The sequence below is a fragment of the Mercenaria mercenaria genome, chromosome 1, assembly GCF_021730395.1.
Source record: "Mercenaria mercenaria strain notata chromosome 1, MADL_Memer_1, whole genome shotgun sequence".
Classification (NCBI taxonomy): domain Eukaryota; kingdom Metazoa; phylum Mollusca; class Bivalvia; order Venerida; family Veneridae; genus Mercenaria; species Mercenaria mercenaria.
This window is the reverse complement of record NC_069361.1, coordinates 78,197,432-78,260,868: the sequence shown is the minus strand read 5'-3', so window position 1 is coordinate 78,260,868 and position 63,437 is coordinate 78,197,432. Positions and strand designations below refer to the sequence as shown.

General features: G+C 35.9%; 3 protein-coding genes across 3 annotated transcripts in view; 2 read left to right on the top strand and 1 right to left on the bottom strand.

Annotated features, from left to right (window-relative positions):
- Nucleotides 1-140, top strand: part of LOC123545453 (uncharacterized) — a 3,151-nt gene extending 3,011 nt beyond the window's left edge. Inside the window, exon 1 of the mRNA XM_045331774.2 lies at nt 1-140. This exon is cut by the window's left edge and continues 3,011 nt beyond it. The gene's annotated coding sequence lies outside the window, so the exon portion shown is untranslated.
- A 2,613-nt stretch (nt 141-2,753) lies between these two features.
- LOC123533145 (KICSTOR complex protein kaptin-like) lies at nt 2,754-43,608 on the bottom strand. Its single transcript, XM_045314783.2, has 12 exons — nt 43,273-43,608; nt 41,479-41,561; nt 40,897-40,981; nt 39,569-39,623; nt 39,152-39,227; nt 36,826-36,899; nt 35,522-35,631; nt 32,810-32,917; nt 31,438-31,522; nt 19,520-19,655; nt 12,476-12,922; nt 2,754-10,811 (listed from the first exon to the last, which is right to left on the bottom strand). Exons 1-12 carry the CDS (start codon nt 43,487-43,489, stop codon nt 10,599-10,601), a joined length of 1,689 nt encoding a protein of 562 aa, XP_045170718.2. The 5' UTR covers nt 43,490-43,608; the 3' UTR covers nt 2,754-10,598.
- LOC123533134 (toll-like receptor 4) lies at nt 21,099-28,918 on the top strand. Its single transcript, XM_045314773.2, has 2 exons — nt 21,099-21,233; nt 24,862-28,918. The coding sequence occupies exon 2, from the start codon at nt 24,930-24,932 to the stop codon at nt 27,723-27,725; it is 2,796 nt and encodes a 931-aa protein (XP_045170708.1). The 5' UTR covers nt 21,099-21,233; nt 24,862-24,929; the 3' UTR covers nt 27,726-28,918.
- Nucleotides 43,609-63,437: the final 19,829 nt, after the last annotated feature.

Below are 63,437 nucleotides of genomic sequence, written 5' to 3'. Positions count from 1 at the left end.
GCTGACCTAAACATAAAACTTAACCAAGAAAACTGATTTTCTAAGTCCAAAAGGGGCAATAAATCTTGCAAAAAGCAAGATGGAGTTATGTTTCTTGATGTACAGGGTCTGCTTATGATGGTGAACAAGTATTCCAAGTTTCAAAGCAATAGCTTTGACAGTTTAGGAGAAAAGTTGACCTAAACATAAAACTTAACCAAGAAATCTGATATTTTCTAAGTACAAAAGGGGCCATAAATCTTGCAAAAAGCAAGATGGAGTTATGTTTCTTGCTATACAGGGTCAGCTTATGATGGTGAACAAGTATTCCAAGTTTCAAAGCAATAGCTTTGATAGTTTAGGAGAAAAGCTGACCTAAACATAAAACTTAACGAAGAAATCTGATATTTTCTAAGTACAAAAGGGGCCATAAATCTTGCAAAAAGCAAGATGGAGTTATGTTTCTTGCTATACAGGGTCAGCTTATGATGGTGAACAAGTATTCCAAGTTTCAAAGCAATAGCTTTGATAGTTTAGGAGAAAAGCTGACCTAAACATAAAACTTAACCAGGCAACGCCGACGCAGACGCTGACGCCGACAACCGCTCAAGTGATGACAATAACTCATCATTTTTTTTCAAAAAATCAGATGAGCTAAAAAGTAACAGCATCAATGATTTTAGATATTACAATTTTCAAATTAGTTCTTTTGTTACTTAGTAAATACAAGCATTTAGGTATTTTCCAGAATAACATGTGATAATACTCACTCAGTGGTGAATGAAATACAATGCTGTTTAAACCTTTATAATAATTTTTCTGCCAAGTTCTTTCTCTAAAACAGCCAATATATAGATCTAGAGGATATTTGTTTGTTTTAGTGTAAGATCGAAATATATTTCACCGGGTGAACACTATAATGCAATATTTTCACGAGTAATTATGGTGTTCATGAGTGAAATATATTTCAATCTTACACTGAAACAAACAAATTTTCTATTTATTTTATGCATTTTTAATGGTTTTAACAAAATTATTTCCAGTTTGTTCGCACAACGTCACGTGCATCGCATCATGACGTCATAATATCGTGACATCAGAATATCTTTGTAGAAAAAATGTAAATAGTTCTATTAGAATCTATGTTTCATGATTTCTGTTACATTTATTTATAATAGAATGTAAATCTTTATGATCCTGTTATTTTTTAAACATTTATACCTTTACTGAAGAATATTTTGCAAGGAATTTTCTATCATCTATAATCCATATTATGTAATTCCGTACCAGTGAAAAAAAAGAAGATATTTTCACTGTTTGAAACAGTGAAAGTATCAATTTTATTTCACCGATAAATTTCAGTATTTCACTGAGGAGCATAAAATAAATATTTGATATTAAAAATGTTTCCAGTGTTTTTGCCGGTGCTGGAAAAGATGACTAACATGCTGAAATTTATTAATGAATGCGTAAATTCATACGCTACTATAATAAAATGGTGCTTAAATTTTAAAGAAAAGCATTGTTTTATTTTGTTACTTCTATTTATTGAAGAATATGGTATGCAAGAAAAGAATCTATCGGGTAAGCAGAGAGCCTCGTTACCGCCAAAACAGTTACCCTCAAGCCAGATATTTCTATTCATTCATAATATATGTTATTAAAAAGAACTCTTCATGTGGTATTATCTTTTTTTTGCATTTTCCAAATATCTTATTAATAGATTCTGAGTTTAAAATGTCGGTCTAAAGCTATACATTGCTTATGTTTGTAGTGTTATATGTTTGCTGACAATAAATAAATACTGATTTGATTTGACTGATTTGATTTATGATTGATCTGATTTCGATTTGATTTATGATTGATTTGATTAGATCTGATTTGATCAGCTTATGATTGTAGTGGTAAATGTTTATAGACAATTAATAAATGTTGATTTGATTTGATTTGATCACCAACAAAAAAAACAGCTGCAGTGAAGGTGGAATGCACCTAAGTTGAAGTTAAAGGGTCTAGACATTTTGTGTTATATAAAATTCAGCATATTCCTCATTTAATGCGTATTTTACATTAATTTTTTGGTATTTCTGTAACTTTTTTCTCTTCGAGCCTTCAAAATGCCTATTGACGTCCATTTTTGATGAACCATGATTTCACATCTGTCAGACTGTTTTTGTAAATGGTTCTTTTGAGTCAACAAGTATCGATTTGTTTATTACTCATCACATTACCAGATTGAAATGTCTTTAAAGTGCTGTAAAAGTTTTGGAGATCATTTGAACGTTTAAGTTGATATTTACGGAGCGATAAATATAATTGACTAATTCATTTTCTCGTAATTACGTTACCCCTAACCCAAGATTGAGTATTTTTTCCAGCTTTTTCTCTTTTTAGACAAACTGGATTTTTCTTAGTATAACTTTATTGAAATAGCTCTTAAAACTGTGTTACCTTCAGTGCAGAACTCAGATTTTAATGTTTAGATTATATTTAATATATGACAATGTGACAAAATCAACACCCCATTAGCCTAACAGAAATTGCATAATTCAAAGGGTTTTCCGATGTCTCATGATTAAGACAAACATATTTTTGTAACAGTTTTAAGTCGAGTCCTTTATAATTGTGCAATGATTTTATTCAACTTTACAACCACGTTGATCAAACTGAAATTATTTCTCTTACAAGCTTGTTTATCAAAATACAAAAAAAATCATGTAATGATGTACACGACATTGTAAACATTTACAAAAATAAATATAAAAACAACAAAATATCATGAAAATCCTTTATTTGAATTATCTCAACAGTCATTTTTATTTTTTACATGTACCTGCATAAAATTCCATCACAGGCCGCTATTTCCATGACGTATAATCGATGCATTAAAATGGTTACATGTGTTTAGAATTATTTACACCTCTTTAAATCTTGACCTGTCAATTGATTAAATTGTTTTATATTGAAATGATACACAAAGGACCGAGTGTTTGTGAATAAGTGTGAACTACTCCTTTGTCCAATTACCACGCGGCACAAGGTTGACCATATTATTATTTTCAACACATTTTATTTTGTTTACTACTACAACTTTATTTACAAAATGATCTAGGCCTCCGGCCCATAACATAGTATAATATCAAGACATTACATATAAAGACATAGTATGTGTACACATATCGCAATGTTAGTCATACCGACAATATATAATGCATATATATGTAACTTTTACATTGGTTAAAACATTAAGTTCAAGTACAAATACATTTGTAATTCTTAGAAACATTTTAGTATTAATGTATTTTTTCATCATTTAATTAACAAATACATGTACAGTTAAGATACCTCTTGAATAGCAAAATATATTTCTAACTATAACATACTATTTCTTTTTGCTTAAGATATATAACACTTTCAAACAGTTTGGCAGCATAACTATAACAATTAAGCATTATTACAACACGTTATATATGATCAGTTAAAATCGAAATTTATACGTTCATTTTAATTCTACATGCCTTAACCTATTAATACTGTAAAATAATGTGGCGTGATTCATAACACGTGACAATTAATATTAGCTCAATAGTGATTTTCTTCTTTCAAATGCAAAGAAAACATAACTAGCAATATTTTTAATTAGTGACTCATTTCTGGTTGCCATTAAGATATTGAACTTTTGTGTTGTTACAGTTTGGTAATATTTTGCTGGAATGTACACTTGTCGTAAGTCATGGTGCGCAGGGCACACAAGAACGAAGTGCAATTCGTCCTCTACACCTTCTGAACACAGTTTACAAATTCTAGATTCTCTTGGTGTATTGTTACGTCTACCGAGCTCAATTTCTAAAGAATGAACATATGTTCTTAATTGCGCTAGCGCATGTCTAAATTTCCTGATAAAAAGACAATCAAGATAAGGTTCATGTTCCAATACTGATTTGAAACCTCTGTAATATACCAGTTTATGATTTTTTGACAGTTCCTCATTCCATGATTGTTTAAACTGGTCAGTAAGTCTTTGTACAAAGGACCTTAGAAAAAGCCTTTCGTTTTGAACACTTTGAAGTTCCCAAATGTAGCCAAAACCATTCCTCTGGAGAAGAGATTTGACTTTTGTGACCCAGTTATTTTGACCATTTTCATCTAATAATTTCTGCATTAAATAGCACTTGCGAACATATCTACTTTCAGGCATTTTGGTAAGTTTCAACCAATATGTAATTACTCGTTTCGCTGTTTGTATATATAATGGAAGTCTTCCACAGTCACCAAGTACTGCTGCGTTGCATGATTGGAGGTTAACACCCATATATCTTTTGCAAGCGTACCTATGTATTACTTCTACACAATTTCTCTGTTCAAATCCCCATATCTCTGAGCCGTAAAGTAAAACAGGGGCGATTTTTACATCAAAAAGTTTAAAGAAAATTGATTTTGGCAGCTGACCACACTTATATAGCGATCTTAATAATGACACTAACACTCGTTTTCCTTGCAAAGCTTGCTTAATAGCCATGACATTGAACGATAAGGTTTGACTTAATTTCACCCCGACATAAGTAAAACTGGATACACAGTCTAACAATTTCCCATCATAGAACCATTTTTGGTGCTTTGATAAATTACCTCCATGCTTAAAAACCACAATTTTAGTTTTTTGACTATTTACCAACATACCGCAATCTGTGCAGAATTGTTTTAACGTATCCAATTGTGACTGGAGCCCTTTAATTGTATCGGAGATCAGTGCTACATCATCTGCAAACATTAAGATGAGTATTTCGGTGACATCAGGAAATATTTGAACGCCTCTGACACCACTAGATTGAATTAATTCCGCTAGCTCATTGATAAAGATTGTGAATAAAATTGGTGACACCATGCATCCTTGCTTTAATCCGATTGGACAAGAGAAATAATCAGTTAAGGAACCCGAAGTTGTTCTTACACATGCTTTTACGGACCTATACATACCATGTATGGCATTAAATAGATTTCCAGACACTCCAGCATTCCTTAAAGTGTGCCACAACTTGTCACGTCTGACCGAGTCAAATGCTGTTTTAAAATCAACAAACGCCATGTAAAGTTTACCTATCTTTTTTGACAAATATTTAGAAATCAACGATTGGAGAATATATACATTGTCGATAGTAGAGTACGAGCTCTAGAAGCCTGCTTGTGCTTCATTTATTTTTAGGTAAACATTTGCATAAAATGTCAATCTTTTATTTAAAATACTTGTGTAGAGTTTACCAAAAATGTCAAGCAAGGATATTCCCCTATAGTTTGTAGTTTCATTTGGATCCTCTCTTTTGAGAATCGGAACTATAATTGCACTGCTCCAATTTTCTGGGAACTCCCCGTTTCTAAACATTCTATTGAACAGACTGTTTAAAACTGGCAAGAACAACTCTTAAGAGTGTATAAATATCCCGGGTGGTAATTCGTCGGGTCCGGCCGCTTTTGATTCATTTAAGTTCTTAATACTTGATAATATTTCTTCATCCGTGATTTCTGAATTAAAAATTATGTTTTCGATGTCATCAAGAATATGACTGCCTTCGAAAACAATATTCACATCTTGAATTTCATCTTGTTTGGGTTCTCCCGAGAAGAGTTTTTTAAAATGTTCATTCCACTGTTCATTTGTTATATTGTTCTGCATTGATCGTGACTCTGACAGTGATCTAACTTTCCGCCAGAAAGATTTTGGTGATTGCATTAAGTCCATTAGTTGATTTAACTCTTTATGATAATAATTCGACTTCTTCTTATCACATTCACTTTTAAATGTATTTCTTGCTAATTTATAGCTATTAAGATTTTCTTCTGATTGTATTCGTCTGTACTTTCTCAGACATTCATATTTAACTTTCTTCAATGTCGCACACTCTTTATCAAACCATGAAGGCTGTGATTTTCTTCTTGGACAAATTGTACTAGAGCAATGTTTAGCACATGATTTCAAAAGGTCTTGTATTCTATAAAGCACAACATTTATATCAGTATCAACATTTTCAATCATTGACATGAACTCTTGCAATTTTCCATTTGACAGCAATATTTGCATTTGCAATTTAAAATAACTTATAGTTTTTTAATTGAATATGTACTTCAACTTGGACCTCAGACCTTCATTAATATCCCGTTTATTGTCTACATTTCTTTTTATTCTAAATGCAACTTCAATGGGGAAATGCGATGATTCAGCCCTATTTCCAATATTTAAAACAATATTTTGTAAAATTTCATATACTGCGACAAAGTAATCTATGACACTGTTGCCCATGTGGTCAGTAAATGTGTATTGCCCCCTTTCGTCATTTTTACATCTACTGTTTGCTATCAACAAGGAATACGCTTTACAAAACTGAATTAGATTTTCGCCCCTGGTATTTAATATCTTGTCCAAAGATTCCCTAATTGGAACCTGGTCGCTTAATATATCTTCATATTGTAGTAGTTCTTGTGGTAATTTTATAACTTCTAGATAATCAACTTTTACTGCAGTTCTTGCATTTAGGTCTCCGTATAGACAAATGTGGACTTCATTTAAGTCGATATTAAGATCATGCAAATAACTTTCAAAAAGTTCAACACCTTTGACTGTTTTATATTTATAACACGGGGAGGAATCCGGTGGCAAATATAAACAAGAGCACCGCCTTGCGGGTGCTGACGCTCATCTGATTTTTTTTGTGTAATAGAAATATTGTCCTACCCATGATATTCTAAGTCTAAAAAGGGCCATCATTCTTGCAAAAAGCAGGATAGAGTTATGTTTCTTGATGTACAGTGTCCACTTATGATGGTGAAAAACTGTTGCAAGTTTTAAAGCAATAGCTTTGATAGTTTATGAGAAAAGTTGACTTAAACATAATACTCAACCAAGAAAATGATTTTTAAGTCCAAAAGGGGCAATAATTATTGCAAAAATCAGGATGGAGTTACGCTGCTTGCTGTACAGGGTCAGCTTATGATGGTGAACAAGTGTTGCAAGTTTCAAAGCAATAGCTTTGATAGTTTAAGAGAAAAAGTTGACCTAAACATAAATCTTAACCAAGAAATCTGATATTTTCTAAGTCCAAAAGGGGCCATAAATCTTGCAAAAAGCAGGATGGAGTTATGTTTCTTGCTGTACAGGGTCAACTTATGATGGTGAACAAGTGTTGCAAGTTTTAAAGCAATAGCTTTGATAGTTTAGGATAAAAGCTGACCTAAACATAAAACTTAACCAAGAAAACTGATTTTCTAAGTCCAAAAGGGGCAATAAATCTTGCAAAAAGCAAGATGGAGTTATGTTTCTTGCTATACAGGGTCAGCTTATGATGGTGAACAAGTATTCCAAGTTTCAAAGCAATAGCTTTGATAGTTTAGGAGAAAAGCTGACCTAAACATAAAACTTAACCTGGCAATGCCGACGCCGACGCCGACAACCGCTCAAGTGATGACAATAACTCATCTATTTTTTTCAAAAAAATCAGATGAGCTAAAAACATAAGAGCACATCTTGGTTTGTATTCATGAAAATCTTGTCCATTCTCAGAAATACGCAAAATTTACAGGCTGATTCTATACGTTTCACAAACTGTAATATCGTCTGTTTTATAAAAACGCATATTCCCGCCATTGACCTTCCTCGTTTTTCATATTTAATTGCATCATTCTTAAAACATTTATAATTCGGCAATATAAACTCAACATTATCTTTGTCCAAAGTCCAAGTTTCTAACAGTCCACAGATTTCAAATTGCGTTAGATAATTAATAAAATCATCAAATTTAAGTTTGTTTAACAACCCTTCGACATTCCAGCAGACAAGATTTATTCTTGATTTGTAAGAGCTTTGGCCTAGATCCTATATACAAGTCAGTTCACCCTGTTCCTCCACGTCTAAGACCATATCATTATCGCGGCTTCCACCGTTTTCACCACTGTCAGTTCGAGATTCGGCTAAGTTTCCCCCATTTAATTCACTTTGATTTTCTAGTTTGCGAACAGCTTTACGAAAAGTGCGCAAATCAGATTTGTCGGTTTTCTCTACATCACTTTGAATATGAAGTTTTCCCCTGTAAAAATATCCGAACATACCCTGACTGCGCAAGGATTTCAATTTTCTCCTTTGTCTTACTGTAAGATCATCTCCTACCCGTATACCAGTTTTACGTAATTCATCTCTCCCTTCATAAACATATTGCTTGTCGTCCTCGTATCTGAATTTTATTATGACTAAAGGGGTTTTGTTCTCATCGCTTTCTCCAAATATGCTTACATGTTTTAAGTCATCCGTGTTCCACCTCACATTTGGGCTTGCTACTTTTAGTACTTTACTTATTATTAATTTCTTTAGCGATTGTTGGGATTCATCTTTATCAACGGTTAAGCCAAAAATGCGCATACTGCCCTTCCTGTTTTGTATATCTAATCTTTCAATGTCTTCTGCTAACAAACTTATTGTTTCAGCCTTATCCTCAATTTTGTTATTTAGATAATCGGTATCAGTTTGCATGTTAGTTTTCATCTCGAGGATCATATCAATTTCTTGTTCAACTTTGTCAACTTTTTCATTCAAAGCATCCTGATCGTGTTTCATGTTAGTAACATTTGCTTTGATTTTTTCATTTTCTTGTTTCAGAGCTTTCAACTCATTTTTCATTTCGGAAACATCAGATTTCACACTTCTAATTTCGTTCAAAACCTTGTTTTCTGATTCTTTTAGAGCGTTAATTATATCGTCATTGGTGGGATTGGGGTTACTTTCAACATCTGCAGCAAGCATTAATAACCGCTCGACGATATTCGGCCAGAAAATGTCACCATTGCACATCGTCTTTTTAGAAATGTCTGTACCCTTTACAGTATATATATTTGACAATGACAATGACCCTGGTGAGGAGCAGCTATCTACTCCAACTATATTTAGTTGTTTCATTGAATGACAATATTCTGTAGAAAATTTGCATGCTAACATCATAGGCAAAATTATCATATGAAGCTATCGTCCGCAGATGGATGTCAGTTTTTGTTTTTGCATATGGTGAGTAGTTTGACTTGATTTTTTGTACACTGTAAAATCTTCCTCCTCTAAAAACTCCATTTCTGTATCTATAAGTCACAATATCATCACCCATCTTGAATTTGATATCAATTTTTGAAGAGTGTCTTAAATTTGTCCCTTACTCGCTTCCGTAGAAATTATTTTTGAACAGTGGTCAGTCAGTTATCCATGTATACATTGATCTATTAAACATGGTCTATATAATACACAATACTGGATTACTATATAAGAAGCGATGACAAGTAGATTTGTGCAGTCAGGTATGTCAATATAGTCTATCAAGTTTTAAAAATTTAAAGCTTTACAGTATCTAAACATCAAACTCATTCATAGAATCCTTTCATATCCAGACAGGTCACAACATCACAATTCCGTCCATATAAGTTTCATTATTCAGAACAGTTTATATTCTTGTTTATTTTCCAATTTAAATCAGAGCACTTTTGTAAACATCCTACCGTTGTACACATACCTAATCCATTATTTAATGGTCCCGACTTCTAAAATCAATTCGTATCAAAATATGGAAAAGTATAATATTTAAGCTTATTGGGACTTCCAAAATTTGTTCGTATCTACCGATTATTCGTATGAAGCGAGTTCCTATTAACGAAATAGTTTTACAAAGAAAATAGAAGTACTCGGCCGGGGAATTCGGACTTTGTTCGTTAATCCGAAAATTCGTATCAAGCGAGTTCGTATTAAGTGGACTCGACTGTATAATGTTTCTTCCCAAGGAAGCGAATCTGAATGACAATAAGATTTCAGAAAATAATACCTAGCCAACATCGGCACATAAGAAAAGGGTCAAACATAGGTGAAAATGAGAAATAATCATTTCAACATAAAACATAACGTGGAAAAAGAATGTTATTTGGCGAAGTTGTTAAACTTCAGAAAATTTGAAAGATCTTGTGTAATCATGTTCAGATAAACATTATTGATTTATTAAACTTTACTGCAAATTTTACATTTTGGAGAGTAGTCAGACACTTTTCATCGCTGCCGACGTTTTACAAGCTATACTGGGACAAGGTTCTAAAATCAGATCAAAAGAACAATATTGTACAGCAGTATTTACAGGACCTGCAGGCCAAGCAAATGCCGCACTCTTCATATTCGCTGGATCTTTTCTTTCCTTTGCTGACATTCACAAAATGCTGGCTACAATTCCAGAGACACCATTGATAACAGTGTTTCAATGTCTGCATAGTATACAAATGCCAGACTACTCTGGGGCTTTCAGGTCCTGAATAATCTGGATGGAAAGTGCATTTCTATCAATGGTGATTTTGATAGACTGATGATGTAGGCAATATGCTTAAGAGGTTTTTCTATATGTTATATGGACAGTATTTTCTGAATTCTCCTCATAATTCACAACATAATAAATTCTTTGTAACACTTTTGTTTTTATTGCTATTAATACACATCTCTAACAAACAGTTATATACAGTCACTCCTAACTTTGAAATCCTCCAAAGAAATGGGACTTGCATGTATGTCTTTGAAATTATTAAAACCATTAAAACCTCTTGTCTATTTCGACCCTAAATTATCTTTCAGCTTCAGTTTGGGTCACGTCTGATGAATCTTTTACATTCTTTGATTCTGATTGGGTTGAAGAAATATCACTTTTTTCACTAGGCAAACTGAAAGTTTCAAAAGAGTCTTGGCTTCCCACCACTGTAATGTCTGACCTTGAAGTGTCACATGCCAGCAGACGTAATCTCTCTAGACACACTTCAGCAACTTCATTCAAGTCCGGCTGAAAAAAAAAATCATTTTACACTGTTGTAACTTATTCATCGAGTTAAGTATGGTTTAGTGTAAAAGATAAGAGAGAACAAGAGCTGTCTCCATAGGATGACATATGCCCCCGATGGCACTTTGAATGAGTAGTTATGGCCGATGTTAGAGTTTAGGACCTTTGACCTACGGAGCTGGGTTTTGCGCGCGACACGTCATCTTACTGTGCCACACATTCATGCGTAGTTATTTTAAAATCTATGCATGAATGACAAAGATATGGACCGGACACGCCCATCAATGCACTATCATGAAAAATGACCTTTAACGTCTAAGTGTGACCTTGACCTTTGAGCTACGGACCTGGGTCTTGCGCGCGACACGTCGTCTTACTGTGGTACACATTCATGCCAAGTTATTTGAAAATCCATCCATGGTTGACAAAGATATGGACCGGACACGCCCATCAATGCACTATCCTTTAATGTCTAAGTGTGACCTTGACCTTTGAGCTACGGACCTGGGTCTTGCGCGCGACACGTCGTCTTACTGTGGTACACATTCATGCCAAGTTATTTGAAAATCCATCCATCGATGACAAAGATATGGACCGGACACGCCCATCAATGCACTATCCTTTAATGTCTAAGTGTGACCTTGACCTTTGAGCTACGGACCTGGGTCTTGCGCGCGACACGTCGTCTTACTGTGGTACACATTCATGCCAAGTTATTTGAAAATCCATCCATCGATGACAAAGATATGGACCGGACACGCCCATCAATGCACTATCCTTTAATGTCTAAGTGTGACCTTGACCTTTGAGCTACAGACCTGGGTCTTGCGCGCGACACGTCGTCTTACTGTGGTACACATTCATGCCAAGTTATTTGAAAATCCATCCATCGATGACAAAGATATGGACCGGACACGAAAATTGCGGACAGACTGACAGACCGACAGACGGTTCAAAAACTATATGCCTCCCTTCGGGGGCATAAAAATCATACATTTATAATTATATTTCATAAAGCTTCAACCGCACTGGGTTTTAAACAAAACTGTGTATATTTTTTCTACTTTAATTGGCTTAAAAATAACAGATATGTATCATTAATGAATTAACTTTTTCATACGCAGTGAAAAGTCAAACAAATATACCATAAAAAGAACACAGTGGTAAGCATGACCATCTACAGATACATAGTACTGTGAAATCATTTAATTTCAAGCACATAAAACTGCATAATTGGCCAAGAACAGCTATTTCGTGGGGCAAATGAATTTGTGTTTGTCAACTTTTGAATACAAAATGAATGGGACTTATAATTATTAAATTGTAAGGATTAATTTCATGGACTAACCTGACCTAGAATTCCATGGCAATGAGTCCCCCAAAAATACTAATGATTTTATAGTATAGCTTAAGACATGGTAAGCTTTTCTTCAACAAGATGTATCCTCTCCACGATCCCCAAAGTTCATCATAACTTGAAGAATGTGACTAAACAATTCTATTCTGTACAATATACAAAGACTCTTAATCAAGCACAAGTGTCCTGCAAGTGAACTAACCATTACTTTCTAATAAGAATCAGTAAAGAGTAAATATCGACCCTTAATATATGGTAATATAACACAATTAAAAAGATTTTTAGAAAATCATTTTCAGATGCCACTCACCTGTAATATATGAAGTCCTTTCAGTGTGACAATTACCAAATCCTCCATACCGTCTCCCATAATATCTAAATGATTTATACCCATGACTGGACAAGGAAAACTTCTTTGCCATAGCAACCTACAACTTGTACCTGATACATCATTTACTGCAGAATTGGCAGATTTCACATTTGTCAACAACTGAGGCTTCATAATAACTGTATCTTTTGAAGATGATAGTGGTACGTAATCTGTGTCAGAGCCCACTGAAGCCGATAAATTTTCATGGGACTTGACTCTTCGTGTGGCCTCACATTTCGGCTTACTTGATGTTTCATTTTCACCTGACCAATGACGAGGTTTTGTGGGAGATCCTTGGTCCTGTGTAGAAGTCTCGGCTACTGTAGAACTAAACCCATGCACTTGTGGTTCAATTGCACTTGAGTTAAGCTTGTATGCTAAAACCTCCTGAAATATAAAAGTACCTGGATGAAAGGCAGCTGTCATGGAACTTGTTCGAATCTATCCTATAACCTTAACCATAGAATAACAGAACAAAGTTATGCTGTAAGCATGTACATGTCATTCATAGCATTTACTTATTCTACCACCTGATACAGACCTTTTACTTCAAAGCACTTGCCCCTACCTCTGTAGGTTCAAGACCTGGTCATGTCATCATTTGAGTTTAGGCATCCAGCTGTCTTATGGAATGTTAGTGGTTCCACCCAGGTGCCTTTTCTTTACTGAAATAATGCTGAAGAGGAATCTTAGAAAGGGTCTTTTTCCACCATTTAATGCTGGACAGTTGCCTAATGACCTAAGTTTTGTCAATCTGACTTGAAACCCATCAAAACAAACAAACATTACTAAAGCAAACATGATTTGAAGAAAAACCGCATGTCAATGATAATTAAACAAGAGGGCCATGAAGGCCCTGTATCGCTAACCTGACCCATTGACCTAAAGATCATCAAGATTAACATACTGACCAAGTTTCATAAAGATATGGTCATAAATGTGATCTCTAAAGTGTTAACTAGCTTTTCCTTTGTTTTGACCTGGTGCCCTAGTTTCTGACCACACATGACCCAGATTCGAACTTGACCTAAAGATCATTAAGATTTACATTCTGACCAAGTTTCATGAATGTGGCCTCTACAGTGTTAACAAGCTTTTCATTTGATTTGACCTAGTGACCTAGTTTTTGACCCCACCTGACCCAGATTTGACTTGACCTATAGATCAAGATCAACATTCTGACAAGTTTCATTAATATATGGTCATAAATGTGGCCTCTACAGTGTCAACTAGCTTTTCCTTTGATCTGACCTGGTGACCTAGTTTTTGATCCTACATGACCCAGATTCAAACTGGACCTTGAGACCATCAAGATTAACATTCTGACCAAGATTCATGAAGATACAGTAATAAATGTGGCCTCTACAGTGTTAACAAGCTTTTTCTTTGATTTGACCTGGTGACCTAGTTTTAACCCCAGATAGTCCAATATCGAACTCATCCAAGATTTTCTGGAGGATAACATTCTGACCAAGTTTCATTAAGATTGGGCCAAAATTGTGACCTCTAGAGTGTTAACAAGCTTTTCCTTTGATTTGACCTGGTGACCTAGTTTTTGACCCTAGATGACCCAATACCAAACTCCTCCAAGATTTTATTGTGAGTAATATTCTGACCAAGTTTCATTAAGATTGGGCCAAAATTGTGACCTTTAGAGTGTTAACAAGCTTTACCTTTGATTTGACCTAGTGACCTAGTTTTTGACCCTAGATGACCCAATACCAAACTCCTCCAAGATTTTATTGAGGGTAACATTCTGATCAAGTTTCATTAAGATTGGGCCAAAATTGTGACCTCTAGATTGTTAACAAGCTTTACCTTTGATTTGACCTGGTGACCTAGTTTTTGACCCTAGATGACCCAATACCAAACTCCTCCAAGATTTTATTGAGGGTAACATTCAGACCAAGTTTCATTAAGATTGGGCCAAAATTGTGACCTCTAGAGTGTTAACAAGCCTTTCCTTTGATTTGACTTGGTGACCTAGTTTTTGATCCAAGATGACCCAACATGGAACTCATCCAAGATTTTACTGAGAGTAATGTTCTGACCAAGTTTCATTAAGATTGGGCCAAAATTGTGACCTCTAGAGTGTTAACAAGCTTTACCTTTGATTTGACCTAGTGACCTAGTTTTTTTATCCCAGATGACCCAATATCAAACTCATCCAAGATTTTATTGAGGGTAACATTCTGATCAAGTTTCATTAAGATTGGGCCAAAATTGTGACCTCTAGAGTGTTAACAAGCTTTTCCTTTGATTTGACCTGGTGACCTAGTTTTTGACCCTAGATGACCCAATACCAAACTCCTCCAAGATTTGATTGTGAGTAATATTCTGACCAAGTTTCATTAAGAATGGGCCAAAATTGTGACCTTTAGAGTGTTAACAAGCTTTACCTTTGATTTGACCTAGTGACCTAGTTTTTTTTTATCCCAGATGACCCAATATCAAACTCATCCAAGATTTTATTGAGGGTAACATTCTGACCAAGTTTCATTAAGATTGGGCCAAAATTGTGACCTCTAGAGTGTTAACAAGCCTTTCCTTTGATTTGACTTGGTGACCTAGTTTTTGATCCAAGATGACCCAACATCGAACTCATCCAAGATTTTACTGAGAGTAATGTTCTGACCAAGTTTCATTAAGATTGGGCCAAAATTGTGACCTCTAGAGTGTTAACAAGCTTTTCCTTTGATTTGACCTCGTTACCTAGTTTTTGACCCGAGATGACCCAATATCTAACTTGTCCAAGATTTTATTGAGGGTAACATTCTGATCAAGTTTCATTAAGATTGGGCCAAAATTGTGACCTCTAGATTGTTAACAAGCTTTTCCTTTGATTTGACCTGGTGACCTAGTTTTTGACCCTAGATGACCCAATACCAAACTCCTCCAAGATTTGATTGTGAGTAATATTCAGACCAAGTTTCATTAAGATTGGGCCAAAATTGTGACCTTTAGAGTGTTAACAAGCTTTTCCTTTGATTTGACCTGGTGACCTAGTTTTTGACCCGAGATGACCCAATATCCAACTCGTCCAAGATATTATTGAGGGTAACATTCTGACCAAGTTTCATTAAGGTTGGGCCAAAATTGTGACCTCTAGAGTGTTAACAAGCTTTTCCTTTGATTTGACCTGGTGACCTAGTTTTTGACTCTAGATGACCCAATACCAAACTCCTCCAAGATTTTATTGAGGGTAACATTCTGATCAAGTTTCATTAAGATTGGGCCAAAATTGTGACCTCTAGATTGTTAACAAGCTTTTCCTTTGATTTGACCTGGTGACCTAGTTTTTGACCCTAGATGACCCAATACCAAACTCCTCCAAGATTTTATTGAGGGTAACATTCAGACCAAGTTTCATTAAGATTGGGCCAAAATTGTGACCTCTAGAGTGTTAACAAGCCTTTCCTTTGATTTGACTTGGTGACCTTGTTTTTGATCCAAGATGACCCAACATCAAATTCGTCCAAGATTTTACTGAGAGTAATGTTCTGACCAAGTTTCATTAAGATTGGGCCAAAATTGTGACCTCTAGAGTGTTAACAAGCTTTTCCTTTGATTTGACCTGGTGACCTAGTTTTTGACCCGAGATGACCCAATATCCAACTTGTCCAAGATTTTATTGAGGGTAACATTCTGATCAAGTTTCATTAAGATTGGGCCAAAACTGTGACCTCTAGATTGTTAACAAGCTTTTCCTTTGATTTGACCTGGTGACCTAGTTTTTGACCCTAGATGACCCAATACCAAACTCCTCCAAGATTTTATTGTGAGTAAATTCTGACCAAGTTTCATTAAGATTGGGCCAAAATTGTGACCTTTAGATTGTTAACAAGCTTTACCTTTGATTTGACCTAGTGACCTAGTTTTTTTTATCCCAGATGACCCAATATCAAACTCATCCAAGATTTTATTGAGGGTAACATTCAGACCAAGTTTCATTAAGATTGGGCCAAAATTGTGACCTCTAGAGTGTTAACAAGCCTTTCCTTTGATTTGACTTAGTGACCTAGTTTTTGATCCAAGATGACCCAACATCGAACTCATCCAAGATTTTACTAAGAGTAATGTTCTGACCAAGTTTCATTAAGATTGGGCCAAAATTGTGACCTCTAGAGTGTTAACAAGCTTTTCCTTTGATTTGACCTGGTGACCTAGTTTTTGACCCGAGATGACCCAATATCCAACTCGTCCAAGATATTATTGAGGGTAACATTCTGACCAAGTTTCATTAAGATTGGGCCAAAATTGTGACCTCTAGAGTGTTAACAAGCTTTTCCTTTGATTTGACCTGGTGACCTAGTTTTTGACCCTAGATGACCCAATATCAAACTCGTCCAAGATTTTATTGAGGGTAACATTCTGATCAAGTTTCATTAAGATTGGGCCAAAATTGTGATCTCTAGATTGTTAACAGTCAAACTGTTGACGACGGATGACTGACGGACGGACGACGGACACTGGGTGATCACAAAAGCTCACCTTTGAGCACTTTGTGCTCAGGTGAGCTAAAAATTCAAAACTAGCCAATGTTTTTGCTCAATTAAATCAGTTATTACCAACTGTGCAAATATTTGAAAACAGTACTTACAGTGTTCAATGTTATTTAGAATAAAATTGAACACTGTAAGTATGGTATTCTCTGAGAATTAATCCACCATTTACTGATATATATCAGTATATCTTATGATAGCTGAACGCAATAACCAAATAAGCAGAGTGTGACCTAAACCTTAAGTTAAAGGCATAAACCTTAAGTTAAAGGCATAAGTGTTTTGCATAATTTTTTTTATCTTACAATCATGACAGTTTGCGCAGTGTTCTAAAATCCCTTGATGAAAGGAATGGTTATGATAATCCTGAACCTGTGTGTAAAGAGTAGGACTGTGATGCTAAAATTTAAATGCCAGGTACATGAGGTATATAGGTGGGCCGGTGGTCTAGTGGTAACATGCTTGACTGTCAATCCAGAGGTCCGGGGTTCGAATCCCAGTCCAGGCACTGGAAATTTCTGAGAAGCTCTTGAGTGTCTCCCACCTAACTAGAGGCCTGTACTGGTTCTTCCCAGGAAAGACAGCTTCGCCTGTATCGGTGCTATACACCGGCACGTTAAAGAACCGGACTGTCTACTCGAAAAGAGCTAGGCTAAGTTAGCCGGACACGTCTGTATCTGAAAAGTTCTCTCTGTCTGTTCTGGAGCATTTATCTCACTCTGTCCCTCTGGTCAGATCGCTCTAGTCTGTACTAGTAGAGGATGATTTCGCACCCTGTGTGGCTGCAGTATATGTAAAGCGCCTTTGAACGTGTTTATCATGAAAAGGGCGCTATATAAATCTGGTATAATAATAATAATAATAATGAGCGAAGAAAAAATGGATCTTGGATGCTTTTACCTAAAAGTATGACCTTGACCAAAGAACTTTTGACCCCTGAGCATTACATGTTGTCACCTTCTTGTGAAAATGTACAGTTTTTAAAATCTACTGACAAATGGCAATATCATGGTCCAGATATAAATCATGTCTTACAAAACCTGTACCAGTGGCCCTAGCCTTACTGCTGGAGACCTTGTGACTACAACATTGCACATCATATGATGCCACCCCTACTTAATGGCATAGTCAAAGTCTATGTATTATATAAAATAACAAGAGCTGTCCATAAGACAGCCAAGCTCGACTATTCGAAATATTGTCCCAGAAGCAGGAAAATATTACCCAAAAAGGTTAAATATCAAAAGAGTTTTAAGTTCAAAAGGGGGAATAATTTGACCAAAATGCATATCAGTTATGGGACTTGCTGCTATCAACTAGTTTTATAACCCCGAAGGCACATGTGAAGTTTCAATTCAATATCTGCATTAGCTTTGGAGATAGAAACTTGCATGTAAAACTTTAACCAGAATTTTCAAAGTCCAAAAGGGGGCATAATTTGCCCAAAATACATGCCAGAGTTATGGGACTTGATCCAGTGAGGTTAGTAATTGATCTAGAAAAAGAAAAAATAAGTTTCAAATCTATATGCCTTTTAGAAATAGCTGTATGTACTTGCACGCAAAACTTTAACCAGAATTTGCTAAGTCCAAAAGGGGGCATAATTTGGCCAAAATGAAGGTCAGAGTTATGGGACTTGCTGCTATCAACTAGTTTTATAACCCCGAAGACACATGTGAGGTTTCAAATCAATATCTGCATTAGTTTTGGAAATAATAACTTGCATGTAAAACTTTAACCAAAATTTTCTAAGTCTAAAAGGGGGCATAATTTGCTCAAAAAAACATGTCAGAGTTATGGGTCTTGACCCAGTGAGGTTGGTAATTGATCTTGAAAAAGAAAAAGTAAGTTTCAAATCTATATGCCTTTTAGAAATAGCTGTATGTACTTGCACGCAAAACTTTAACCAGAATTTTCTAAGTCCAAAAGGGGGCATAATTTGGCCAAAATGAAAGTCAGAGTTATGGGACTTGCTGCTATCAACTAGTTTTATAACCCCGAAGACACATGTGAAGTTTCAAATCAATATCTGCATTAGTTTTGGAGATAGTAACTTGCATGTAAAACTTTAACCAAAATTTTCTAAGTCCAAAAGGGGGCATAATTTGCTCAAAATACATGTCAGAGTTATGGGACTTGACCTAGAGAGGTTGGTAATTGACCTAGAAAAAGAAAATATAAGTTTCAAAGCTATATGCCTTTAATTGATGGCTGTATGTACTTGCATGCAAAAACTTAACCAAGGTGTGACGCCGACGCCGACGCCGACGCCAGGGTGAGTAGAATAGCTAGACTATTCTTCGAATAGTCGAGCTAAAAATAATGTAATGTTTAACATGTAAAAGTTTCGACTTGTTACATTCTAAAATCCCTTTATGAATAGCATAATATTATGTGGAAGAGAAAAAAAAGACAGAAAGTGGTACTAAGTGAACAGGCACAGACTACTGTGTGTAATGTAAATTGATAACAAGACTCTTACCTGACCATATGTTCCAATAAGAATTTCATTTTCCCCGTCAAAGTCTATATCGATAATGCAGCCAGTTAATACAGCATCAAATTTGTTACTGTCTGGTAGAAATACTGGCTCCTTCAGTCCATTGTGCAGAATATCCCTGTTCAACAAAAACAAGAGGGTGTTATTTTAACAAGATGCTGCAGAAATCTTGATACCTGCATTATTTGACCTTTTGCCTTATGATTACATAATACAAGTAATGGTTTTTCATGACAAAAGTATGTCTCCCAACACTTATCATGCAGAAAATTGTAAAATGCCACAAATTTAAGGCCATAACTCCAGAGAAAATCACTAAATCATTTCATAATCACAATTAGGCTAAATGGCAGTGGTAAACTTTTGCTGTAGGAGATGAAACACAGATTAAAAAATTTCATAAATTATTTAGGTTCATGACTCTGCTGAAAATCATTTAATCAGAAAAAGAAGAGAAAATACATGTACAACTATGCTTCACATTAATCTGCTGTGAGTTTTTGTGAAATTAAGCCTAAATGTACACAGCAAGTTTTATTTGTTTATTTTGGGTTTAAAGCCATTTTTCAACAGTATTTGTTATGTAATGGTGGGCAGTTACCCTAATCAGTGTTCCTGGATTCTGTGCCAGTACAAACCTGTTCCCCCACAAGTAACTGCCAACTTCCCCACATGAATCAGAGGTGGAGGACAAACTATTTCAGACACAATGTCTTTTATCAAATCTTCATGGAGAACATACGTCAAACCCGAGGATCGAACTCGCACCACTGCGATCTGTAGATCTGCCCTGGTCTCCCTACTGACAAACATTCTGACTAAGTTTTATGTAATTCTGGTGTGTGTGTGTGTTCAGGTTTAACATCTTTTTCAACAATTTTTTCAGTCATATAAATGATGGTGTCTGCTTGCAGCAGTGAGCACAATGCCCATCTTTATAGTGCTTCCTCACTGGAATATTACGCCATAGCAACGTGGCATGATACTCCACCCAGTCACATTATACTGACACCAGGCTGACCAGTCCTAGCACTATCATTAATGCTAAGCACCAAGCAAGGAAGCTGCCAGTACCATTTTTTACGTCTTTGGTATGACACGGCTAGGGATCGAACCCATGACCTCCTACTGGAAGCGGATGCTCTACCACTAGGCTACCGAGGCTGTAGACCATTAACCTAAGTTTTCAATGATTTGATCTTGTGACATAGCTTTTTACCCAAGTGGCCAAGCTCTTAATTTATCTTAGATTTTAAACAGGCAAATATTCTGAAAAAGCCTCATGAAAATCAGACATAAAATGTGGCTTCTTGGGTGTTAACAAAGTCTTTTTTGATGTAATGTTGTAACCTAGTAAAGAACCTTCAGGTTTTACAGCAGTACCTATTGTGTAGTGACAGGCTAATTCCAAATTGTGATCATACCTTGTTTGAGACGCAACAAAGATATGTCACTGCATGATCGACTTTATCATTTTATCATCATGACTTCCTGGTCCTACTTAAATTTAAATAATATCTCTGCTATTTATTTGATCAAAATGCTGCTTATCTTGCAACCTTGAACATGTTGAAGATACATACAGTCTAAAAGAACAAACATTTTATCCATTAATACACTGACAGATTAAGATCAATCAAGGTAACATGCAGTTATGCTGCCGATAGATACACCGATAACATACTGGCTATAGACAGTAAGTAAAATAGTCTTTTAATTGGTACATCTCTCCATTTTGTTTGTCCAAACTATTCAGTATTAGTGTAGGTTATATGCCAAAAGATTGTGCACTTTGTAGAAGAGTTTTTGTTTTGTATGATTCTTGCGTGTTATATCATAATATTACAATTCTGATGTAGAACCCATCGCTGCATGAAGTATTTAACAAAATATAGCCCGATTTTTATGAAAGTTTATCAGTGGAGATTTTCATTGTACTTGTCATAACTTTCTTATTTTTTGTTTAATTCTAAAAATATTTTGTACAAATATTTGTCTTTTAAATGCCAATGTAATACATATATTTGTTCAGTGTTTTTTGCAAAATTACTGGAGCATGTCAAACTTTATTGATTTATGCAATTCTGCATGTAAAACATGTATGACCTATTTTGTAAAAATGCATGTAAAAAACAAGGCTGAAGCCATGCAAACTAGAATTGAAACAAAAGTCGATAAAATGTCAGTGTAGACATAAATAAAATTTTCTGAAACTTTTTAGTTGACAATTTCATTGCAATTTTCTCATACAATGTCCTGAAGCTTATGGCAAAAACCACTGGACAGTGACAAATTGTACTCATTGCTAATATGCACGTATTCATTTGTAGATATTGAAAAATACTTTATTTATAAAATCATGCAGATGATAGCCAGTAAGACGTTCATATGAAATAAGGCAAAGTGTCAAAACCAGCTTGACAACTTTGTTACAACTAAACTATTCAGTAATCATAAGAAAGTGGAAATTCTTGCAAAAGTGTTCAAATAGGGAACAAAAGTTGCCGATTATGCCTCTGCGGTCACACTGAAAGTAGTCCATATCAGTATATAGTGCTATTTTCCTGCCTAGTAAAAGTAATTTTTATGTCAGATATAAGCTGTATTGATCAGAATGTGTGTGGATGATTTAAAGCTATGTTACGTCTCACTGTTCCAAGTTTGTGTAGAACCTGCTGGGTTGCTTCGTAGTGAATGTAGGTACCTGCTGATGTCTTCCTACGCAATATTATCGTTCTTATCATGTATCTCAGTCACGTGACCATGTTTCACTGCATTATGGAAAACCCAACATTTTTTTTTATTTATTGATTGTCTTTAGACATACCTTCAAGACAAGGACTCTAGCAAGAAGCGAAAGGCTATAAATGCTGACACTAAGATGCATTGCCATTTTATTTTGAAAATAGTAGCGGAGACATTCAGTACATTCTTACCTATAAAGAAAAACTCTCATTTCGTGAAAATTGCTTCAACCCAGGTAAAACTGGTATTTTCTTACCAGAATTTTATTATGAACATCATTTTAAGAAGACAGCTTTTTGAGTACTTACAACTGTTCCTTGAAAAGTAATAGAAATAAGAAAAGTAAGATAATAACCGTTCTATCAAACTTTTGCAAAACTGCTGACAATTGACTTATTGTAACCAAAATTATATTAATTTTTAAACCTTTGACATTTCTTACAGGCGCAGGTAGTAATTTGCTAGAAAACTTATTATGATACACAGAATACGACAGAAGGATACATTTAATTTCGTATTTATTAGAGAGCTTGAGTAACAGAAAAACATTAATACATTTGATGGATTCTAAAACTTTTACCGGAAGATAATAAGGTGCAGCGGTTGGCGAGAAAGTGTTTCCCTTGCAGTGAAGAGAGAACATGATCCAGTTGCTCAAAGTTACTTATCAATTTTAAGTCCCTAAAGAGAAGATTACAACTAAATAGAAACAAGGAGCTGCGTTCAATAAACACTTGATGCCCCCGGTGGCATCCTTGTCGATACAAAGCAACCTAAGTCCAAAACGAGGTAAAGGTCAAGGTCAAACTGAGGTCAGGTGATGTTTGAAGATGAGGAATGGTCACAGGTTACATCTGTATTAGTATCAATTCATTCTTGTAAGCGGTATTGATGCCAGACAAAACAGTCCCATTTGGTTAACCAAGAGATGGCCCATGTAAAGCACCTGTCCCAGATTGAAATGTAACCTTAAGATCATTAAGATTAACATTCTCACCAAGTTTCATAAAAATGTGGCCATAAATGTGGTCTCTAAAGTGTTCACTAGCTTTTCCTTTGATTTCACCTGGTGACCTAGTTTATGACCCTACATGACCCAGATTCCAACTTTCTTAACAAGTTACATGAAGATACAGTCATAAATTAGACCTCTATATTGTTAACAAGCTTTACCTTCGAGTATGAACAAGCTTTTCTTTTGATTTGACCTGGAGACCTAGTTTTTGATCTAAGATGACCCAATACCAAACGCGTCCAAGACTTTATTGAGGGTAACATTCTGACCAAGTTTCTTTAAGATTGGGCCAAAATTGTGACCTCTAGCTTGTTAACAGTCAAATTGTTGACGACAGACGGATGGCGGACACTTTGTGCTCAGATGAGCTCAAAATTTGATTTTACAAAAAAACAACAACATTGATTAAAGTTACAACAAGAAGCTGCATTCAAAAAAAGCTTGATGCCCCCGGTGGTATACTTGTTGATAAAAAAGCAACCCTAGTTCAAAACGAGGTCAAGTTCAAGGTCAAACTGAGGTCAGGTGATGTGTGAAAATGAGGAATGGTCACAGGTTACTTTTGCATTAGTATCAAGTCATTTTAGTAATGGGTATTGATGTTAGACGAAACGGTCCCATTTGGTTAACCAAGAGATGGCCCATATAAAGCAACCTAAGTCCAAAATGAGGTCAAAGTCAAGGTCAAACTGAGGACAGGAATGGTCACAGGTTACATCTGCATTAGTATCAAGTCATTTTAGTAAGGGGCATTGATGCTAGACGAAACCATCTCATTTGGTTAACCAAAAGATGGCCCAAACAAAGCAACCCAAGTCCAAAATGAGGTCAAGGTCAAACTGAGGTCAGGTGATGACAGGTTACAGGTTACATCTGCATTAGTATCAAGTCATTCTAGTAAGGGGTATTGATGCTAGACGAAACGGTCCCATTTGGTTAACCTTGTACAGATGGACGAACAGACGGACAGGACAATCACTATATGCCTCCCGCATCAGTAGATTCTGGGGGCATAAAAAAAGAAACATATAGGTTTATTCAAATGAAAAACAATACCTATTTCATCCGAAATTGAAATAGAAAATGAACAGATACCCAATGACAATACTGAAAGAAACCAGTACTTGAAGGGAAAACTTGGCTAGGAGGAAAGAACTGACTAGTCAGTTTTTTCCACAGGTAAAAATCTGACTAACTAGTCAGTTTCTTCCATATCAGAAAACTAATTCCAAGAGGGGGGGGAACTGACTGGGGGGAAGAAACTGACTAGTCAGGTTTTCCCCGGGGGAAAGAAATGACTAGTCAGTTTTTTCCCCATGCAGGGAAAGAACTGACTGGGGGAAAAACTGGACTGTTACACCAGGTCAAAGTAGGACTGCTCTCCATACTTTGTATAGTCAAGCTAAAAATACCTCCAATGGAAATCAACCATGTATTAATCACAGAGCACTTGCTAAAGTTGACCAAACATTTTAAACAAACATGTTTCAAAATTATTGAATATCTTAAATACAGACTTTGTTTTTTGTGATAATTTTACATGAAGTTGATTTTTGAATTTCAGATAACCTTACAGTATTGTCAGTAATATGATCCTTATATTGGTACCAGGGAAATGAGCAGCCATTAAAAATGAGTTACCAAATCAATGAGATCTTCCTCATTACATTACTGGTATGCTTAGGAGAAGGAAGTGACGACCTGTCAGAAATGTTCCACAATGACATATTTATGCCAAACATGGGACAAACTACTTGGAATTCCCTCAAATTCTGCTCAGATATTCAACAATGCTTTTGCACTGATCTCGGTCCTAAAAAGGGACTTCGAGTGGACTGCCAGGAAAGAAATCTGACAAATATTCCGAACAAAGTCCCACTTCCCACTACACAGCTTATATTAGCTAATAATCTTATTTCTTCAATTCCTGACAACATTTTTATGAACTACACAAACATGACAGTTTTAGACATATCCTTCAACAGGATAACTCAGCTGGGACCAGGTGTCTTCAAGGGATTAGCAAACCTTGAAGTTCTGAAGCTTGAAATGAACCAAATAAGGTATATAAATACTTCAATTCATTCAAAAGCATTTGAACCGATGACCAAACTAATGACGATAAATATTCAACAAGATTTACCTGATATCTCAAAAGAGGAAAGATATCCAATAAAAGCTTTGGAATATTTAACAGCCCTACAAAACCTTGCTATGGATGGACTGCCAGAACAAGCATTTAATCAACAATTCCTCAAACTAAAGTCTCTGAAAACTCTTCAGCTCGGTGGAATTAGAAGAAGATGTAATATCAAACAAATCTCTCAAAATATGTTCAGGAATATGCCAAACTTAATCAATCTGACAATACAAGGGTGCAAATTAAAATCTGTCCAGAATCGAAGCTTTGTTGAAATACCGAAACTTGAAAGACTTGACGTCTCCTATAACGAACAATTGGAATTCAAAAGTCTGGCAAACATTTCTTACGGTTTGCAATTTACTAACATTCAGACACTGGCTTTAATAAAAATTCATGAAACTTTTGGTGATTGTACGATACTGACTGTTGAAAACATACGACATTTCTACAATACGTCACTGAAGTTTCTTTTTTTAGACTCTAACAGACTTTCTCTGTTTGAAAGCAAAGCTGTGGGCTATATTCCTGGCAGTTTGGTTGGTCTGTCATTGAAAGACAACAAAATGATGTATGGAAAGTACCTTATCCAACTAGCTATAGATCAAGTAAAGTATGGTATCTTTGATAATTTAAAAATCTTTCTTATTCCTTCACAAAGAGTTAATCATAGTTTCAGAGACTTGTTTAAAGACTTGGGGCTCAATGAAATACTTGACACATTCTTACATCGGAGCAAACAAAAACGCTCTTTAAGAGAACTTGGAAGGCGCAGTTTATCAAAAAAAGACCTGAAAAGTCATGAAAGAAATTCCACATCTTCCTACTCGACAGATGTTATGGATACAAAAAAGGATGCATTTGTAATCAGTGCACAAGACCTTGGCAACATGATGAAGTATTTCAAAGACAAGTGCAAAACCTGTCAAAACATTTTGCCAGAAATTTTACCACTGCCGCTCCCACCAAATCTTATGTTTGTCGATTTGAGCAACTTGCGAATTCGCACACTGGTCACGCCTCTCTGTTTCTGCGAAAACAAAATACAAACTGTACTCCTGGATAGGAATACATTTTGGTATTGGAAAGGACCACTACTGGGATTAAATGAATTAACACAATTACGCATGTCATGGAACTACTGCGAAGGAATATCTTTAGACTTCTTTCATTACTTTCCAAAACTTCAGCTTTTGAACATCTCAGGAAACTACCTTGGAATTCCGCTAAGTACAGATAATGATGGGATGATATTCCGCAAACTAGTAAAGTTAGAAATTCTCCATATGACTGACAATAAAATTAAATATTTGCCAGCAAATATTTTTCAGGGACTAAAGTTCCTTCGAGAGTTATATCTACAATCAAATCTATTAAAAATCGTTAGCTGGAAAACAGATCATATGTGGAAACTAAAACTGGTTGATCTGAGGGGAAATCAAATTGTAACCATCCATGAAAAAGTACGCAAACAGTGGGATCAACTTGCTTCAATGGGTTCTTTTGCAGTCAATTTGGCAAATAACTCCTTCAGATGCAACTGCAAATATTTAGACCTGATATCATGGTTTTCAGAAACGAATGTGAATTTGATTGACTATCACGATTATACATGCAAATTTGACAATGATACCCTTGGACATTTAGTTAATGCAAAAATAATTGCCAAATCTTTAACAAAAGAATGTGCTAACTATTCCAAAGTAATTCTGATTTCTTCTTTGGCGATTCTTTTCGCACTGATCATAATGGCTACTGGGATAGCATATCGCTACAGATGGACTCTGCGTTACATGTATTACTCAGCAAAATTCAAACTCAAAGGATATAGCCCCGTGAATACTGAAGAGGGAGATTTTGAAAATGATGTCTTTGTGTCTTACGCTGATGGAGATGGCACTTTTGTTCGTCGTCACCTAGTTCCTGAACTTGAAAACAATCGTGGACTGAATCTACTAGTGCATGATCGTGACTTTAGAGCTGGAAATTTTGTAAATGACAATATTATGCATGCTGTTATAACATCGCGAAAAACACTGATTGTCATGTCTCGATATTTCCTGCGAAGCAAATGGTGCTGCTACGAGATGAACATGGCTAGACTGGAAGGTATCAAAACTGGAAGAGATGTGGTCTGCATCCTTATGAAGGAAGAGGTTCCCACTTCTGGCCTGCCCCTTGAAATCATGGATATAATAAGCCAGAAAACATACCTTGAATATCCAAAAGAGAACGAGAATCATTTGCAACAGTTTTGGGACAGACTAGCTCATGCTATCAAACACTAGCAACATCAAACATGTGTCTATTCACATGTGTATCTATATATCTATAGACAAGAATTGTTAAGATCTGTTTCAAATATGCAGCATACATAAATTCAAACTGTTAAAATGTTTGAAGTTTTGCTGCAGAAATAAAGTTGTATTTGACACTTCCTGAAATTCATTGTTAAATTATGCCATACTGTGAAATCATTTAAATTTGCTGACATGAAATTTCACGTCAACGGCAAAAATGACAGTTTCGCACGGGCTTTAGTTTGCATATTTTCAATTTAAGATAGAATTAAAACAATTTTTTTTTCTTCTGAAACCGCCAGCATCACACATGTCACTTTCATGTACCACTATCAATAAAAGATGCCCATTTATGACCTTGTTAAAAAAAACAAAAAAAAACAAAACAATATGATAGTCCAGCTGATAATTAATTGTTGTTAACTGACACTATGGTTAGGTAAAGTGTGAAAGAGTATCAAAGGATCAATTAAAATAAAATGAGTTTGAAGTCTTATTATGAATGCGGCTTGTAAAATTACTCTAAAACAACAATGGCAGGTGCAAATAATTACGAAGCTGCGTCGTTACAATTTCACTAACGCAGTGTGACAAACTTTAAGTTTGTGGACGACAAATAAATTTATACACACATGAATTCAAACATTTTCATAGCTTTGTGTCAAGGGTTAAATGATAAATAAAAGAAATATTTCGTAGTATTTGAAGACAACGACACCGATCGGTATAAAACCAGCGTAAGAAAATGAAGCATTCGAAAAAGAATAACCAATTAATTTAAATAATTTAATCAGATTTCATAATCCATTTTGGTAAAAACTAATAAGTTCATATCAAGGCAAGCAATTAACTGTGACGTTTTGAGAAAATCTGAAATACGCAAGTCTTAAAAATACACATATTTCGGACAGGAAATAAATTCGGATAACTATACTAAATGGTTAAATAACAGTGTGGTCTTAAATCTGCTATTCATTCATAGTGCAAAATAAACGAAAATTCATCCTGCGCAAACAAAAATGATTTCACAGTATGTAAAATGTTATTTTAGGTAATATTTTTGATGGTACTTATATGTTATCAAATATAAAAAGCAATTACAGTAAAGCTATGCAGATCAATATATCATTTAAGACAACTCCAAAGATGCTGATCTGGAATAAAACCCTTCAAGAACTCAACATATTTTGTGTGAATAATTGTCTATACGACCGCTTATCATCAACTTCTGCCAAATGGTTTCAGAAGAGACGTTGTCTGAAGGTAAGTGTGAACAACATACATATACCTATATCATACAGACTGACTACAGAAAATTAGTGATCACAACTGCTCATGGAAGCACTTTGTGCTAAGGTGAGCTAAGACAATGTCTTGAAAGAGTTAGTCGGTGATACGGATATTCTTCAAATTATTTAAAAACCTACATTCTACCCAGGTTTTCACAAATATTTATCAGTTTTGACTTCTTCTGTTATATCTCTATCTCAGTATTGTACAGCCAACTGAAGCAGCAGATTCAAATTATTCACCTTTACCCTGCTAAATTTCTATAATGAACTTGTCCATCTTTCAATTTGGACAGTACCACTAACTGTTAAAAGGGTTGATTACCAAAAATATCTCGACTGAATGGCGAACAGTGCAGACCATAATCAGACTGCACATACGTACAGGCTGATCTTGGGTCTGCACTGGTCGCAAGGCAGAACCACTTGCTTCCAGCAGGCTTAGGGTTAAGCTTTGATAAGAGTTTGTGATTTTATACAGGGACGTAGGAACAAGTGGGTGGGGGGGGGGGGGGCAATAATTTGACCGAATATGGTAATTATCTTAGCGTTTTTATGGCAGCGAGTCAATTTTAGCTGATTTTCATAATGTGTGCCCCCAATCTGAAAATGCTTCCTACGGTCCTGTTATATGTGTACACATTGGTGTAATAAATCCCTACAGATAAAAATAAGCATCTACTGTCTCGTAACTTTAATTGAATCACTTGCCACTGCTATACTTACACTTTAAAAAGTGCAACTTTGCTTTTACATGTAACTTGAAAGTTAAAAGCTGTACTTCATGAACGGCTTGTAATGTTCTGAATTTGAAACCTCAGACATTTATTGAAAAACAGGATATCTAACATATTAATCATACCCATACAAGTAAGAAATCATAATGTCTGCCTTATCTGTAACTTGAGACTGGTATCAATATACTAGGCACAAGTATGTTCAGCTCTTGTAATAAATCATTTCTCTGATCTACAATACCTTACCTGTAAATTGTAGCTGAGCACAAGTATATTTAGCTCTTGTAATAAACTATTATTGTCATCTACCAGTATGTTACCTTACCTGTAAATTGTAGCTGAGCACAAGTATATTTAGCTCTTGTAATAAACTATTATTGTCATCTACCAGTATGTTACCTTACCTGTAAATTGTAGCTGAGCACAAGTATATTTAGCTCTTGTAATAAATTATTATTGTCATCTGCCAGTATGTTACCTTACCTGTAAATTGTAGCTGAGCACAAGTATATTTAGCTCTTGTAATAAATTATTATTGTCATCTGCCAGTATGTTACCTTACCTGTAAATTGTAGCTGAGTACAAGTATATTTAGCTCTTGTAATAAACTATTATTGTCATCTGCCAGTATGTTACTTTACCTGTAAATTGTAGCTGAGCACAAGTATATTTAGCTCTTGTAATAAACTATTGTTGTCATCTACCAGTATGTTACTTTACCTGCAAATTGTAGCTGAGCACAAGTATATTTAGCTCTTGTAATAAACTATTATTGTCATCTACCAGTATGTTACTTTACCTGCAAATTGTAGCTGAGCACAAGTATATTTAGCTCTTGTAATAAACTATTATTGTCATCTAACAGTATGTGACCTTACCTGCAAATTGTAGCTGAGCACAAGTATATTTAGCTCTTGTAATAAACTATTATTGTCATCTGCCAGTATGTTACCTTACCTGCAAATTGTAGCTGAGCACAAGTATATTTAGCTCTTGTAATAAACTATTATTGTCATCCGCCAGTATGTTACCTTACCTGTAAATTGTAGCTGAGCACAAGTATATTTAGCTCTTGTAATAAACTATTATTGTCATCTGCCAGTATGTTACCTTACCTGTAAATTGTAGCTGAGCACAAGTATATTTAGCTCTTGTAATAAACTATTATTGTCATCTGCCAGTATGTTACCTTACCTGTAAATTGTAGCTGAGCACAAGTATATTTAGCTCTTGTAATAAACTATTATTGTCATCTGCCAGTATGTTACCTTACCTGTAAATTGTAGCTGAGCACAAGTATATTTAGCTCTTGTAATAAACTATTATTGTCATCTGCCAGTATGTTACTTTACCTGTAAATTGTAGCTGAGCACAAGTATATTTAGCTCTTGTAATAAACTATTATTGTCATCTGCCAGTATATTACCTTACCTGTAAATTGTAGCTCAACACAAGTATATTTAGCTCTTGTAATAAACTATTATTGTCATCTGCCAGTATGTTACTTTACCTGCAAACTGTAGCTCAACACAAGTATATTTAGCTCTCGTAATAAACCATTTTCGTCATCTACCAGTATATTACCTTACCTGCAAATTGTAGCTTGTATCAGAACTAAGCACAAGTATCTTTAAATCTTTCATTAAATCATTTCCGTGATCTTTGTTACCTTACCTGTAAATTGTAGCTGGTATTAGTGCACTAAGTACAAGTATGTTTAGTTCTGGTAAAACATCATCATCACTGTCTTCATCATCACCTGGCAATAAAACATTATCATTAGACTAAGTATGATTTCCCAATAGTATCCCACTATTCAGTCTAAACCATATTTCGATATGAAAGGATAAGAAAACATTATTCATTTAGTTTGCCTCAAGAATATTTCAAAATCCCCGCGAAAAATGTCATTTCTTGTTCACGTCTGACCTTTTATCTTGATACAAATTGCCATCAAAACTGCTGAAAAATCCCAAATTTATTGATGGCCTGTCCAAGGTAACTGGGTAGATAATTTTTCAGTCTCAATCATGTTGTGACCACTGCAGGGTAATCTACTCACCAAAATCGATCATGCTGTGTCAAGCTTGTGGCCAAAGGCCCAGACATGCTCCAGTTAAAGATTCTAAACCATTAATACTCTCACTGTGACCTTGACCTTTGACCTACTTACTCCACAGGTATAGCTTACTGACCACGAGCAATATTTCAATGAATTTTGACAGTCATATGGCAAAGCATTCTAAAATCAATAAAAGTGTTTAATTGGAAACTTTTTCAGTCTACAGGTCAATGTGACCTTGACCTTTAATTTCTAAATCCAAATTTTTTCTCAATTTCAAGTAATTCGAAGACCACTTCTCCAGAGCAACAAAGACTACCTGACTATTTATCCAACTTGGTCAAGATAATATGCTCGTAGACACACTTTGTCTGGTTTACATTGGATTAAAAATGCTTAAGTTATCAAGCAGATAGTGTCTCTGTTCCAAATACTAAGTAATTCAAGGGCCATAACTCAAGACTTGTACTATTCTGTTAGTTATTCAACTTGTTCAAGATACTATGCTGATAAACACTGATCACCTGTGAACATATAATATGTCATGATTCATAGGCATCATCTAGTTATTTCATCACATATAATTACATGTATCTATATAAATACAAGCCCGCCCGCTTAGCTCAGTAGGTAAGAGCGTTGGTCTACGGATTGCGGGGTCGCGAGTTCGATCCTCGGGCGGGGCGTATGTTCCCCGTGACTATTTGATAAACGACATTGTGTCTGAAATCATTAGTCCTCCACCTCTGATTCATGTGGGGAAGTTGGCAGTTACTTGCGGAGAACAGGTTTGTACTGGTACAGAATCCAGGAACACTGGTTAGGTTAACTGCCCGCCGTTACATGACTGCAATACTGTTGAAAAACGGCGTTAAACCCAAAAACAAACAAACAAACTATATAAATACAATGTAACCTGGGAACACAATAATCATGCATTGCATTTTACATTAGTAGTTACCTTTAATTTAAGATGCCACTTACCTTCTTCAGGAGGCAGGAATGAAGGTCTTGGTACTTTATTGAAGAGAGAAAATGTCTTTACATAAGTTATAGGGTTGTCAAACTCCACTGAGAAACTCTTTAAAATATCTGAAACAGTAATAAAAGTAGAAATAATGTTTTAAGTACTAACATTCATATGAAAGTAAAGAAATGTTAACCCTTACCATGCTGGACATGATTGGTTCTGCCTTTGCGACCAGTGTAGATCATGATCAGCTGCACATCCATGCAGTCTGATCATGATCTGCACTGTTCGCTATTCAGTCAGTATCTTTTTGGTAAGCACCCCTTTAAACAGTTAATGGAACTGTCCAAATTGGAAGATGGACAAGTTCATTATAGAAATTCAGCATGGTAAGGGTTAAAAGAAACAAATCCAGCAAGACTGACATTATCATATTTAAGGTGGGACAAGTAAAACTGTTCTATGAAAGTTAAATATTACTTTAACATATCAATAACATGAAGCACTGAAATTTATTAATATGAATTTCCATTCACTTATAACTGTTATTTTTCTACCTTAGGGGCCATTTACTGATTGCAGAAACTCATCCGTAGTAGATTAACATCAAAAGGACCAGGGTGTTTTTGAATTTTACTCAATATTTATATTCTGAACAAACAAGGCAGATGGACTAACAAGTGACCATGTAGCCAACAGTCAAGCAGGCCAAGTGGCCTACAGGTAGACAGACTCACAACAAACCAGAAGGCCTACAAGCAGACAGGCCAATGGGGACCAAGTGGCCTACAGGCAGATGGGCCGATGGGAAACCAATTGGCCTACAGGTACATAGACTAACAACAAACCGAGTGACCTACAAGCAGACAGGCCAATGGGGACCAAGTGGCCTACAGACAGATCGGCCAGTGGGAAACCAAGTGGCCTACGGGTAGACAGACTAACAACAAACTGAGTGACCTACAAGCAGACAGACCAATGGGGATCAAGTGGCCTACAGACAGATGGGCCAGTGGGAAACCAAGTGGCCTACAGGTAGACAGACTAACAACAAACCGGGTCACCTACAAGCAGACAGGCCAACAGGGACCAAGTGGCTTACAGGCAGATGGGCCAGTGGGAAACTAAGCGGCCTACAGGTAGACAGACTAACAACAAACCGAGTGACCTACAAGCAAAATGGCCAATAGGGACCAAGTGGCCTACAGGCAAATGAGCAAGTGGGAAACCAAGTGGCCTACAGGTAGACAGACTAACAACAAACCGGAAGGCCTACAAGCAGACAGGCCAATGAGGGACCAAGTGGTCTACAGGCTGAGGCAGATGGGCCAGTGGGAAACCAAATGGCTTACAGGTAGACAGACTAACAACAAACAGAAAGGCCTACAAGCAGACAGGCCAACGAGGAAACAAGTGACCTACAGGCAGATGGGCAAGTGGCCTACAGGTAGACAGACTAACAACAAACCAGAAGGCCTACAAGCAGACAGGCCAACGAGGGACCAAGTGGTCTACAGGCAGATGGGCCAGTGGGAAACCAAGTGGCCTAAAGGCAGACAGACCAACAAGGAACCAAGTGGCTGAAAGGTAGACTGACAAGGCAGTCTGAAAGACAGCTAAATCCCCCACCACTGTAATGGATAGCGAAAGGGTAAACTTTTGACCTTGAGCTGTGACCTTTACCTTGAACTGACATGGCTGACTCATAAATTCTGCACATCATCTTGATGAGGTGATCATTTGACCCAAGTTTCATGAAAATCCTTTCAAGGGGTTTAGGAGGTACAGAGCTCAAACCTTTGACCATGAGTTGTGACCTTGACCTTGAGTTGACATGGCTGACATAAGTTCTTGAACAGGTGATCATTTGACCCAAGTCTGATGAAAATCCTTCAAGGGGTTTAGGAGATACAGAGCACACATAAAATGGAAGGCTAAAACCTTTGACCCCGAGTTGTGACCTTGACCTTGAGCCAACATGGCTGACTCATGAGTTCTGCACATCACCTTGATGAGGTGATCATTTGACCCAAGTTTAATGAAAATCCTTCAAGGGGTTTAGTAGATACAGAGTGGACACAAAATGGAAGGCTCAAACCTTTGACCCTAGTTGTGACCTTGACCTTGAGATGGCATGGCTGACTCATGGGTTCTGCACATCATATTGATGAGGTGATCATTTGACCAAAGGATTACAAAATTCCTTCAAGAGGTTTGGGAGATATAGAGCGGACACAAAATGGAAGGCTAAAACCTTTGACCTTCGAGTTGTGACCTTGACCTTGAGCCGACAAGGCTGACTCCTGAGTTCTGCACATCATCCGGAGGACGTGATCATTTGACCCAAGTTTGATGAAAATCCTTCAAGGGGTTTAGGAGATATGGAGCGGACACGAAAGTGTTACAGACAGACGGAAGGACGGACGGATCGAGACCATTCCTATAACCCCCACCACTTGTGGCGGAGGATTAAAAATCTAGGGACCAAGAGGTCTATATGCAGACAGACTAACGAGGGACCAAGTGGTCCACAGGCTAACAGATCAATAAGGAACCAAGTGGCCAAAAGGCGGACAGACCAAACAACAATATTGTTACATTTCATCTTCTGCAAATGGTCACATAACAAACATTTCTCCACTAAGAAAGTGTTAATGTTCAAACTACCTCATACATTGTATATCATAGTTCGCAATTATGAATACTAAGAGCCAGCAAAAGCTCACCACATTTTTGTATGTCCACAACAGCCACATTAAGCACCCCATCCTGATGACCTGTCACAGATATTCTCCTAGTGTTGTTGTTGTAGTACAATACATCCAACCATAATACACTGCAAAGTTATCAAAAAATCAATAACAGATCTGTATCTCTGTAGATTGGGTAATATTTGCAGTGGTCTTATTTTTGCTAACTCAAAATATTTGTCTATATTATTTTCAGCCTATCCTAAAACACGAACACTCGTCCCTTGAAATTTCTTAACACTGCAAATAAGGCTGCTAACTATAAAATCACTAAAGAAAGTCTATCCAAAAATTACTCCATCTATTATTATTGAATGTTTCTCATTGCAGAGTTGGTGCAGCCGTTCTGCGCAGGCGCGGAATTATTATCCATTGGAGCGCACAGCAAAATTACTCAATTTTTTTGCATGTCCGCATGCATTTAGTGTATCAAATGCATAATATACTGACTAGAGGTTAGGGTTAGTATCACCATGGTTACAAAATATATACATTTAAGATATTTTCTTTCAAATTTAGTTAATTCGGTATATACCGAAGTCTGTAATATATCACAGGTGCACCAACTCTGTATTTAGTCACAGCCATTATTATTATTATTATTATTACTATTAGATGGTGGAGGAAGACCCTTGGTGCCCCTGCAGGTATTATTTCAGACATAATGCAGGCACCTGGCTAGAACCACTAACCTTCCGTAATCTAGTTAGATGGTTTCCTCAAATGATGAATTCTACATAACAAGCAAGGTTTCGATCAAACCAACATCAGTTATTATTTTACTAGATTTATATAGCGCCCTTTTCATGATAAACACATTCAAAGGTGCTTACATATAGTAAACGCAGCCAGACAGGGCGCGAAATTCATCCTCTACTAGTACAGACACAGAGCGAGATAAAGCCACCAGAAGAGATAGATTAATCCTTTTTAGATACAGGCCTGCCTAGCTCTTTGCGAATAGGCAGTCTGGTTCTTTAACGTGCCACGTGTATAGCACCGATACAGGCGAAGCTTCTTTCCTGGGAAGAACCAGTACAGGCTTCTTAGGTGAGTGACACTCTGGAGCATCTGGAAATTTCCAGTGTCTGGACCGGGATTCAAATCCCGGACCTCTGAATTGACAGTCAAGCCTGTTACCACTAGACCGCTGGCCCACTTATAAATATGAGTGAGGGGCAGCTGATTTAAAGACAACTTAACAATTCAGCCATGGAGACATCCATTCTAGAATGACAAAACATAACCTTCAATAACAAAAAAATAATGATTGTACTTACACAGAGGTGAAATTTTTGAATTCTGGAAAAAATTCTTCACAGTCTTCTTCTTTGAAACTATGCTGGTAGCTTACCTGGAAAAAAAATACAAGAAAAATTCAAACCGTAGTTATCATTTTTACAAACCTGATGGGCTGAATGGAACCTATAACTTCTTTACTTAACTCAATCTACAGAAGAGTTATGGTTCTTGGCCTCCTCACCGCTAGCAGATGATAATGAAATCTATAGTTGCAAATTAATACAAGTTCTTTTCTACTTCTTAAGCCCAATCATGATACAAAGTTTGAAGGTGCTGGTTCAACCATTTCCCAACTTACCAAGCTGAAGCCATTTTCAACATTCAGGCCTCTTAGACCTTGACCTTTGACCTACTCATCCCAAACAATAAGTCATCTACTTTGTAAGATCAATCATGCAACCAAATTCTAAGGTTTTTGGTCAAGTGGTTCTCATGTTATTGGGCAGAAATGTTCGGACCCCTGTTTGTTTGTTTATTTTGGGTTTAACGCCGTTTTTCAACAGTATTTCAGTCATGTAACGGAAGGCAGTTAACCTAACCAGTGTTCCTGGATTCTGTACCAGTACAAACCTGTTCTCCGCAAGTAACTGCCAACTTCACCACATGAATTATCAGAGGTGGAAGACGAATGATTTCAGACACAATGTCTTTTATCAAATCGTCACGGAGAACATACGACCCGCCCGGGGACCGAACTCGCGACCCCTCGGTCCATAGACCAACGCTCTCCCTACTGAGCTAAGCGGGCGGGCTTCGGACCCCTGTAACCTTGGCTTTTGACCAATATGAAATTATTTGGTAGAGTCACCCAGGAAAAAGTGTTGAAAAGCTGTGTGCTCAGGAGAGCTAAAAAGTCAGATGAGCTAAAAACTAAAGATTTGAACAGACTCTCTCAACTGAATAGATCAATAAAACAAGAGCTGCCCATAAGACAGCCAATGCTTGCCTATTCCAACTGTTGTCCCAGAAGCAGGAATATTACCCTAAATGATAAAATATCTATAGAGTTTCAATCCAGTATCTGCATTACTTTTGGAGAGAGTAACTTGCATGTAAAACTTTAACCAGACATGTTCAATTTCAAAAGGGGACATAAGTTTACAAAATACACGTCAGAGTTATAGGACTTGATGCTATGACCTAGTTTTATAAACCCGAAGAAACGTGTGAGGATTCAATTCAATATTTGCATTAGTTTTTGAGATAGTAACTAGCATGCAAAACTTTAACCAGGACTTTCTAAGTCCAAAAGGGAGTAAAATTTGGCCAAATTAAATGTTAGAGTTATGGGACTTGATGCTATCACCTAGTTTTATAAACTCGAAGAAACGTGTGAGGATTCAATTCAATATTTGCATTAGTTTTTGAGATAGTAACTAGCATGCAAAACTTTAACGAGGACTTTCTAAGTCCAAAAGGGAGTAAAATTTGGCCAAATTAAATGTCAGAGTTATGGGACTTGATGCTATCACCTAGTTTTATAAACCCGAAAAAAAAGTGAAGTTTCAAGTCAATATTTGCATTAATTTTTAGATAGTAACTTGCATGATAAACTTTAACAAGTCCAAATGGTGCATAATTTAGCCAAAATAAGTCAGAGATACGGGACTTAATCCTGTGAGGTTGGTTAATGACCTAGAAAAAAAGTTTCAAAGCTGTATGCCTTTAAGTAATAGCTATGCGTACTTGCATGCAAAACTTTAACAAGGATTTTCTAAGTCCAAAACGGGGTACAGTTTGGCCAAAATGCATGTCAGAGTTATGGAACTTGATGCTATCTCCTAGTTTTATAACCCCTAAACACATGTGGTTTCAGTTCAATACCTGCATTAGTTTTGGGGACAGTAACTTGCATGCAAAACTTTAACCTGGATTTTTTAAGTCCAAAAGGGGTGTGAAGTTTCAATTCAATACCTGCATTAGTTTTGGGGACAGTAACTTGCATGCAGAACTTTAACCTGGATTTTCTAAGTCCAAAAGGGGGCATAATTTGGCCAAAATACATGTCAAGAGTTATGGGACTTGACCCAGTGAAGTTAATAATTGACCTAGAAAAAGAAAAAATAAGTTTCAAAGCCATCTGCCTTTAAATGATAGCTATACGTACTTGCATGCAGAACTTTAACTAAGGTTACCAAGGACCCTGACGCCAACGCCTGGGTGAGTAGAATAGCTCAGACTGTTCTTTGAATAGTACAGCTAACAACAGGAAGGTACAATGAAATCAGCATCCATCGTGTACTGCTATGTTTGTTTTCAATAATCAGCAAATGGCATAACTAGATCACATTTTAGTTAACATACCTCTCTATACAGGTGTACTTTGCTGTCACTTCCACTCAATAAAAACACCGTCTCTGTGTTATTGCCTTCAATCAACCTAAAATCAAGACTTCAATGTGATCAATAACATTCTTTCCTATAACACAGCAGATAACATTCAAGACTAAAGTTTCTCTTCATTCTGAAAGGTTAAGAAGTAATGTTATTTTTCACTTTGTAAAGGTGTATTCACATATTTCAAGAAGTAATGTCACTTTTCACTTTGTAAAGGTGTATTCACATATCATATTTCAAGAATGTTACTTTTCACTTTGTAAAGTAAAGGTGTATTCACATATTTCAAGAAGTAAAGTTACTCCTTAAGTAAATATAACATCATCCAAAATATTGCTTTTTCTTATATTTTCTGCAAAAAATCTCGTTGTATTTCAAACTTACTTTGTATGCGTTAAATGGTATGGCATGAAATTTAACTCCAAACTCTGACAGCCCTCTGAAACAAAGATGACAATAATAAGTTACCAAAATTTACAACTAGATGCCTGTCCCCACTTGCTGTTGCTGTACTGCATATGTTACTTGTTGACAATGCAAATCTAATTTAACTTTCATACAACCTTTAGCTGCAAATGCCAGTAGTGTAGGGGTGGTGGTGGAGGTAGGGTTGGGGTGGGGTGGGGGGGTAAGTGAACACTACAAAACATCAAGAAACATAAGATAAAGATAAAGGAACTAAAATAGTATAAAGAAATTCTTTTTCCTTGTTTTGGCAACTTCACATGCTCAACTACATTCCTATTAAGTTTAATTTGTAGTTCAAACACTTTTTGAATTATGTGCGACACAAACTTTTAGGCCCTTTATGCATATTTTTGTCTAAGTCAAGGGCCATCACTCTGGTCTTACTGAGTGAAATCCCTGACAAAACCCAAAAAGCACAAGTTTTTATGCAGAAAAAATCCTATGATGTTTTTAGATACACAAAACACACATATATTCAGATTGACAGACAGACCTATAACACTTTTAAATCTGTGAGTCCCCGAAGGAATTGAGGGTAACGGTAGGCAGAAGTTTTAAACTATCTAGGGACTGTCTTTAGTAAAATAATCAAAATATGCAACATCAGGCATGTAATCATAAAAGCATTCACAATTACTAAGCAGTATCAATGCCACTGTGGGTTTCTTTCCAGTCTCCAGTTGTTAAACAGTTTTTTATACTATTAATTTACTGATTCTTTAACTTGGTTTGTGTGAAATTCAGTAAGCCTTGTAGAAGTTACAAGTTCTGTCCAACTTTACAATGGATCGGTCATCAATAATGTAAAGGACCATGTCATGAACTTAAATACAAGTTTGAATAAGAAGTTTTGACTAACTTTCATCAATCTTAAAATGTCAATCAATTATTCAATCAGTTACACAATGTTCAACTGGCATCACCAGTTTACTGACAAATTTTCAAGTAAATGAAATGGCAAATACCCCAGTCCAGCGTCCTTTTCCATACATTAGTGTTATCCCGTCACTGCCATGTGCTCATATAGATTTTGTTCCTGAGCTATAAATATGCTAAGATATTGTTTTGTTGGGTTTAACATCACACCGACACAAATATAGGTCATGCTTTGATGGTGGAGGAAGACCCCCAGATGCCCCTCCGTGCATTATTTCATCACAAGCGGACACCTGGGTAGAACCACCGACCTTCCGTAAGCCAGCTGGATGGCTACAAATATACTCCAATCGAACAAAACAACTTACGAGCTACACTTTCTAGGTTGAATTCTTCTCCTGACTGTGCAGCGTAATATGTATGTAGAAACTGCTTACTCTCATTCTCTTCAAGCTGAAAACATATCTTTTTAAACTTTTGCATACAACATTTGAGATCTGTTGAAACACAAAACTGCAAAACCACTAACACTTGAAACTGTTATATCTTAAATATTAGAGATTTCCAAGGTGCACCTCTAAGTCAAGAGTATTATTTCTGGCATGGGCTATCGCCTAACCTCCTGCAGTCCAGAATGATGGTTTTGTAATATGGGAGAATTCATTAGTATGGTTTGAACCTACAGTGGTTAGAGGCAATTGATTCGAAGCCTAAATGTTAACACAGATGCCACTCTCTGTTCTGTACCTATCTACATGTAAGCTTGCGAAAAATATCATTTAATCCTTGAATAATCACACTCTGCATTAACAAGTTTAATTTTGGTCCACTTACAGTCATCATCATTGGCTCAAATGCCCACCATGTTTAAGTTCTTTGTGTTAAAAGAGGAAATCTGAACCTGGATTTAATCATAGTGCTGAAAGTAGAATTTTAGTGTTTCCATTTACCTTCCAGAAAGTGATTCCTATAGTTAAACCATTGCCATGGCGACATTTATTTGTAGCATCTACAGATACAATCTCAGATTCCCCTGAAACAACATAAAAAAAATTTGTTACAGTAATTCATGTAAACTGTTTTTATTTTTCTAGAAGTATCTAGGAATTCAGGTAAATGCATACCATAATTTGGATTTTTTTACCAAATACTGCTGCTTTAGGGGACATTGATTGCTTCAAGTCTCTGCAACTTTAATCACACTTTTAAGATTGCCTTGAAACAGTAGCAATATCTGTCATGATGTCACTGAAAAAAGTGCATCAAAAACAGAAATTTATATGCTGACATTGCACTAAATAATGACGATGCCATGATGTCATCATCACAGTCACTTTCCATAGATTTTAAGAGTGATGGTACTATTGTTCTGCGAACGTTTGTTACACAGTTTGCAAAACTAAGCCATCTCACGTGAACTGGCAACATCTAGGCCTTTGCGTCTTCTAAAACATCCTGCCATGTTGCAAGTGCTCAAGCCTTTTACTTGATCAAATGAAATAAGTATGCAGTGTATGCAACATACTTTCAAAGTATCACACTTCTTTCATGGACTTTGCAGCATCAAGGCTAGAGAGTGCTTATCTGTGCACTATGCAGTGCATATCTAACATAATAAATGGACTATCAGATTTCAATTTAAATGCAAAACCATTGTTTGCCAACCATCACAGCAGCTCTGTCAGAACTGAAGCCCATTATCTTTGATACATCTCTTTCAGGCACTCTGAGATAGCTAACAAAATAGTTATAAACAACACTGGAATCTGCAGCCACAAGTTTATTTTATGTCAAGTAGCTTGTCTGCAAAATTCCATCTTGCATATAAGTAATAATGCCACAGACTCAACTGTTACTTTAAAATATACTTTAACCATTACGCAAAATGATCTGAAGACAAGTTATACACACAAGTTTCAAATGGGTACTGCTGTCTTCAACATTTTGTCCCGCCATTGTGATTGAGACCTGATCAAGGTACTTTTTAAGGTATGTTTTTCATGAATTTAGTTGAAATTGTTTATATTTATAATTCAACTACATTCATATCATATACGCAATATGTTGATCTAGATATTTAAAAAGAAGCATGTGCTGAAAACTTCATGCAACATCATCAGTTATCTACAGTCAGTGCAAAGATGTTGCAGTTCCATGCTGGTTAAGTTATCAAATGGGGTTATGTCGTTACTTAACCTATGCAACCATCTGAAAATAAAATAGCGTCAGTAAAGTTAATTGCCATAACTATTACCTGGTATGTTAGTCCAACAATTTGACGCGATCCTAGGAAATATCGAGATAATTTTTTCATATGGGCAATATTACCACTCACTTCAAACACTCAAGACCAAAATAGTGGAGGAAATTTCCACTGAAATTTTCATCGCTACCGAAGCTTTACATACTGTAGGTTTAAATGCCCTTTATGTCACGAATACGCCATAAATTCAAATAAAACTTACATTATCAAAAAGAAGATTCAATTCCTCATTGATTTATGTAAAAATTATCAAATAATTTCCAAAATTATGAAGTCAGGTGATTTCAACCGAAGCATGTACTATACAGGAATAACGTTTACTGCGCTCTACACGCCAATATGCGCAAGCGATAAAACCAGTAACTTTACATGACTGTGTACTGTGATTTATTCTCTATAATTTTGGTTCTCTGAAGTTTTGACGTTAAATTGCCCCGTCACAAATATAAAAACAATCTTAACGTCAAATTATTTCGACTACCTGGTATGTATGTAAACTGCACTTCTTTCGTCGATGGGGTCAGTTTGTCAAATATCCTCTGGTAATCAATAGTGAAAAACTTTCCAACTAAAGAGGCAACAAGTAGCTTGTTTGTACCATTAATATTGTTCATAATTTTTGTACACCCATATATTGAGGTCTGTGATGGCAAACTGCAGAAATGTGCATCTGTCCACTTCCATGATCGCTGTTCCATAATGCGGGGATGTTTATAACCTACAGCATTAGTACATACAACTGTCACGATGAGTTCTTGAACATGTAAGGCAAAATTAATGTTTTAAACACTAAAACTCTCAATTTGTTTAATTGACATTTCCCGCAATATTGGACGTGACAATCCTACCTTTAATAGAAGAGCATCAAACGTACTCTGTAAAGTTCGACCATTTAAGATCATAACTTGATATATTGTGTAAACTTCCGGTAAACATTGAAATAATATTTTTATTTTTGAAATAAAACTACTTAAAACAGATTGTGGTTGTTTAATCATAATTTCTTTCGTCATTCTTTGACATATAAAAAAAAACAAGGGCGAACATATATGCGTACGAATCATTGGAAAATGCGACCGATTTCATGTGGCTGAATTTACACGTTTTGTTCTCTATTTTGGTACTTGAATGTCTATTTAATAAGAATATACATCCATTATTGACAAATTATTGACAAATGTTGTTTTTTAACCATTTCTGAATGTGTCTATAATTTCTTTTACTGTGAATACATTTTGGACAATAAATTGTAATATGTTTTCGCGGTAGACTAATAATGAATGTTCAGTACAAATACAATGAATCTATGAATTTGCCTTTCTATCAGTTAGTTTATGTTTGGTTTATAAATAAACTTTTGAATGATTATAAATTTTGAATCAGTCAGAGCCTCATTGTACTGTTCTTAGAGCCAATAAAATTTGGATTCCCTGAGAGGACTTTCCAGTCAAAAATGTGCACCATGGTGCACTGCACAAGCTTCAAAATAGATAACCTCTATGTCGAGGGTTGGGTGCAATACTGCCTTAACTCCTTCTTTTAGTAGGAGTTACAGCACTGTTGCGCTCGACCCTCGATATATCTTTGGTAGTTGAGGTTATTGTCCAAATAATATAGGACGTTTCGTGACGGCGTGATAACTTTTGACCGTCATTGTCACGTCCAAACTTATTCTGCGTATATCTGTTCGGAAATCCCCAATGAAATCTGTTCAGAACCTTTCTGGTAAATGTACAAAGTATTTGTAACGAATACATTTCTGATAATGAATTTATGTTGACATTGTATACAGCATAAATTTGCCTCGCTAACATTTTAGAATGGAAAAACTCTGCCGTAGATTAAACTGTTCATTACTTTTGTTTTACAAAGTAAGGACCCAGACCGTTGCTATTGACCAAGGTTACTTGACCCCCATTAGAAATCTTAACTACTTGATCCCTTATTCCAGCACTCAATACTTTGCTAACTCTTATTTCACTAGAACCATCCGTCTCTGGAACTCCCTCCCCGCATCAGTCAAAGCTAGCCCCAGCCTCAGTATCTTTACAGAGAGGCTGGCGGCGGTCACTATGTAATTCTTCCATTCTGTCCTATTTTAACTGTAGCATACTGTCCTTTTATCTTTTACTTTTAATACTGTAATATACTAAATTTCTTTAACAACTGTTTCTCTGACAGCGCCGACCAGTCATAATCGGAAATTGTTGGTTGTACCGATGTAGATGTAGATGTAGATTTTATGAATCTATATTTTTATGCCCCCCTTCGAAGAAGGAGGGGTACATATTGTTTTGCAGATGTCAGTATGTCTGTCGGTCGGTCGGTATGTAGACCAATCCGTTTCCGGATGATAACTAAAGTCATTCAAGGCCTAGGATAATGAAAGTTGATAGGGATCGAGATTGGTCATAACCAGCAGATGATCCCTATTAATTTTGAGATCAGTAGGTCAAAGGTCAAGGTCACAGTGACCTAGAACAGTTAAATGTTTTCCGGATGATATCTCAAGAATGCTTAAGCCTAGGATCATGAAAATTGACAGGAAGGTTTGTCATGACCAGCAGATGACCCCTACTGATTTTGAGATCAATAGGTCTAAGATCAAGGTCAAAGTGACACGGAACAGTTAAACGGCTTCTGGATGATAACTCAAGAATGCTTTGCCTAGGATCATGAAAGTTGACAGGGAGATTGGTCATGTCCAGCAGATGACCCTATTGATTTTAAGGTCAGTAGGTCAGAGGTCAAAGTCACAGTGACCCTGAACAGTTAAACAGTTTCTGAATGGTAACTCAAGAACGCTTGGGCATAGAATCCCCGATTTGGCACTGAAAAGCCTGCAAAGAACCGATAAAATGAAAAAACATCCAAATACATTTTTGTATGCTTTTAAAAAGGGAAAAAAGGGAAACGGGAACGAGCTGCGGGAAAGTTTATGATCATCTTAAAAAAAATTTTAAACGCTGATTTATTTTTTTTCGCTAAAAAAAGAAACAAAAACCAGTTTTAGAAATTTTTTTTCATTTTCCCGTTTAAACCCAATACTTTTTTTTTTAAAAAACATTCTGAGGAAGGGGCCCTAGACCACCTACCCAAGTCCCCCTTTAAAGGCCCCGATCACTCGTCCCTTTGAAAATTTTAAAAAATTTGAAAAGCTGGGGGGGGGGGGGGGCCCATTGAAAATTGAAAAGGGTTTTCCAGTCACATTTTCTGACCGTGAAATGGGACTGCTTTCCCGGTTTTCAAAATTTTCGTTGTTGTATGTTTTTAAATTTCAAAAAAAAACTATTTTTGGTATTACCAATTTACTTATCTAAAAATACAGACGTTTTACGCCGACTGCAAAAACAGTTGAAAGAAATAAAAAGGCGTGACTTTGAAAGGGATTTTAAAGGGCCCCAACATTTTGTAAATGGTTAAAAAAGGGGATTTTTCATTTATAGAAATGACAAAAAAACACAGATTTTGAAATGCCCAAAGAAACGCAGAGTTCCCTTTGGTTTTTAAGGGAAAGTGAAAACGTGTAAAAAACATGTTTTCTGTTGATCATTGGGAAAATTTGCAGTACCCTTTGAGGCAATAGCGTGAGCAGTGGGAAAATTTCAAAACGTAAATTTTACCCAGTAGCATAGGCTGGCGGGTAGCAGTAAAAAATTTTAAAAAACCGTGAAGATTTTGACCAAAATTCACGGGAAAAGACCCTTGGGTGGCCCTTTCTTTCAAATTTGTTCAAATGGTTCCTTTCCTTTGAAACAACTAGGTCCCCAGGACCCTAAAAAAAAAATTTTTTCAATTTAAAAATTTTAAAAAATCTTTTGTCTAAAACCCAAAAAGGCCTTTGATATTTGTATGTAACTTGCCTAATGTCCTCTCCCCAAAAAATTTTTCCCAAACTACCCAAGTTTTACATACCTTTGGGTATGGGAAAAAAAACTTTAAATTCTTTTTGTCTAAAACCCAAAAGGCCTATGCCATTGATTTTTGGGTATGAAAGCATTCCCTGTGGTCCTCTACCAAGATTTTTAAAGTTTCCCCCTGGGGTAAAAAGGGCCCCCCCCCGGGGGGGTTTCTAAATTTTTAACATAGACTTGGGGGAAAAACAATTTTAAAGTCTTCTTGTCTAAAACTATAAGACCTAGGCCTTTGATATTTGGTATGTAGCATTGCCTAGTGGTCCTAAAAACTTATAATTCCACAATGCTTAGGACTAGGACCCTCAAACTTTGTAGGGATGTTTGTCCTGACCAGTAGATGACCAGGGAGGGCCAAAAGGTCACGGTCACCATGACATTTAGTACTAAAAAGCTTTGACCTTAGGGCTTTGCCCTTTAAAATTTTAAAAAGGGTTTTTGGGGGCCCTTGCCAGTAAGACCTGAGGGAAAAGGAAAGGGTCACAGTAAACCTGTAGTAAAAAAAACCCCTTATAGAACTGGGCGATGCGGGGAAAAGGGACTCCCCAAATTATTTGGGGGTGTTTGTCCGGCCAGTAATGCCCCGAGGGCAAAGGTCTTGGTCAAGGTCCCCCCTGACCTTTAGAAACCAAAAAAGGGTTTGATAACTCTGAAAACGCTAGGGTTAACATGATTAAAGGGGAAGCGTAAAGGGCCACCCGGGCCCTCTTTTTTTGGTTTTGAAAGTTCACCGACATAGTAAAAAACCGGGAAGCAAAAAACCTCATTTTTAGCGAAAACCCATTTGGGGTTAAAATTTTTGGGGACACCCAACCCACCCCCCCTCTGGGGTTTCCTAAAATGACTATAAACTACAATAATAAATTTTTTTTCGGGAGAGCAGGGCCAAAACAATAGGGAAATCTCAACCTACCCGCCCAAATTTAAAACATCGGCGGGAAACCTGTTTTTAAAAGGGGCATATTTTCCCAAACTTTAGACAGAAAAGGGGGGGGAAAGGTTTTTAATCGGGCCGTCAAAAAAACCCGAACAAAGTTTGAATGTGAAAACCCAAAAAATTTGTGAAAAGTTTTTTCCCAAATGGGAGAAAATCTCGTACTAAACCTTAAATTTAAAAGGGATACTGTTATTTCCTTGAAAACTTTACCGGCAAAAGAAAAAAAACAAAAAAGGGAAGGGAGGGGGAACCCAAAAATTTTAATTTGGGGAAATTTTTTTAAAAGGGATTTTTAACCCACATCTCCAAAAGGGAATCTATCTACATACACCCAAAAGCAGGTATTTACTTTATTTTGAAACCCACGGAATTATACCCATATTTTTTGAGGAAAATCCCCACGGAAAGGAAAAGCGAAAACACAAGAATTCAAAAAAATTAAACAGCGGGGGGCGCCGAGCAAAAACCGAAAAAGCGACTTTAAACCTTTGGGCGACCCCGCTAGTTATCGTCTTTTCCCGGGCGCCCGCCTTTTAAACCCTTCCAAAAAACCCTTTTGAAAACCCCGAAAATTTACCCGTGGCGCCGAGAAAAAAGGGACAATAATTACGCCCAAAATACTCGAGTTTTCCCCGGGCGCCCCCCCCAAATTAAAACCACTTAAATATCGCTGGGGGCCCCTCCGCAAATTAAAGGGTTTTTTTCGTTTCGGCGACAACCCCTTTTAAAACCTTTATTCTAGTGTTTTCCCCTTGGGGGGGGTCGCGGGGGGGAAAAAAAAAAAGGGCAAAAATCAGCCACCATTATTTTTTCCCCAAACTCTTTTAAAAAATCAAAAAAAAAAACAAAAAATTGGTTTTTTAAATTTTTGCAGCTTCGTAACCTAATCATTGCCCCCCCTCCTTTTTTCAAAGTGGAAGGTCTCTGACTTCAAATAACTGAAACCTAAATAAGGGTCTTTGGTTCGACCATGTTCTTTATGTCAAAAATTTTCCCCAGTTATTTCGGATGATAGAAGTAAGTACGGGTTTAAATTTCCGGGAAAACGAGGGGTTATGAATAGTCCCCCCCCATATGACTTTGACTGTTAAAAGGGGGCCGTATAACCCCAAAAAAAAAAGGAAAAAAAAATAAATGCATTTTTGAGTGAAAAAAATTTGGCCCCGTTTCGGAAACGCCACGGGGTTTTTAAACACACTCCAAACACAAAACCAAGTAAACGTAAAAATTAGTACTGAATATTTTGTCATGTCGCCAAAAATAAATGCTTTAATATGTTTTAATGGGGGCATTTTTTTTGCCACCTAAATTACCCAAACAAAATTTAACTATTTAGTTATGTGGCTATCACGTTACTTATCTAGTTAGCGTGATAATTAACTAGTTAATTATGTGGCTAACTAGTTAAATATCGTGATAAATTTTCATTCTAGATAAATATCTTAAAGACATCCAGAAAATGTACATGAAGATTTTTTAAAATTTTAAAAAGGGGCCCTAGCAAAAAACTAAAATTACCCCTACGCCCAAAAATGTTTTGTTTTCACCCGCATTGCAAAACAGTGAAAACTTTTTTTTTATTAATATAAATTTTTCCCCTTTGCAAATATATAAAATAACCCTGAAATTCAAAAAGTAAATATAAATTTTTAAAACCCTAGGGAAATTGTTCATTAGCAGGTTCATTGTTTTGTTTTTTAAAAACCCTTTGCAAAATTTTCCCCCCCGAAAAGAGGAATGGTAAAGGGGATGATCGTGAGCTTTTGGATGCCCCAAACATTTTTTTCCAAAGGGAAAACCCCTCCCAAATTTTGGGTTAAAAATACAGTTTTATACTCCCTTTGAATAGAAGCAGGAAATTCGACTCCCCCCACTAAATCCGGGTGGGCTTACGCTTGAGAGATTTTGAAATCTCAAGGCCCAAATTTTTACCCATATAAAGGGCCCAATTTTGCAAAAGCACGGGTGTCATGAGCTATTTTAAAGGAAAAGGGCCCAAACAGTTAGGGGCCCCCAGATGTCATAGTACGGTTTTTCCGTTGGGGGCCAAATTGTGGTTTTTTGTGCCCCGCCCCCAAAATGTTATGAAATGGAAATTTGAAGGATTTTGAAATGACAGGACACAACATGTTTTACAATAAGTTATGCTACGTTTCAATGTAAAATTAAGATAACTCTTATTTTTTTTTAAATTATTATTATTAGTAGTAGTAGTAGTGGTTGTAGTAGTAGTGGTAGTGGTAGTGGTGAAGTGGTGTAGGGGTTTAGGGGTATAGTACCTAGTGAAAATGACGGGGGGCAGTGGTGGACAGGGTTTAAGTATTTGGGTTTAGTGGTGTAGGGGTTTAGTGATAGGGGAAGGGGGTTAGGGGAAGTGGTAGTGGTTTTCCCTATTTGGTATTGGTAGTTGTAAGGGTATTGTTAAGGGTTTGTAGGGGTAGGGGACAAGGGATATTGGTATTTGGTTTATTGACAGGGGAAAAGTGGTAGTATTGGTAGTAGTAGCGGTAGTTGGTAGGGGTAGTATAGTGGTAGTGTTAGCGCTGTAGTGGTACTGGTAGTTGGTAGGGTAGTGGTTTTAGTGGTTTTGGTAGTGACGGGGGGTAGTGGTATTTGGGTAGTGGTAGTTGTAGTGGTATGTTATGGTTTAGGGGGTATGACAGGGGTAGTTGATTTTGGGTAGTGGTAGGGGCGGGGGGTAGGGGTTAGTATTTGGGTAGTATAGGGGTAGTTGGAAAGGGGTATTATAGTGGTAGTTTTTAGCGCGTAGTGGAAAAGGGTATTTTTAAGGGGTAGGGGTGTATTTTGTATTGGAGTGACAGGGGTGTGGTATTTGGTATTTGGTAGTTGAAGTGGTAGTTTATGGTGTAGTGGAGTGACAGGGGTAGGGGGTATTGGTAGTGTTGTGACGTGGTAGTAAACGGGGGTTAGGGGGAAGTTGCCCGTGGAAAAGTTGGTAAGGGTAAGGGTTGGGTAGGGGTAGTGGTGGGGGGTAGGGGTTTGTGGGAGTGGAAAAGTGGTATTTGGTTTTTGGTAGTCTTTTGTCGAATGTTTTTCCCTGTTTTTGGGTGTTTTTTTTTGGGTTTAAATTTTGGTTTGGGAGGGGGCCAAAAATACACAGATACAATTTTGGGGAAATTTATTCTAGTAAAAAAAAAAAATCCCAATTGTTTAACCTCGTGAATTTTTTGGGAAAATTCCAATAGTTTGGGGGGAGGGGCATTTCTTTAGCTCAAATTTTATTTGTTTTTTTCTGTGTTACAGTAAAACAGTTTTAAGAAACAACAACTTTTTTCCGTACAGAGAACAGTTTCGGTGACCCTTTGGGGAGTATTTTATTTATAAGGGGGGAAAACAAAAAATTTAAACTTTCTTAAAAATAGTGGGGGCTTAACTTGATTGTTTTTTTGAAAAATGTGAGATGTACGAAAATTTTCATGAAAAATTAGGGGTTTGGTTTAAAAATACTTTTAAAATCTTGGGGCCACGCCCAAAAAAATTTTAAAAATATATGAAATATTTCAAATAAATACTGTTACACCCCCATTTTTTGTGACTACAAAGGATATTTCATTACAGATGTTAAAGTTTTTTAAAGTTTATCATTTTTTCTAAAATTTAAAATAAAATACACTTAGAAAAAAGGAATTTTCCAAGAATACAAAAAATACTTAGCATTTATAAAAAAACATTATGCATTGTTTTTCCCTTTTAAAATTGTGCCAGGGGCCCCAAACATAATTTTTTAAAAGTAGAGTATTAAAGAAGTTGTTTAAACATATCTAGCAGTTAAAAGGCCCTGCTCTCTTCATCTTAGTGTAAAAGCTTTAAGAAACATAAAAGGGGGCAAGTAGCCCTACTTTTGGGAATGCTGATTTTCAAATATAAAAATTTTTTTGATTTATTTCCCAAAAATTTTTCCAACTTCCTGTTTCCATTGTTTATTTTTTATTAAAGGGTTACAAGTTTTGGAAAGAAACGGTTCAAAAATTTGTGTTTTGTTATGATAGCACAGCGACAGTGTGCCCTCTCCGCAAACTTTAACGAGGGCTTGGGAACCCCTGAAGATAACCCGCCATTTCGCTGCCGTACCCCAGGTTGCTGGGCCTCTCATCCTCGACTATTGTGATACCTAAAATTGAAAAATGGAAACTCAACCCGTATTTTAATTTAAAATAAAAGATAAAAAAATTTTCTTAAAGAGCCGCGTTTTTTGTTGTTTTAATGGTTTTAATCAAGTTATATAACCTTGAAATTAAATTTTTTTGCAAATGTTTACATTTGCTTAGACTTAAAAACATACAAAGGGTTCATTGACAGGGGGTGAATAGTTTTTGTGAAAATGCAAAAAGTCTTAGGAACAGTCTTTTAAATTAATTTTCTTAGTTTTAAACCGATCACCATTATGTTTCAAAAGGGCGACTTAAAATTTAAATAAATACTTTGCCCGAAATTAAACAAAATCTAAAGGAAAAAGGGTTTGTTCCCAAAAAATGCTTTTAATAATACTAAAATCATTGAAAAAAATTTAGGTAGAAAGGGCTGTGGGGAAACTCTTTAAAATTAATTTTTTTTAGATGACACCTGCGTTCTACAAGTCAGTCTCGGGTTTTCCAAAACACAGCTGAAAATCGAACCAAAATTTAGCCCAAACTTTTTGAAAAAGAAGACGGTTTTTCCTCCCGTAAGCAGCTTTTTTGATATAATATGGCTAAGGCAATTGTTTTTAAAACTTATTTAAAAAGATTTTTCCTTTCCCTCCATACAGACGAAACATGTCTTCTCCCTCTTAATTTGGGGGCCGGGGGGGAAAACTGGTTTTGCCCATCCGGTTCAACCCGTGTTCCTTTCAAGAATAAAGGCCCTTTAAAAATTTTCCAAAAACCCCCAAATAGGTGAATGAAGTGTACAGGAACCGTTATAGAGTTAAAAAACTTTAAAAAACCCCCCACCCATAATTTCCCGAGTCCCCGATATATAAAAAGGAAATTTGTACCCCTGGGAAATTTAAAAAAATAAAGAAAAAAAAAAAATAACAAAACTGGGTTAAATTTAAAAATTTTTCCAAAAGGTTTTCCCTTTATTTACTCAACAGGGCAAATAAAACAATATTACCGAAGGGGTAAATAAACGAAACCGCCATCCCCGTCCTCATTTAAATCTGTTTGTCCCCCGTCCCGAAAAATTTGGGATCCCGAGAAATCCCAAAAACTTCTAAGTTGGAAAAGAAACTTTAAAAGTGGAAAAGAAGCATTATGAGCGGCCCTTTTATTTTTCCTTCTCCCAAAAATTGCGGTTTCCAAAGGGAACCCGAAATATTAAAAACACACTTAATTTTTGGAACCTGGGGATAACTCAAGAAGTGTCCCAAAGGAATTTTTGCCCCCTTTTTATTATTCTTTTGGGAGGGCATACCCCCCTGTGGTAGATAAAAAAAAATTATTAAAAAAAATTCCCTTGAACCTTTAAAGGAAGATTTTAAAATTTTTAAAAACCCCAAACCCAGTTTTAAAAGGGAAAATTTTTCCTTTTTAAAAATTTTTTTAGGGAAAAATTATTCAAAAACTTTCCCCAAAAATACCCGCAAAATTTCCCCAAATTTCAAAAAAAAACCCATGATAAATCTCTTTTTCAATTTTCTTTAAAACCCCTTTCAATTGAATCTAGTGCTACTCAAGACCAAACTACCCAAACCCCAAACCCGCGATAAACCCAAAAACCCTTTTAAAAGGGTTCGTTCTTTAGTTTCCTTCCCCCTTTTCCCCCCCCCCCCATAAAAAGTATATTTTTAAACAGCAATTCTGGTCCGGGGGTTTTTTTCGATTTTACAAAACAATAGGAACCGGGACTCCTTTAAAAATTTGGAGATAAACCAACGGTTTTTATCACATTTTCTTTGAAAAAGTTGGTAAAAAGGGAAATTTTTTTAAAAAATTTACCTGTTTACTTTCAGATACTGTTTCACCCACGTTTCCCGGGCGTAAAACCCCCGATCTTCGTCAATCCTTGTTGAACCTCGGGAGTGTAGTTAAAAGGGAAATATTACGTTAAAAATTTGTGCGGGGTATATATAAATATAGGGATATTATACATATTAAAAATTGCCCAAATTTTTTTTTTTCGCTAACTTGAGATTATTTTAAATATCCAACAAATTTAAAAAGGGAAAAAAATGTTTGTTAAAAAAAAAGCTGAAATGGAAAAATTTTTTAAAAAAAGTTGCCCGATTAATATTTTCAATAAATATATTAAAATTTTTACCCCCTAGGGCTTATGTTGGGGGTTTTGGAGCCAAATTATAACCCTCTGATTTGACGATGAAATCCAAGAAGAGAAAACCCCCCCCCTGAAAGGTTTTTTCTTCATTTTGCACATAACGTTGCCTGTGACAGACAATTTGGGAGTTTTTGACTTTTTGTGAGGAAATTTTATCCGGATGGACGCACACGCACGGACGGACGGACGGACGACGGTCAAAGCCAAATCAATCTCCCTCCGCCTTATAATAGTTTGTGAAATAATTGATACCTGTGAACTAGGCTGCTAGGCTACCAGGCTGCTAGGCTGCTATGTTCACGCTGCTCAGTGTATGCCTATTTATAAATCAATCTTTGCTACATGAATAGTACAGCTGAAACTACTGTGTAAGTTAAGTTGAGAAAAAAAAAAATGTTTTCCCCTTTTTCTTATTTGGTAGAGAATTTTTGTTCAGCTACATTTCCCGGTTAAAGGGGGGACAAATTTCCCAAAAATTTAAAAATTTAAAAAGACAGATGTGATGGTGGGGGCCAAACGAAGCCCTTCACAGGAAGGCCTTTCTTTCTAAAAAAAAAATGGATATCAATTTACTGCACCCTTTGGGAAATACCGAGGGAGCTATCGATGAAGGGGGTCCAAAAAAAGAGTTTTTTTGCGGGAAGGGTTTATGTTTTTAGATTCAGCACTTGCCCCTTTTTTTTAAGGGCCCCGATAAGTAAAACTTTCCCGCAACGCGGGGGTATGTAAAAATTTTTTGTAGTTTAATAGAAAATAATAATAGTAAGTTCCCCCCAAATTTTCATTTAACCACAATACCCCCCAAATTAAAATTTTTTTTCACAGACAATTTGGGTTTGCTTGGAGACCAGGGGTTTGGGACAATAACTATCAAGAGGTATGAGAAAAACGTAAATATCACACGTGAATACAAAAGCAATGAAAAATTTTCTTCCATTCAAGATGAAACTTTTTTCCCCAAAAGTTCACCCTTTCAATTTAGTTTTTAAAGACCCCCTGCTATTTACAAAAACAGCCCCGGGGGCACAAAGGTAATATTTCCCCTTTGGGTTTTAGTCGGCGCCAGGGGACGTTTTTGTTTAAGGTCAAACCCCCTCCCCCCATTGAAATTTTGAGTCACTTTGGTTTAATTTATGGAACCCCTGCACCTACCGGTAAAACAAAATTTTTTCAAAACGAAACTGCCTCCAATTTAAATGGTTTAAGGGCCGTCCCCTGTCTCCCCATTTATTTGGGTCATTTTAAAGCAAAGGCAAAATCAAGTGAAACCTTTTCTTTTTATAACGGTTTTCCCCTTTTAAAAAATCCCAAAATGCCCTTTCTTGGAGCCCAAACTTGGGAACCCCATTGGCAAAAATTAATGTTTGGGGTACATGTACGTTTAGTAGGGCAAGGTTTTTGAAAATTTGGTTCTGTGATGCCTGTGCCTAATGCCTCTGAACTTGGTATGCTTATAGGACATGACTGGATAATTTAGATAGTTTTGGGGTCAGTATAGCAAATGTCAATATCACAGTGAACTTAAGCGGAAAAATGACTCAATGACTATTGAATAATTTACCTAGTATCAAACAACGCCCCCCCCAGGAAAACCCCTACCCGTTAACCCGGGGAACCCTTTAAAAACCCCCTAAGACCCAAAAGGGTCCATTCAGTAGGTTTCGTAACAGATTTGTTTTTTTGTGAAGCCAAAACTGTACTAAAGAAAATTAAAAATAAATAAAGTTCAATTTCTTTTAAACATTTAAATAAAAACATTGTACAAATATGGGGGGGACTTTGGGTGCGTAGAATTAAATCACGAGGCATAGCAGAGTGCATCCAAACGGGCCGCCCGTAATTTTTTTTTCCGATAAAAATTTTAAAACAACAAATTTTTTAATTCGATTCTAAAAACGACAATTTTCTAAACTTTACCCAACTATGTTAAAAAGCTTAGCCTCATTTCTTTTAACGCCAAAAAAAAGACTGTGGGTCGACGCGCTTGCTGACCCTTACTCATCCATCGCCTTATTTGCCCGTGGAGAAGGTATATATTTTGTTGCAGAATAACATTAAAAAAAGGTGGTTTCCCTAATTGTTTATAAGGGAAACTGTTCGGGCGTTTTAGAATTTTTTAACAAAACTTGAAATTTTTATATAATAAACATTGTGAAACCCTTTTGCTTTTCCCTTCTTTTCAGCTATTCATGAAGAAATGTTTTAAGGGTGTTGGGGGTGCTTATTGCCTTTTCCATATGCCATGGTGGGGCCAGCCCCCGAAGTTTTTCTCAACGTAATTTACAACTAATTAGTGGGATGGAAGGGACCCGCGAGAGAAGGTTTAAAACCTCATCATATTGCAGATGAAGAACTACGAATGCAAGTTACCAGGGTATTAATGAAATTACAAGTACTTAAGAAACTTGTGTGATTTTAACTTTAGATTCTGCTTTTACCTGCCCATGGAAATATAGTTGTTGCAATCACTCACTCATTGCTAGCCGTATATCTCTTGATGGACTTGACTGGAATGTTTGATGAAAAGCAAATAATGTGAATGCAATGCCTTTTGGACGGTTATTAGTATGTTTGTTGTATGTATTTTATCTCACAGAACATTGCCAAAATTTAATGCGTTACCATCCATCACATTTAGATCCAGAGCGCAACAAATCTAGAGGAATTACATGAAACAGTGGACGATATGGCGACATTACTGATCGCTGCTGGATGCTACAGACATATAGCTGATATAAAGCAGAAGGACAGTCTTGTTGAAGATTTTACCTCATTCTTGGTTTTAGGCCGTACGAGCAATGCTCTTCAACAGTAAGTTTCATGAAATATCTCGACACACTCGTGTACACCAATATTATCGCATATTATTTTAAGATTTTAAGGTCTGTTACAAGCTGTCACAGATGAAAACCCTTGATCTGTAAATGGTTGTAAAGGGAAAAACGTTGTATTTAACCCCCTTTTAATGATTCTTTCTTGTGGTAAAAAGGGGGAAAATCCGGGGGTGGGACCTTTATCCCAAACGTTCACAGATAAAGCGTTTTTTGTGGAAGGTGGTAAAGGGGGACATCCATGTCCCAAGTGTCCTATGGACTTTTTTCTTGTTAATATTTAAAGGGAAAAATCTTTTTTCAGAAATTTTTTAGCAAAAAGCAAAATGTTTCCAAAGCCCAAAGACTTTAATTAATTTTTTTGAAGGTTTCCAAATTTTTATTTTTCAACAATCGTTGCACTTTATTTCCCCCCAAAAACATCAATACTCATTTCCACTCCCGACTTTGGGTTAAAATGGTACAAATAGAATTGAAGGAATTTTTGTAAATGTTTTTACATTTAAAAAAAAATTATTTGCTGGGTTAAAAAAATTCAGGGCTGGCAGAAGGCCTGGAAACTTTTGGAAATGCTGGGAACTTTTAAAAAAAAATCCCAAAAAAAAAGGAGCTATGTTCGTTCTTTGGAAAAAGGGAGGAAAAGGTTGCGGTGATGTGGGGAAGTGATATTTCTAACATTGATTAAACCCCCCAGGGGAGCAATGTACGGTGGAAAAAGGAAAAGGTTATTGGTTTTTGGGGGGACTTTTCATGGACGTTTAAGGGATATTTATCTTCATACTGAATTTAAAAAATTATGTAAAAGGGCTGTTTTAAAATATAGAAAGACACATGTAAAAAACCCCTTTATATCATTAAAAATTTATTTTTCATTTGGTCGAAAAGAATTTTAAATTCAAGACCCCGGGAAACAGTAAAAAATAAAATTGTTTCGGGGACACACTCTGTGAGGATGGACAAATTCCCAGTTGACAGGGACAAATGACCAAAAGGGCGTTTTAGGGGGTTTGAAAATCTGGGGAAACCCAAACACACAGACATAATTATGCGGACTCACTCAATATGTTCCCTTTTAAATTTTTTATGGCATTTGCCTTTTTTTTAAATTTTTTGTGAGTCAGAAAAGTTTTAATTACCATCGAAATTTTAAATTTTCAGAAGAGGAAAAAAAGGTTCTTCAGCAGGGGGGGGGGGGGGGGAAACCTTTCAAATTTTCTACCGGGGAGATAAGGACCACCCCTAGGGTTCCCAACCCGAACCAACACAAAATTCACAAACTCTTCCCCTTCCCCCGAGCCAACACCCCGTGCATTGGAAATTAAAAACCTTCCACTTTTATGATTCGTACCCCTGAATTTTAAAAAAAAATGATTTTTGGTATATTAAACTCCCCCGGGTTTTGGGAGAGCCTGATGCTGTATCGAGGAATCATTTATCTTTGAAGGGTTCAGTGGTTCTTTCTGAAACTTGTCAGAACCGTGTGGATTAAAAGGGTCCTTTTATGTTTTCAAACTAGCGCCCGGGGGGTTTTTACCCCGGTATCAGAGAGCGTTTTTTGGGTCCGTAACCCTCTCGTTTATTTTTGGGGTATTATGTTAGATTTTTAAAATTCATGACTGATGTTCACTTTGGGTTTCTTATTTGATTTCCCTGTCACACATTTTAACCAATAACTGGTTTGGGCCAAAAATTTTAACACAGGTTTAAAATTTCATATATAACAGAATTTAAGTAACCCCTTTTTGTTAGATTTTTTATACATGAAAGATGGTTTCAATTGTTGCTTTTAAATTTTATTCCATTAAAACCCTTTTTAAACCCAAAACGGTTTTTGACCCGATCTGACCCACAGGGAAAAATTCATATATCCCAAAATTTAAGTAAAACCCAAAAGCCTTGAAAATGACCTTTTACTTAAAAAAAAAGAAGGGCAATTTGACATTTACTTTAAAATTTCAAACCTTTCTAAGGGGCTGGTATTTTTTAAAAATTTCAAAACTATGCAAAACCACCCTGTAAGGGGGCTCCGCCATAGTTATTAAAAGATTGTTAGGGTCCAATTAAATTTTGGGAAATTTTAACCAAGTGGGTCCCCTAGATTTGCGTTTGCTAAAATATGGTTTGGGGGGGGGGTATTGATAAACGTTCAGTAAAGCTCTTTGTTATTTTTTGGTTTAAATTTTATGAAAAATAAACTGCCTTAAATTCTGTTTGTTCTTGATTGGAAAAATAATTTTTTTTTTCCCCCACAAACGCATTTTAGCTAGACTATTCGAAAAATAAGGAGAGCTATTCTACTCTCCCCACGCCTGCGTCGCCCCTCGAAGTAAATGCTTTGGGTTTTTTTTTTGCGTGCAAGTTAAATCTCGGGGGAACTATAAAGATATTCAATTTTTAAATTTACACAGTTTCGGGGGCGTTTTTTGTAAGGTCACTGCCCAAGTCCCATAACTATGACCTGCATCTATGGGCCAAGGAAAACTTTCTACCTTGGTTTTGATGAATTTAAAATAACTTTTTTTAAAACATTCATTGAAGTACAATTTTTGTTTTAAGTTTTAAAATTTTAAACTATATAGAAAATTTAAATTTTTTTGCAATTTTGGGTTTTTTAATTTTTAGGACCCTAGCCCAAAATTTTTTTCTACACTTTTGTGGCCATAAACCCGACCCTTTCCCCAAAAAACCCAAAATCATTAAAAATGGGTTTTTCAGTATTTTTTCGACCAGCATGCAATCCCCCTCGACTTTGTTTTTTCTCAACGGGAGAAATTTTTTTTTGTGCATGTTTCTTGAGCGTACGTCTGTCTGTCCGATATTGTTTGGGCCAGTTCATTATTTGCGGAAGAGATTTTGAAATAACATTGCACACATGTTCACCATAGTGAGACGGTTTGTCACTTGCAAGAACTAAGTCAATGTCACATTACAGCTCAAAGGGCCCAAAAAATTGTGTAAAAAAAAGGGTCGTCCCCCGACCCAAAAATTTTTTTTTTATTTTGATGCAAAAAAACTTGGCAAATAGATTTTTCCAGATGACATATCGTGACAAGAAAAATTTTTCATAGCTTTAAAGGGCAAAAGCACATTGAGAGGTCAAAAGGGCCCAAAAAATTTCTCATACAGCTAGTCCCGGAAAATTCATCAAAATTTTAGGGGAAAAATAGGTCCCAACATGGGTTTCAATAGAGAAGTTACAGTAAAGCTTTTCAGTTTGATTACCTAACTGTTTACTTCAGGGGACGGGATATTCCCTTGGGTAATTTGTTTTCCTAACTACTGAGGCGTGGGCCCTGGTAAAAATGAAAGTTAAAAGAGTTTTTTACTTAGAGATTATTTTAAAATGAATACATTTTCTTTTTGGAAACAAGTTACCTTTAGAAAATAACTAAATGTTATAAATGGTGAGCATTTGAATTTATTTTCACTTTTGAAATGTTAGAATGTCAACATTAAATAGCAGTCAATGGACAGCCACTTTTTCTATAGTTAAACAATTATTATTTTGTAGAACTGTATCAAGCTCTTTCAAATAAAATTTTATATAATGACTAATTATTTTATGAACTGGTGGATCAAACTTTGACCGTTTGTTACCATAGCAACCACATATAATGGAGAAAATAAGACTTTATAGTGCCGTTATAAAATTATCCATCAACCAAGCATGTGTTATGTTCCAAACCAATTATTATTAAGGTTTGATGAGAAATTAATTATTGTATTTGACTAGGAAGTAATATACTCTGATTTTTACATATTTTAACCGAAAAAAAGCAATGTTTGTATGCTTGTTGTGATTAGGGAAATCACTTATGACAATTTTGATTCAAGTTAACATACACTCATGATGTCCCGTGTTTCTTGTTGTTATTGATAGTTCTTGTTGAAACTTCTTGTTTTGAATTTTATTGTGACCCAGAAAGGTTCTTAATAAATGCAGAAAACCCGAATAGTTGTTAATACCTAGTTTGCAAGTATATCGGTCTTTCTATCTGTATATCGATAGACCAAATGTTTCGTATCAGCCACTAGTTTGACCATTAAAGAGGCATACCCTAGTTTTAGCAGATTATTTTGTGCAACCGTATATTATGGGCTAAATATACATGTACGTAAAATACGAAATTACTACACTTTTCAAGAAGAACATATATCGAAATATTCCGTTTTGGGAGAATAATCACCTATATAGCGTATATCTATAATAAATCGCTATCCACCCAAAAAGTGTACAACAACAACTCGATACATAATAAAACCTGAATTTTAATTGTTATTGCTGGAATTTTAGCTGAAAGTTTGAGAGATTATATTTCTTTATGATTTAATACAGGTGCGTGTAAAATAAACACGAAATAAGATAAAATAGCGCTGTTTTCGCAGCGAATTCGCTTGCTGCTGTGGCTCCGTAAATCCACACTGTTATGTGTTGCCTTCGTTATGTAAAGCGCCTGGTGATATTGGATGTTTCTTTTATTTGTTTCTTTCGATTCAATGATTCATTTACACATGGTTTCTGAAGATATTTAAATGCACTCAGTTATAGGGTATGCCATGCTGGTTTGTGATGCGATAACGATACTTGTAACCCATTTAAATTGATGTTAAAGGTCAATATCACGGTAAAACGTTCCGATCAGTAACTGAATAATTGTTTGACTAAGGTTCCTGAAACTTGGTATGCAGATTGGTCATGGGCAGTAAATGACCACATGTGACGTCAGGCCAGTATATATTAAAGTTCCTTGTCTAGGCGACTTTAAACTGTGAATGAGTTTTTGATCCGTCTATGATAGGTACAGGTTCTATGCCCAGGAACGTGGTTTGGTACATTGAGAATGGAATATAAAACATTTTCCGATGATTACGAAAATAGTTTGACATTGGATCCAGATTTATTTTAGTATGACAAACAGTAAGGGATTACTTTATCAGTTTCAGTTTCAGTTTATTGGCAAATCGGCAAATACATTTGCCTTTGGCCATCTAACAAATAGCAAAGTGAATATGGCCAAGACATATATAACATATATAACACAATCATAAATCATAAATGCGACAACTCAAAATATATACAAATGCATATTAAGAAACAGTCAAATCTCTTAGGGTATCAGAACGCTTAACAAAAGCTTCTTTCAGATATTTAGAAACTCTCAACAAAAGACCTTTCTTATGTGTAGACATTAAATTAACAAACTTTTGCATATTTGGCCAGGGCACTGGCCCAAGATACATACGACGCAAGTTGGAATACAATGTACAGCACATGAGAAAATGATACTCTGATTCGATATTATTTTGATTGCAACATTTACATAATCGATTTTCTCTACTGATATTATTATATCTACCAGATTCAATTTCAAGTGTATGAGAACTTAACCTAAAGCATGTAAATTGTTTACGTAATGTATCATTTTTTAAACATCTAGATAAGTTTCATAACAAAATTCAGTTTTGTATTTCACATAATAGTCAAGTTTTGGCTTACTACTTACAGATACATGCCAGTTTTGTATGTACTGATCTCGTAGACGTCTTTTAGACTATTAAAGTAATTAATATTTTCATCAAAATCAGTTAAAAGGTATGAATATCCTAAATTTTCTAACAAAGAGTTCATACAATATCCCCAACTTTTTCTATCCGTGTTGTTACATTGTTCAGTGTACATAGTGTTAATAGTTGTACCAGCATTCTTTTTTACTTTTAACCAGAATTTAATTGCTCTTTCCTTAGCTAAAACCGACAATGGAAATCTGCCAAGTTCACCGTAAACTGCTTCGTTTGGTGTTTGTTTTCGTACTCCTAATATTTGCTTACAGAATCTAATATGTAATTTATCTACTTCCTTATAATTGTATGCCCCCCAAACTTCTGCTCCGTATAATATAATTGGTACAACCATACAGTCAAATAGGTACAATTTTGTTTTAATATCTAAAGGAACTCTATCGAACAACGCCAAAAGATTATGATACGCTTTTAAAGCTTGGTCTGACAATGCTGTTACGGTACTAGCCATGTTACCAGTATATGTAAATTTTACTCCCAAATATGTAAAGCTATCAACTTGTTCAATTTTTTTCACCGTTTATACATATATCAATATTGTTTACCTGCTTTCGTTTCTCGAATACACAAAGTTTAGTCTTACTGATATTTATTTTAAGTCCCCATTTAACAGAATATTGATACAAATTATCTAACTGTTCTTGTAAACTAGAAGGATCAGTAGTAAATAGAACAATATCGTCAGCATAAAGGATTACATACATAGAAAGTAGCCGGAGGTCATTCTCATTTAATGTGTCAAAATTAATATGTTTTACAATATCATTGATGAAAAGGATAAATAACAAGGGAGATAACGGTTCTCCCTGTTTTACACCAAGAGTTACGTCAAAAATTGTGACATAGACATATCTGCACCTATTTTTACACAAGATTTAACATTACTATAAACCGCTTTAATCATAGTTATCATTTTACAGCTAATTCCCGATCTTACTAATTTCACCCATAATGCGTCTCTAATCACAGTATCAAAAGCTTTTTCGTAGTCAATAAATATACACCATAATTTAGACTTATTAGCTAATACTTTTTGAATAGTAGAATGTAGTAAGAAGATGGCATCAGATGTAGAACAACCATCCCGGAAACCAAACTGAGCGTCGCT

Coding starts and splice junctions, on each gene's coding strand:
- LOC123533134 (XM_045314773.2), top strand. CDS start 24,930: ATGAGTTACCAAATCAATGAGATCTTCCTCATTACATTACTGGTATGC.
- LOC123533145 (XM_045314783.2), bottom strand. CDS start 43,489: ATGGAACAGCGATCATGGAAGTGGACAGATGCACATTTCTGCAGTTTG. Junction 39,228..39,568: donor TACCATTTAACGCATACAAA/GTAAGTTTGAAA, acceptor TCTTGATTTTAG/GTTGATTGAAGGCAATAACA. Junction 36,900..39,151: donor AAGTACACCTGTATAGAGAG/GTATGTTAACTA, acceptor TTTTTTTTCCAG/GTAAGCTACCAGCATAGTTT.